The sequence below is a fragment of the Phytophthora cinnamomi genome, assembly GCF_018691715.1.
Source record: "Phytophthora cinnamomi strain GKB4 chromosome Unknown Contig14, whole genome shotgun sequence".
Classification (NCBI taxonomy): Eukaryota; Oomycota; class Peronosporomycetes; order Peronosporales; family Peronosporaceae; genus Phytophthora; species Phytophthora cinnamomi.
Window position 1 is genome coordinate 1465299 of NW_027150947.1, and position 69727 is coordinate 1535025.

General features: G+C 53.4%; 12 protein-coding genes across 13 annotated transcripts; 8 read left to right on the plus strand and 4 right to left on the minus strand.

Annotated features, from left to right (window-relative positions):
• Window positions 1–13546: 13546 nt before the first annotated feature.
• On the plus strand, window positions 13547–15051 carry IUM83_01272 (Cytochrome P450 86A2; the record flags this gene model as incomplete). The annotated part of the gene is made up of 3 exons (XM_067925114.1): window positions 13547–14143; window positions 14215–14553; window positions 14617–15051. 3 exons carry the CDS (start codon window positions 13547–13549, stop codon window positions 15049–15051), a joined length of 1371 nt encoding a protein of 456 aa, XP_067797483.1.
• Window positions 15052–18864: 3813 nt separating this feature from the next.
• On the plus strand, window positions 18865–20763 carry IUM83_01273 (RxLR-like protein; the record flags this gene model as incomplete). The annotated part of the gene is made up of 1 exon (XM_067925115.1): window positions 18865–20763. One exon carries the CDS (start codon window positions 18865–18867, stop codon window positions 20761–20763), a length of 1899 nt encoding a protein of 632 aa, XP_067797484.1.
• Window positions 20764–21291: 528 nt separating this feature from the next.
• Window positions 21292–23376, plus strand: IUM83_01274 (uncharacterized protein; the record flags this gene model as incomplete). The annotated part of the gene is made up of 1 exon (XM_067925116.1): window positions 21292–23376. The coding sequence occupies one exon, from the start codon at window positions 21292–21294 to the stop codon at window positions 23374–23376; it is 2085 nt and encodes a 694-aa protein (XP_067797489.1).
• A 149-nt stretch (window positions 23377–23525) lies between these two features.
• IUM83_01275 (Amino Acid-Polyamine-Organocation (APC) Family) lies at window positions 23526–25164 on the minus strand (the record flags this gene model as incomplete). The annotated part of the gene is made up of 4 exons (XM_067925117.1): window positions 23526–23949; window positions 24028–24261; window positions 24353–24495; window positions 24580–25164. The coding sequence occupies 4 exons, from the start codon at window positions 25162–25164 to the stop codon at window positions 23526–23528; spliced, it is 1386 nt and encodes a 461-aa protein (XP_067797490.1).
• Window positions 25165–26547: 1383 nt separating this feature from the next.
• On the plus strand, window positions 26548–28201 carry IUM83_01276 (Hismacro and SEC14 domain-containing protein; the record flags this gene model as incomplete). Its single annotated transcript, XM_067925118.1, has 3 exons — window positions 26548–27866; window positions 27941–28019; window positions 28142–28201. The coding sequence occupies 3 exons, from the start codon at window positions 26548–26550 to the stop codon at window positions 28199–28201; spliced, it is 1458 nt and encodes a 485-aa protein (XP_067797487.1).
• Window positions 28202–28872: 671 nt separating this feature from the next.
• IUM83_01277 (Bacterial PH-like domain) lies at window positions 28873–29499 on the plus strand (the record flags this gene model as incomplete). Its single annotated transcript, XM_067925119.1, has 1 exon — window positions 28873–29499. One exon carries the CDS (start codon window positions 28873–28875, stop codon window positions 29497–29499), a length of 627 nt encoding a protein of 208 aa, XP_067797488.1.
• A 130-nt stretch (window positions 29500–29629) lies between these two features.
• Window positions 29630–31172, minus strand: IUM83_01278 (M96 mating-specific protein family; the record flags this gene model as incomplete). 2 transcript variants are annotated; one of them, XM_067925120.1, is made up of 4 exons in its annotated part: window positions 29630–30064; window positions 30158–30496; window positions 30564–30731; window positions 30798–31172. In XM_067925120.1, 4 exons carry the CDS (start codon window positions 31170–31172, stop codon window positions 29630–29632), a joined length of 1317 nt encoding a protein of 438 aa, XP_067797492.1. The 2 variants fall into 2 exon arrangements, with proteins under 2 accessions (XP_067797492.1, XP_067797491.1); XM_067925121.1 differs by having other exon boundaries at window positions 30564–31172.
• A 3137-nt stretch (window positions 31173–34309) lies between these two features.
• On the minus strand, window positions 34310–35849 carry IUM83_01279 (Cytochrome P450 86A2; the record flags this gene model as incomplete). The annotated part of the gene is made up of 4 exons (XM_067925122.1): window positions 34310–34771; window positions 34847–34989; window positions 35146–35185; window positions 35262–35849. 4 exons carry the CDS (start codon window positions 35847–35849, stop codon window positions 34310–34312), a joined length of 1233 nt encoding a protein of 410 aa, XP_067797493.1.
• Window positions 35850–53697: 17848 nt separating this feature from the next.
• Window positions 53698–55549, plus strand: IUM83_01280 (M96 mating-specific protein family; the record flags this gene model as incomplete). The annotated part of the gene is made up of 3 exons (XM_067925123.1): window positions 53698–54837; window positions 54915–55327; window positions 55399–55549. 3 exons carry the CDS (start codon window positions 53698–53700, stop codon window positions 55547–55549), a joined length of 1704 nt encoding a protein of 567 aa, XP_067797131.1.
• Window positions 55550–56111: 562 nt separating this feature from the next.
• Window positions 56112–60995, plus strand: IUM83_01281 (5'-3' exoribonuclease 1; the record flags this gene model as incomplete). The annotated part of the gene is made up of 1 exon (XM_067925124.1): window positions 56112–60995. The coding sequence occupies one exon, from the start codon at window positions 56112–56114 to the stop codon at window positions 60993–60995; it is 4884 nt and encodes a 1627-aa protein (XP_067797585.1).
• A 294-nt stretch (window positions 60996–61289) lies between these two features.
• IUM83_01282 (uncharacterized protein) lies at window positions 61290–61997 on the plus strand (the record flags this gene model as incomplete). The annotated part of the gene is made up of 1 exon (XM_067925125.1): window positions 61290–61997. The coding sequence occupies one exon, from the start codon at window positions 61290–61292 to the stop codon at window positions 61995–61997; it is 708 nt and encodes a 235-aa protein (XP_067797283.1).
• A 5461-nt stretch (window positions 61998–67458) lies between these two features.
• Window positions 67459–69434, minus strand: IUM83_01283 (TKL protein kinase; the record flags this gene model as incomplete). The annotated part of the gene is made up of 2 exons (XM_067925126.1): window positions 67459–68744; window positions 68813–69434. The coding sequence occupies 2 exons, from the start codon at window positions 69432–69434 to the stop codon at window positions 67459–67461; spliced, it is 1908 nt and encodes a 635-aa protein (XP_067797583.1).
• Between the last annotated feature and the right edge of the window lie 293 nt (window positions 69435–69727).

Genomic DNA, 69727 nt, shown 5'->3' on the forward strand with positions numbered 1-69727 from the left:
CCGTACAGCTAAGCTAGCTAGACTTACCGTAGACGGACTTGACCCTGATGGCTTGGGGGGATATTCTGCTCTGATTTAATAGTTAGAGGCGGTGAGGCCTCGACTATAACTAATTCCTAATGTCTATACAAATATCTAGTGTTGACCGAGCTTTCGGTCTGATCCTACAACCGGACGAGCATTCGTCTTAAGTCCGGATTCCTAATAAAAGGCAAAAGGGTATCCACTATGACTACCTGGTGGGCTCGGCGGGAATTTATTAGGACCCGCCGTGCCCCACAGTCACTAACTAGTCTCCTGTCACTCTGGCGCGGTAAATGTGAGTAGTCAATAGGAGACCTCGGTCTTCTCCTCTCAAGGCCTCGATGCCGTTAGACCTCGGCGTGGCGCTTCACAATCAAAACCCAACACCACACTCGACCGGGCATACACCGTTTTATGTTAAAACCATGCGGCATCCCCGTCTGCCGAGTTTACTCGGAGTGGTGGCTCCCACTTTAAGTGGTGGGGGATCTACGACTGCAACACAGCAGCCGCAGAAAGCCGCTGATAGCTGCACAGTGTCAGCCGCGACAACAAGGAACAAGATAGCCAGGTCTGCGCCCCGCGCAGGCCTTGGCAGGCAAAACCAAGGGTCGGCGCAGGGCGCCGACACCCAGAACAAGGAGTACAAGGCTGTGCAGGGCACAGACTACACAATGAACAAGGACCACGGTTCTGCGCAGGGCGCAGACACCACGAAGAACCACGCAGAGGCGGAGCCTCTTGCGGAGAGCGTGCTGAACGAGTTCAGCTCGGATGCGATTGACTTCATCAATAAAAGACAAGCCGTAATTCGGTTTGTCCAGGACGCGATTGCAGCTTCTGTGGATGGACAGAAGCTGAACGCCGATAATATTGGCAGGGGCAACACAAATGAATTCAAAGTGGATTCATTGGTTTTGTTATCTACTCAAAACCTGCCTAAACATGCAGTTTCCGATTTCGGAGCAAGTAAGATTGCTCCGCGCTTCATCGGGCCATTCACGGTGATGGCACGCCACGGCAACGCATACACGCTAGCCATACCGTCTAGCATGCGGCTCCACCCGACATTTTATGTCGGGCGGTTAAAGCCATACCTCCAGCACGAGCCAAGTGGCTCGTCTGACCCGAAGAGACAGACTCGGCTGGGGAAACCCTCCTTTCCAGAGCGACTACGCGCTGGAGCAGTTAATACAGTCGGGCCTACAGCCCGACCGGCACGTTCAAGGCGGTCTGGGAGACCGCCACAGCCGGGACACGAAGGTACAGAGCGGCAACCGCCGCGCTTTGAAGGTACTTCACGACCGTCACCTGGTCGTGGAGCAACACGAGATGAAGGTCAACACGGCGTTGACCATCGGGGCGTGTTTCCACATCCTCCACCACCGCTGCGAGACGCACGCGGAGAAATTCGCTGGATCGTCCAGCGAATTGTTAATCATAGGAAAACAATCCGAGGTCTGGATTGTTTTCGCATTCGCTGGAGAGGGTTTCCTCCTCAACATGACACGTGGGAACCACAGAACGTCCTGGTGGAAGACGCTTCGGACAAGGTGAAGGCATACGAAGCCCAACACGCACTACCAGCAAGAAGGTAGTGCGAGCGCTGTAGTAATCTACAACGCCTGACGACTCGCGTGATTGATAATTAGCACGGAGACCATTGAAGCTTTCAGGTATACATATAGTATCCCTGTTGTGGTCGCGGCTACTAATACGCACCGCCACCTGGACGAACAGTGCGCACGGCGCACGAACACCAGCCTCCACCGCAACAGCGTGGAGTTGCTAATACTTGCCTCGCTTCGAGAAGGACTCGAAGTGCTTTGGCGCTTGCTTACCCGATCACGGTAAGCAACATCAATTCGCTTAGCGATGTCGACGCACAGACGCGGTCGACATCGAAGAATCGTACACAGACACTGTGTTATCTGTTCCCGTGGTAGCGGCGCACCTCGCCCTGTCGCACATGGTACTCAGCAACAGAGAGCTTACCCTCTGTTCCAATGGCGGTCTTCAGCTTGGTCGTGCTCACTGCGGATGAGTACGGAAATCCCCACCACAAACAATTGACAAGCAGTCAATATTAATTGACGTGTCGAGACCGACACGTCTAAGCTTAACGGGGGGATGGTGTAACGGGGTTACACGCACAAGTGACAACAGTCACTTGTGCATGACAACGATCACAAGTGACAACAGTCGCTTGTGCGTGACAATTGTTACTTATGGTTTAACAGATAAATATCTGTTAAAGGTTTTAGATACTTCCTCACCTTGGTGTAAGTCACACCAATGGATACATTGAAGTGGGCCACCACAATGAGTGGTCCACACCTACCCAAAGATCCTATTGGTAGAAAGCAGCATCTTTCTACCAATTAGAGACGTGCATATTGGTGGGGCTCTGACAGCCAACCGCTGTCAACCCCTTTCATAGATGATAAACATTTTTAGCAGATTTAGGAGGAAGATCAATTTACAAACAATACAGTTCTGACTTTACCTTAGATTAGCTACTTGGTGTTTCATTTGATTTGTATTATACTTGTGGACTCAAGTATAATTAATTCAAATTATTGATAAACTCCTATGCTTCCTCATACACGTAGCGCGACGAGTAAGCTAAAGTAGTGAGCCAAAGTAGGCCCACTACATGGGAGGCTTCTTTTAGATGTTGGTGGCTGGGCTTCATCTGGTCTTGGTTCGCAGTTAATGTTGGCGGATGCCCCGGTCCCGTCAAGGTGGGTGGCACCTCGGGAAACGTTCACCGAGGGCTCTTGACTCCTTCTTTCAGGATACCCATCGTCAAATAAGGCCGGCGGTCGGACTGGGCACGGCTCGCTCCTCCGAACCTGTGGGGTTATACGTTGCCGGGCATCCGCATCTCCACGACTCCAGAGCAGGACACACTCGGGTGTCCCACTCGTACGCCATCCTGGGCGTACCTTCCATTTTCCACACAATCACGCGTTCTTCTCAGGTCGGCTGGGGGCAGCTGCGCCTGGTCCACCTGGAAATTTCCTGTTGTCTCGTGTCTCTGAGTCGCAACTGGTCGATGCTCCACAGTGCAGGGTAGAACCCTGCGGACATGGGCCCGATCGTTTACAGTCGTCTGCCACTTGTCCTGAGGTGTGCTGTAGCGGGTCTAACTTGACTCACTACTTTAGCTTACACGTTGCGCAACGTGTATGAGGAAGCGTAAGTACTTAGTAATTACTTAGGTTAATTATATTTGAATACACAAATATAAGTTAAGTAAGAAAGGATTCCAAGTGACTTAGATTAGGTAAAATGAGAACTGTATTGTGTGTAAATTGATATTCCTCCTAAATCTGCTAAAAACTGTTTATCATCTATGAAAGGGTTGGCAGCGACTGGCTGTCAGAGCCCCGCTAATATGCATGACTCTGATTGGTAGAAAGATGCTGCTTTCTACCAATAGGATCTTTGGGTATGTGTGGACCACTCATTGTGGTGGTTCACTTCAATGTATCCATTGGTGTGTCTTACACCAAGGTGAGGAAGTATCCAAAACTTTTAACAGATAACCTATCTGTTAAATTCACAAGTGGCTGCAAGCCACTTGTGCGTGTAACCCCGTTACACCATCCCCCCCTTAAGGTTAGACGCGCGGGGTCTCCGCACGTCAATCTTCGGAATTGACCACTCGTCAATTCTCCGCGTTTGGAGAAGAAATCCGCGCTCATTCAACGATGAGCGCGCCTCAGAAGAAGTCCGCAAAGTCGGTGGGGAGTCATCTCTCCATCGACGACTACTTCGAACGCCAGAAGGCGAAGTACGGCGACGTCGTCGACTTCGACGACGACGATGAAGACATGGAGGGCGAGGAGGACTCGCCCTCAAAGCGTAAAGACTCAGTGTCGAGCGAATCGCTCGACCCTCACGCCAAGAACGTTCGCCCGCGTGAAGGGGACTAATCGGACGCTTCGAGTTCGAAGCGATCGCGTACTGAGAGCGATACCCCACTCGCTTCCGCTGGGGCTCTCAGTACTCCGCGCGCTGCAGGTGCAGCGCGCGATCCATGGATGCCGTCCGCGTCCGAGATTGCGGACCGGTTTGGGAACTCGGTACCTCCGAATGAGGTGCCGCTGTACGTATGCAGCGCCATCAAAGATGACGCTGTGGCTGCCGAGCTGCACTTTGATGCGGAAACGCATCAAAGGCGCGATTACTACATCGGACTCTTTCATGAGCTCCGATGGTTTCAAAGCAAGAAGACCTCTTCTCGCAGCAAAGTGCCCGAATGGCAGGCACTTTGTCAAAGCTGGAACGCCTTTGTTGAAAACTTCAACAAGAGGCCGAGTGCTTACCGTGATCGGATTAAGCAAGCGCGTGATCGCTTCGAGACGTACTCGAAGCGTGGAAAGCTGGAGCAACTTCATGTTGCTGCTGAGGAGGCAAATGTGCCGTGCGCTGTGCCCGAGGGCTTTCAGTGCACGAAGTGCTTTCAGGCGCGGTCCGCTTGAGCGACCGCGACCTGAACGGGTACACGTCGTTCCGTGTGCCCGAGAGTCTCAAGAGCTCCGTGCTAAGTTCTTAGCACGTGAGGGTTCGGGCGCTGGCGATGATCGCAGCGCTCGCTCTACTTCCGCTGTGCCAGCGCGTACTGCTCTTCGTACGCCCTCACCATTTCCGGAACGTCCTCCAGCAAGACGTTCCGCGGCTCCCATGTATCTCGATGGGGAGGAAATCCTCTCCAACGAATACGAAAACGAGCCCCTTGAGGGTTCGTTTTCGGGATACTATGGTCAACAATCCGCTCAACAATCCAGCGGGTTGAGCCGCGGGCGTCACGGATCGGCGGTGGCGGGGGTGGGAACACGCCCCGGGTATGATCAGCCCCGGGCTGATCAGTATGCGCCTCTCCACGACCGGGTGACCGTCGTGGAGCGTCTTCAGGGCGCTGAGTTCGCCGCCCTAAAACAGGAGCTGGCGAACCAGAAGGCCCAAGTCGCGGCGGTCTCGCAGACCGCCTCGAACATCCAGGTCGAGCTGGGGACCCAGATGAAGGGGTTGCTCCAGCGCGTCCGCGCGCTGGAGGAGAGGTTGCTCGTCGCCGAGGCCAAGTCCTCCGCTTCTGCTTCGGCTCCTGCCGAGGCTTCGGGTCAGCCGAGCTAGATGGCTCGTGCTGCCGGTATGGCTTCAGCCGTCCGACGTAAAAGGTCGGATGGAGGCGCATGCTAGACGGTATGTCTAGCGTGTAAGCGTTGCCGTGCCGTGCCAACACAGTGAACGGCCCGATGAGCCGCGGAGCAAGCTTGCTTGCTCCGAAATCCGAAACTGCATGTTTAGGCAGGTTTTGAGTAGCTAACAAAACCAATGAACTAACCTTGAATTCATTTGTGTTGCCTCTGCCCACGTTGTCTGCGTTCAGCTTCTGTTGGTTAACAGAAGCTGCTATTGCGTCTTGGACAAACCGAATTACGGCTTGTCTTTTGGTGATGAAATTGATTGCATCCGAGCTGAAGTCATTCAGCTCGCTCTCCGCTAGAGGCCCGGCCTCTGCGTGGTTCTTTGCGGTGTCTGCGCCCTGCGCAGACCCGTGGTCGTTGGCCTTGTTGTTGGAGGAGTCTGCGCCCTGCGCAGACTCATGTGGTTTGTCCATTGTTGCAGCTGACACTATGCAAGTGTCAGCGGTTTTCCGCGGCTGCTGTATTGCAGTCGTAGATCCTCCCCCACTTAAAGTGGGAGCCATCACTCCGAGTAAACTCGGTAGACGTGGATGCCGCATGGCATTCACGTAGAACGGTGTATGCCCGGTCGAGGCATGCACTGAGTTATTGATGGCAAACGCTGCCATCGATAAGCACTCGCTCCAGTATTGGAACGAGTGAGCGTAGCTCTTCAACATATCGACGAGCACGCGATTCACGCGCTCGGTTTGACCGTCCGTCTGCGGATGATCCGCAGTCGACATGGAAAGCTGGCTCCCAAGAAGTGTAAACACTTCTTGCCACAGGTGCGCTGTGAAGCGCGGGTCTCTGTCCGACACGATGTCGGATGGCATGCCATGGTGTTTGAACACCATGTCGACGAATAGACGGGCTGTCTGCTTCGCGGTCACTTCTGCCGGCACCGCAGCAAGATGTACCATCTTGCTGAAGCGGTCGACGAAGACCACAACACCGGTATTCCCTCCGCTGTCCGGGGGAAGATCAAAGATGAAGTCCAAAGACATGGACTTCCAACACTCCGACGGAGTCGGTAGTGATTGTACCGGAGCCTGCGCGAATGGCGCAGGCTTTACGCGTTGGCATACCTCGCAAGCACGGATGTACTTGCGCACCCAGTTATACTGGTGGTGCCAGTAGAAGTCGCGCGTGAGAAGGACGTATGTCTTCTCACGTCCGAGATGTCCCGCAGTCGGGGCATCATGATATTCGTACATGATCCTGAGTCGCAGGTCATGGTCATTCGGCACGACAACGCGATCCGCGTTGTCGTCGACTGCATTGTAAAGCAGTAGGCCTTCGTGCACACGAAAGCGGTGTGCACGCGCTCGAAGGTGTTTGGGCAGCTTCTGACGGGACTTGTCAGAAGGCGCTGTGCCATAGGCCAGCAAGAGCTTCGCGTCCGCGTCGTGCGCGTACGCGGCCTTCACATTGTCCAACAGAGATGATGTGGGTTTGCTCGATCGGATGGCGTCAATGGCATTGACGTCAACAGCTTCTGCATAGTCCGGCCGACGTGATAACGCGTCGGCCACCACATTCAATCTTCCGGGTTTGTATTCGACCCGGAAGTTATACTCCGCAAAGAATGAGAGCCATCTCGCCACTCTTTGTGATGTGTGTGGCGACTTCACTGCGGTGCGCAGTGAAGCATGGTAGGTGTAGACCACAAATGGTCTACTTCCAAGCAAATACACTCGGAACTTTGCGAGTGCATACTTCATGGCAAGGAGTTCCTTGTCATGTACCGGATTGTTGCGCTCAGCTGCCTTCAGCTGACGCGATTGGTAGTAGACGACACGATCACGGCCCTCGTGATCGTGCTGCATCAATGCGCATCCGATCGCGAAGTCGGATGCGTCACATACGACATGAAATGGACGATCTTGGTCAGCCACGGCCAAGATCGGCGCCTCAGTCAAGCCCCGCTTGACTGCATCGAATGCTTTTGGCAATCGGTTGTCCAATTCCACACAGCTTCCTTCTTAAGAAGCTGTGACAGCGGGCGGATCTTGCCCGCGTAATCCTCCACGTACTTGCACAAGTACGTGGCCAAGCCAAGGAACTGCCTCAGTTCCTTGCCACTTGAAGGCGTTGGCCATTCATTGATCACTCTGACCTTTTCCGGGTCAGGGCGAACGCCATTTTTTTCCTACGAGACACCCGAGGACGGGTATCTCGCTCGCCCCGAAGATACACTTCTTCAGGTTCGCGTAGAGCTTATGCTTTCGCATAAGCTCAAGTAGCTTCCGGAGATGCATCCTGTGCATCTCTACGTCGGTCTTCCCGTCCACAGCCCGGCTGTGGATGAACACATCATCGAAGTAGCTCGGTGCGAAGTCGCGCACCGAGCGCAACAAGTGCGTCACGCACCTGTTGAAAGTCGCAGGGGCATTCTTAAGCCCCTGTGGCATTACTAGCCATTCCCAGAGCATGCCGCTTGGCGTGCTCACTGCCGTGAGAGGGATATCGCTCTCACGCATTAGGATTTGATAAAATCCATCTCGCAAGTCGAGAGCAATGTAAACGGTGCTCCCGGCCATCGAATCGATGATAACATCTTTTCGCGGTATCGGCGTCTGCGCCGGTACCGTCGCATCGTTCAGCTTGTTGTAGGCATGAACGATGCGCCATCCGCCCTGTGGCTTCTTGACACAGAACGTCGGAGCACTGTGCGGGGACTTTGATTCCCGCACTTGTCCTGCTTTACGACGACTTTCAAAGAAGTCGTCGATCGCTTTCACTTGCTCTCGCGGCAGTGGCCACTGCCGCGTGACACTGTACTTCGTGCCCGGCACGAGATCAATCTCGTGCTGAATACCCTTACCCTGCGGAAGCTCCGCAGGAATCTCTTCCGGGAGTACGTCTTTGTACTCCCTCAACAGTTCGTAATAGGGACTCGACTTCAGCGAGTCCCAACCTTGTTCCTCGAAGCGCTCTCGCTTCGTCTTCGCACGGAGAGTGTCTTCACTCTCAGTGGTATTTCCCATGAAGAGCTGCTCAGCTCTTCGTTCTCGCTCTCCGTTCTTTCGCTGTCCGAAAGAACGCAGACTTGCTCGATGCGTCCATCGTGCAAGTCGCCCGCGAAGCGTTTCCAGCTCATGGCTGGAAGCGAAGTCAACTCCGACGCCGTCGTCGGAGGACTAGCGAGTTCCATGTCACGATACTGGAATCCAGTATCGGTGCGCGTCAAGACGCTTAGCGTCTTGACATTCGGCGTCACCGCCGCAGTCTGCCCAGCAGACTGTTCTTGTTGCGTCTCGGTCCCGGACCGAGACTTGCGCAGCGTTTTCCGCTTGCGCCGTCTTCTTGTTGTGCGGAGCCCGGCTCCGCACAGTTGTTTTTCTGGTCCAGGCCCGGCCGTGGACAGTTGTTCGCCGGCGGACCCTGTCCGCGGGCGCGCGGTAGCCCGGCTGCACGGTAATGTGTCCCTTCGCCGGCAGACCCTGTCTGCGGGCGCGCGATATCAAGCCCGGCTTGATCGCATGGCGCTTCGTCGTGCAGCCCGGCTGCACGACAGCATGCAATTTGCGTCAGTGCGGTACGTTTGCAACCGTCCGCACTGTTTGCAGCGTCAACTCCCGGAGTTGACACGCCTTCGTCACCTCGACGCCATTCATTGGCGGAGCCCCTCTTGCCCGAGGGTGCGTCGGCTCCCGGAGCCGACGCGTCGTTGTCGATCTGACCACTTCGGGTCAGGGACTGTCCCTTACACGCTTGAACGTGGGTGTTGGTTCCCGGAACCAACACATCTTTTTCTTCCGACGTCGGCAGCATTGCCGACATGGGTTTCACTTGTGCGCGCCCTCGCGCACTTCTTGTGCACTCCGGGACAGCAGCATAAAGCGCTGTCTCGACTGGTGAGCCGCGCGCACCTGCTGGTGCGCGCGCTGCGGTAACAGGGCCATCGCTCTCTGTTCCGCTGTCGCGTCCGAAGCGCACGAGCGTGCGCTTTTTCCAGTCTATCACCGGATCATGCCGTGCAAGCCACGGCATGCCCATTACTACGTCGAACTTATCGTCCAGGTCCAGGACGATAAAGTGTTCGACAAACACTCGTTGTTTGTACGAGAAGCGCACGTTCACGACGCGCTTCTCGGTCTTCACGATGGCACCTGTTGCCAGTCGTACCTCCAGAAGACTTCGAGGTACATTTACCTCCTCGAAGTCAAGTCTCGACAGGCTTCGTAGTCGAACAAAGTTGTTCGACGCGCCTGAATCTACCAAAGCTCGAAGAGAGTCACTCAATCTACCAAAGCTCGAAGAGAGTCACTCGCTCTCTTCGAGTAAACCTTCAAGGTGACTAGGTTCGGCCTGTCATCTTGTTTCTTGCAGTGAGAGCTGGTCTCACTGGGGGCTGCAGTCCTCAGTGTCGCGTGCCCGATGTCGGCACGCGCGACTGCATTACCAGTAGGGCGCCCCGCGCCTACTGTATGTTCACGTTTTTTGTTGGTCCGCGGCGATGCCTAGCATCGCCACGACGGCCATCTCCAGGGGGCATGGGAGCTGTACACTCCCGTGCAAAGTGACCGATCCTTCCGCAACGGAAGCATCGCACGTTACCTCCCTGCTGCTGGTAATCAGCAGTTGTTGCGTTCGAGAGGTCCATTGGTTCCGGACCTCCCGGCCTCGCTACCGGGCGCGGTTGCGGCCTCGGCACGTTCACATGCAGTTTAGCCTGCCGCAAGCTAAACTCTTCTTGCATGGCAAGAGTAATCGCAGCTTCGAGAGTACTCGGGTACTCTCGGAAGAGATAGGTCTTCACAGGCCCATCTCTAAGCCCTTTCATGAACGTGACGACCTTGGTCGCCTCGTCAATCGGGTTAGTCACGATATTTGAGATCAAGTATCGTGCGCGCTGCGCGTAAGCATGGACGTCATGCTTACCCTGCTGAAGGTCGAGGAACTCCGCCCTCGACCGGAACTCGTTTTGCGGGGGCTCAAACGCTTGTTTGAGCTCCTCTTTGAACACTTCGTACGTGCTGAAGCACGTAGGATCGGAGAGTCGGCGTCCATACGCCCAACTCCTTGCGCGTCCGCCAAGGCAGGACATGGCGAACGCGACCTTCGATAGCAGGTCGACGATGCGTCGAGCCGCTATGGCTGTGTCGAGTTCGACAAGCCATCGGAGGAGAGGCTCGCCCTCTCTTCCCACGTAATTGCTTACGCTCAATTTTAATGGTTGGGCACGCGGTGTCGTCCCTGACGACGCCGTCACTGAGGAAGCAGCATCACGCTGCTCCTTCATGATGAATCCTAGAGCAACACCATGTTGCTCCGTCGGCGATAGCGTACGCAGCATCGTAGTTATCGCCGCTTCTCCAATGACTGTTGACAGTCGTTGGAGGGCTTCTCACTCTGACAGGTGGGGGCAGTCGGTGCGTGCAACATGCGTTGCAGGCGTGTTGGAGCTCTCCATGGGCACCTCCGTGCTCATGTGGTTCTCGGCTCCGCGTTCGTACACCGCGTACGAACGTCAAGCAGTCGGTCGTTGGACGGACTACAAAGTGCTACCAGGTGTAGGGGGTCTAACTTGACTCACTACTTTAGCTTACACGTCGCGCTACGTGTATGAGGAAGCGTAGGAGTTTATTAATAATTTGAATTAAGTATACTTGAGTCCACAACTATAATATAAATCAAATAAAACACCAAGTAGCTAATCTAAGGTAAAGTCAGAACTGTATTGTTTGTAAATCGATCTTCCTCCTAAATCTGCTAAAACTGTTTATCATCTATGAAAGGGGTTGACAGCGGCTGGCTGTCAAAGCCCCGCCAATATGCACGTCTCTAATTGGTAGAAAGATGCTGCTTTCTACCAATAGGATCTTTGGGTAGGTGTGGACCACTCATTGTGGTGGCCCACTTCAATGTATCCATTGGTGTGACTTACACCAAGGTGAGGAAGTATCTAAAACTTTAACAGATAACCTATCTGTTAAATTCACAAGTGGCTTGCAGCCACTTGTGCGTGTAACCCCGTTACATGTGCAGTGGTACACCTTCTAGATGACGCCACATTTGCCAAACTCGAGACAAGTGCTACTCAAGCATTGAAGATGTCTCTCTATCATGGTGTGTTGACCAGCACGTGCACGACAACGGTCAAAGTTGACTTTGTGAAAGGTTCCTGTGCAGCACATTGACTCGTCCCGATAGTCGTTGAATTCATCTACGGAAATGTGCACGGCAAGCAGATGTCAAGTAGACATGACCCCACCTGGACAAAAACCTTTGTACGCAGCCGCTCTTTTGGTAACTTGGCCAGCAGAAAATTTGTGCTGGGTCATTTAATGTCCTGGCGTTTAGTTATGCCAGACTACCGTTATATTGGTGCCCCATAAATGTAACCTGTCCTTGATTTGGCTGTGACTTTATGGTACATACAAACCCACCTTTATACACGTATTCACTCCCCGTGTGTGTATGCTTGGTCGATAAATCTGTATTTCTTTACACCATCCCCTTCTTATCGATAGGTGTCGTTAACACTGTAAGATGTTATCTTTGACACATAGGTACAGACGAGGGCGTGAATAAGGAACGGGTGTCATCCTATAACCTCCAAAACCTAATGTTAAGCAATTCTAGAGGGAAGAGCTTGAAGCACTGACATTGGCCATCGCCATTGGCCAGCTGGGCCTCTGGGTTTTGAATCTGGGCGGGAAATTCGAATTTGTCACGAGCAAGATGGAGCGGCAAGCACGGAGAATGCGCTTCACCAAGCAGCCCTCTGTGCAATGCGCACCCGCGAGCCAACGTGGAGCCTCGCGACGCTAGGAGAATGGGCTCGGGAGAAGTTTGCGCTGGACAAGGCGCCGGGCAAATCGTCCGTCAAGAGGATCCTGGACAACGAGAGCTCGCTCAAGCGCATTGCGGTCGACTTTCGCTGCCGCAAGAAGGTGCCGCGGGCGTCTATGGTAGCCCTGGACTCCTGCGATCCAACCCATGGACCAAGGTGTGATCGCGTGGATCAAGCGGCGTGTACTGCAAGACTGCGGCGAAGAGGCAGTCTGGAGACTGTGCTGCGAGCTGGTCCCCTTTGTAATCGAGACATCGGACGCAGTCACGTGGTGCAGCAACGCGTGGAATGCGCTGGACGCCGACACCATCAAATCTTGTTGGCGCCACGCCGGATTATACGTGGACCGGACACAGATTAGTGACATAATTAACTAAATCAAGTATTTTGTCCACATCAATGGCAATTTATGCCCTCTAATTGGCTCATACCACTTGAAAGTTGTTATATATCAGGCGTTCCTTATTCACGCCCTCGTCTGTACAGGATCGGCAACTATGAATATAACAAAAAAAACTCCGAGATACTATACAAGCGATCTGATTTTGTCCTGATCTGTTAAAGTCAACGTGACTGCGGATGTTGAACTGACACCTGTATCCACAACGTGCGATTTGCTGCCACTCTCTTCGCCAGTGTGGATAAAGCCGCACCCTTGCGGCTTTATTTCGTCCAGGGCTCTGTCGCGATTTGCTAGATAAAGCCGCAAGCAAATTCAAAAAGCCGAATAGAGCCGGCCCTATAAAGCCGAAGATAACTCCGCGAGATTGGCTATACAACGGTATACGAGAGGCTATACCTACTTGTATACTCGGCTAATTTGTGTGGGGTTTGTGTTTCGGAAAGTTCCTGCTCAGGTGAGCACCACAACACAACCCCCCCCCCCAAGTTCCCGTCCAAATCAGTATACAGCCAGCCTACTCATACAACAAGCCTACCCTGGCACGATGGGGCGCCTCCAGGGCTACGAGCGGCAGCAGTTCATTGAGACGGGCTTACCGAAGAAGGGCGACAGGCTCCAGCTTTGGTGCAAGCATTGTCATGCAGCTTACGGCGACGAACAAAGATCTGATCCTGCACCCGCGCCCAAGATCGTCATAGGGCGAGATACCAACTATGTGAGCCACCTCAAGCGTTGTGAGTACTACCTTGAGGCAGTCACACTGCGCAAGGTTGCCCCTCCTCCCTTTGAATGTGTTACTCTTCACGAAGCGTTGATGCGCAGCGCCCTGCAGCCTATACCCAGACCCAATGTGGCGAGGACCCGACATCGGGGGGATGACGTCAGTGATAGTGTTTCGACGGCTGGAGTTTCCACGGCCAGCTCCGACAGCCCAATTAGGTACGATTTCTCCGGTAATGTCCGGATATTGGCCGCCACTTGCCCCACAAATAAAGCCGCGGCTTTATCGATAAAGCCGCGGCTAAATTATAAAGCCGATCGGCTAAAAAATCGATAAAGCCGAAAAGCCGAAAATAAAGCCGCGGCTTTATCCAACACTGTCTTCGCAGCCTCGCAGCCCCCATGTCGCTCGAGCTGGTGGACGACTCGGAGGCCTTCGAGGCCGCTCTGAACTACGTCGACGAGTACGTCGAGCCCGCGCAGCAAAAGGTCGAGGAAGCCGCTCTCACGCTCGCTCTGGATGGTCTCCCGACGCGGAACGAGTTGGCGCTCGTGGCCGTGGAATCAACCGTTGCCAAGACTTCCTCGGCGTCTCGAGCACCGCCGAAGAAACAGACAAAAAAGTCTAAATGCACCGCGTCGAAGCCCAAAAGACCGCAGAGTTACAACTCCAACAGAGCTAGAGACCAGCAGCGCAAGGAGCTGCTGTATCTCCGCGAGAAGGTCGTGGAGATGGAGCAGGAGCTCAAGGTCCTGCAGGGCACTCGTCGACCCAAAACGCTCAATGAGCGGGAGGGTGACGATGATGATGAAGTAGGGGAAGTGGCTACATCGTCGGGGGTTCGAGCCCCCGACGTGTGGAAGGAGATGGCTGGCCACCAGCTGGAGCAGAGACTCAAGTCCGAGCGGGAGAACCGCCGACTGAAGGCGGTGCTGGAAGGCCAGATCAAGATCGGCAAGAGTCTGGCCAAGCTGCTCGAGGCCACGTCCACCACGGAGGTTGGTGACGCGGTCGAGTTGATTGGCTTTTGGGTGGTGGTCTAACGGTAGCTGTGTGTTGTTTTTGATAGCCGATGGAGTCGTGTTTGGAAGGGCTGCAACGTACACGACGAATGCACACTTCTGCTCCAGATCGCACGGGGCCGGAGATCTTTGCAGAGCTCATGGCGGGGGTGGACGACTCGTACCGCGAGGTGGACGACGTGTTCCGTGCCAATGGACTCGGAGAGATGGAGTCGTCCTTCAGTGACGCCAAGATGCGTGTCGGGCCTGATGGCGTGTACATGGAGATTTTTGCCAACAAGGTACTGCCGTTCGACGTGGTGTCGACGGGCACTGCCGCCTGGCAGTTCTTTGCCGAGTCCATGGAGCGCATGCCCTTCCGCTTCTTGTACCAGAAAGACCCACAGGTAAGGTTGGCGTTTGAAATATCGGAAATGACAGTGAGGCTAACTCGTCTGCAACGATGGCAGAACCTGGAGACAACGGACGATACGATCGTCGAGAGCTTCAGTATGGAGTTATATGCGAACGGGACGCAAGCCGATTTCCGCGTCAAGCAGATCCTGCGCCGCTATGTGGAAGAAGACCGCGTGGTGATTGTGTGGCGATCACTCATTGACCCCGTCGAGTTCTCGGGTGCTCCTCTGCGCGGAGCAGAATTCCGAGAGAAAGGCTACATTGTAGTTCGCCGACCGCGAGGCATGGCTGAGAACTTTGCATTGCTGCAGACGTGCTATCTCATCCATCCGGAGACGCCCGTGCACTCGCTGTCTGATGACGGTGCCATCACTGGTGCTCTGACCGAATTCGTCCTGAGCGGAACGGCAGCCAACATTGCTGCGGGACACCAAATGATCGAGAACATTTTGTTCAATGAGGCGATGAAGACGCACAGTCGCGTTTGAAAGTTGTGCCCGTGGTCTGCGAAGGCTAGGATTGGCTTTATCGCTCAACATGTAATTGAATACCAATTGTTTGTTTTTCGAGAATATGACCAGATATTTCAAGGAAAGCATCATGATGCGATCGATGCGCAGAGATAAAGAATACTGCCTTATCCCGTTCAGTTGGTCTCTTTCGAGATTGTGTCGGCGGCAGGCAAGTTCGAGGTGTCTTGCGGGGTGTTTTCTATACAGCACAAGTGCTTCGAATTGAAACTGCGCTCGATGCAAAGGTAATCACCGTACAAGATGCGCTTGGTAAAAAACTGACAGTTCCTCCTGACAACTTGAGGATCTACTTGGCGAAAAAAGGTAGCGCATGGTTGAAGAACGGTAAACCGTTGAATTAACGGCTAGTGCGTTGTTCTGTTGAGAACGAGTATGGAGACACAAAGTTTATTGAAATAGAGTCGTCCCAAGAGATATCACGACTCTTTCAGCAGGAATCCGATGCCATTCACGTGCTAGTGACGTTTCCTCAAAACGACAGAGGCGGAACGATGAAGTCTCGCTGACTCTCAAAAGAAGTTGCAGTAGAAGCGGTTGCTTACCACAAGAAGGAGACTTTTTGAAGTGGATTGAGTGGAACGATGACGATTGTGGGGAGGGGGAGATGAAGGATATTCAAGCCATTGGAGGCATCATACGTTTTGTCTCCAAATTTACGTTCGGAAGGAAATCTTGAACGTGTTGGAGATATTCAAGAGCTTTTTACGAGCGAACGAGGCGAGCTCCCAGAATGACAAGCAGTTCGTCCTGATAGGGAGTGCAGGAACAGGCAAGAGCTGCATCTTCGCCTTAATTTGTTTCTACAGGTCAATTGTGAGGAGAATGCCAGTTGTATGCCATTGCCAGGGCGACACTGAGAGCGATGAGCCTCCTGTTACATTGTCTGTCTGTTGCCGTGCTGGAGGCGAGATGCTCTGGAGGATTTGGCTGGAAACTCCTGAATGACGATTTTGTTGAGCGGTGTTGCGTATCGGGTGGTAATCTTCGGGATTTTTTGCTGCCGGTCGCTGATGCCAGCAGACTTGTCGTAGTGTAGTGTCTGCAGGGAAATCGAAGACACGCTGGGGGAGTCGGCGAAGCTCCCGGAAGTTTAGCCGTAGTGTATTGCCAAAGGTAAATAGCAAAGAGAATAGGACACAGGTACTCCTAGTGCTGCGGCTCCTGCTAACCAATGAAGCCGGAGCTACTGTAATTTAGGTTGTCGTTAGCTAGTCATCAAGTTTGTCGTTATGGCGCACTGGATTTCTGGCTGGTCATCAGCTTTACGTTATGCTCCGCTTGCTTTTCGTTATGCACACGATTTGTTGTCGCAGTCATCACGTTTGCCGTTATTGACTGCGCCCAGTAGGTGTTGAAGCTGCTAGCTTGGACAGGCTGGAGATTTCCTCCACTACACGTAGCAGCGATGCGTCGCCTCGTTTCTGAGGACGCGGAAGTGCTGCTCACTACGCATAAATGTAGCTTAAAGGAGCAGTTTGATCGCATTCGCATGATGACTCTGCTGAAGTATCCTATTCGAAGTACGACAACGTAAAATCGAGCGCAGACCACGAAGTATGCGGAGATCATGCAGGAGGATACGGGTACTGTAACAATCGATCCGACGAACAACTAGTTACTCATCAAACGTGAAGGCAAAACGATGGAGGATTTCGTGGCGGTGGTGACGAGGTGGACTGCAACCCCTGCCGAGATGGACTACTGGGTTCCCGCGTCAAGCGTGTGTGAAAAAATTGCTACTGTTGCGAAGTGGAAGCTATTGAGCGATCAAGTGGAGGCGTCCACCGACGGATCTCCCGTGGAGCGATTTTGCTTCCTGCAGATGACCACGGACATAACCCACAAGTGCGACGAAAATGGTCGTGGGAATTAGCGAAACCATTTCTACTGTAGATGCGAAAAAGCAAGTTTGCTACATGGTGCTTGTGTGTGATGGCGACTTTGGGTCGGAACTCGACCGAGCGGAAAATAAGAAAAGGTGGCTCCGACTGGATCCTCAAGAAATACAGGTTGATAAAGGCCATGATCACATCTCACTGTATGTTGCGGCATACAAGCTGCTTAAAGGCCCGCATTCCGAGTGAATTTTGCAACGAGTCACCTAGCTAACAACTCAGCTTGTAGGCCCGATAAGACGTCGAAAAACTTGATTCGTCAACTTTTTGCAAACACGCTGCTCATTTGTCATTAGCTCCTGATGCCTCGCTTCTCTTTTTTCCCTAACCATACCATCTAACGTTGAGCTAAGGTATTCTTCCTAACGTCTCGCTGGAGGTCCGACGATTTTTTTTAATTAATAACTCATCGAGCAAAATCTCGGATTACTGTCGATGGAGCCTCGACATTGCCAAAACCCACGTGTAAGTGACTTGCTAATATTTTGCATGTGCATGTATTCGCGACACATACCGTCATCATATAATTTCAGAAGAGCGGGATATAATTAATTAACAAAAGGTGGACGACAAGTGAAAAATCTGGCAGTTAACCGTGACTCGCGGCCCGCAACAGTCCAGAAGCCTTGGTGATCCGTACCGACGAGAGCGTGCCTTTCGGCACGCGCAAGTTCTGAAGCGTTGTTTACCGCGAGATCAGTTGGGGAGTCTGTCGCCGAGCATTCGTGTGCTCGTAACCGTCTCGATAGCTCAATAATTCGTGTCAAGTTGTCGATCACTGCGTCTGGATATTCCGAGCCTGTCGCCATGGACGGTCATGCGGTTGACCACGACACACCCGTCGTGCGGGGCCCATAGAGCCTATAGAGCGTGAAAGACCTCTGCGTGGTTTGATTCGCAAGGGGACGGTATCCACACGTGGCGTGGAATTGGAAAGAGGAATGCGTTGATCGAAGGCACGGAACAACACTGCCTGCTCCGAAGGCTCCTGGCCCAACAACAATTTATCGCGACCGCGCTGCCGTGCGGATCCGGATGGTGAAATTGCACCGTGAACCGATGGCGGTGGTGAGAAAGGGGTGGTACTCGGTTGACACCCGCTGCCCGATCGTCACCCCTGCCGGAGTCAGCTCACTTTTCACACGACAGCAACCTGCAACCGGCTCGGACCCTCGGTTCGATCCGAACTCCGCAAGTTCCAGCGCTTCGTCTCCAGAGTTCGAGCGATCGCGCGACGGATTTGCTTGATGGCCAGCCCGCGCTCTGCGCCGCCAAACAACGTGTTGGCTCGGAACGGCGCGAAAGGGCCACAAGCAGCGTGCGGCGAAAGGCTAGCCATGAGACGCGAGTCCCAGCTGGCACTCGAGCCAGACTGGGACGGCGCCCAAGTGGCTCGTTCTGGTCGCTGGACCAGAACCAAGGTCTCTATTGCCTATTTGCAGGGCGGCTAAATTAGCCTAGGTGCAAATAGGACGCGGTGACATGTAGGAGGAGGTGGCAACGTGTGACAGGGCTTGATAGGGGTGCCGTGCCATCGTCGCGCCGATGTTAAAGCTGCTCGATTCGAACCAAGCAGCCCCCACATCCAGATCAGCAAACAGCTGGCCTGAAAACTGAAGCTGCGCAGCTCCAATTGGCCGCTGGGTAAACTTTGGCGCGCGTGGATTGGTCCAAAACGCTACCTGCAATGACGCACCTGAAACGGCAGGCCAGAGATAGGCGAGGTGGAATTTCCAGGCTCGCGCAGCCGACAGCTTGATCGCGCTGGCACTCGTCGATTCCTGCCGCAACACCCAAGCGGGTTAGCACCACCTAAGCTCGGTTAGCACCACTTAAACTTGCGTCCTAGAGTGCGTCCGCCCGAGACAAGACGATGCCGCGAGCGGATCCACCCCGAGTCGCGCCCCATCCGCCCGGGACCGCCGTCCACAAGGACGCCAAGGACGCCAAGCCGCAGCACAGCAAGATGTTCGCCTTCTTCTTCCTCATCGTCATGAGCTGCGCGCTGGGGCTCATCTGCGTGGCGTCGCTCATCCAGCAGCGCGACCTGCAGCTGCAGCGGCTGGCCGTGCGCAGCCTCCACAGCGACCACGAGCACGAGCACGACGGCCTGCGCGGGCAGATGACGGAGCTAATGCAACAACCGGCGGACGAGGAGGAAGCAACAAATGCAAATGCAAATGCAAATGCAAATGCAACTGCAACTGCAAATGCAATTGCAACTGTAACAGACTGGAGCAACTTCGAGTGCGTCGGGTGGAAGGCCCAGCGCGACTGCGCCCCGGACGGCGGAGCGGACCCTCACAACGACCGGCCGTGCAACGCCACGGTGCACAACGGGGAGAGCGGTTTCTGCGAGGTTAAACACAAAGTCACGGGAGACGTGCAGCAGGTCATGAAGATGCACTGCGACTCGCTGCGCCCCGATGTTTCGTTCAAGTGCGACGAGTTCGCCACGTTCCTGCAGTTCGGACAGAAGGCGGCGCAGTACGTGCACGACTCCAGCTTCTCAATGGCCAACTGTCGCCAGAAGCTGGTGGACGATCAGGTACGTGCTGCCGCCGCGGCGGAGGGGAAGAATCAGGAGAAACAGAATCAGGTCAAGGACGAGAACTGGGTGGACAAGCTCAAACGGGGAGTGGAGCGCAAGCGGACGGTTAGTCCCCCACCGGAGGACATAAAGAGGCTGAGGAAACAGGTGCAATCCCCGACGTCATTCAAGCGAGGGATCGTGTTCGTGGTGTACGAGAAGATGCTGCAGAGTGTTTACGCGTCGGTCAAGTCCATGCGGCTCATGGGGTGCACGTTACCAGTGGAGTTGTGGTACAAAAGGTCCGAGACGGACCCGACCCACCCGCTGCTTCGGAGGCTGACGGGACAATATGGAGCGTACATGCGCGAGATCAACGACCCGAGAGCCTCCAAGTTCTACACCAAGACGTACGCTGTGTTCTACAGCGCGTTCGACCAGGTGCTGCTGCTGGACGCTGATAACTTCGCGGTGCGAGACCCGACGTATCTCTTTGACACGCCGGAGTTCCAGGACCAGGGTGCCATCTTCTGGCCAGACTTCTGGCGCCCCAAGAAGACCATCTTCAACATCCAGCCCACCAGCTTCGTCTGGGAGGTGTTTGACTTGAAGCCCGTGGACATGTTCGAGCAGGAGTCGGGACAGGTTCTGATCGACAGGAGCAGGCATATGAAGGCGCTCAACGTGCTCATGTACTACGCCTTCAACCCGAGCATCTTCGAGCGCCTGCGGCTCGCCTGGGGAGACAAGGACCTGTTCAGGTTCGCGTGGCTCAAGACGGGCAGCTCCTTCCACATGATCGAGACGCCGCCCGGCTCGGCCGGACTCAAACTGTCCGACCAGAACATTTTCTGCGGCGTGACGATGGTGCAGCACGACCCGCAGCGCGGGATCGTGTTCCTGCACCGCAACCAGGAGAAGCTGTCGAGCGAGAACCGAGCGAAGGTCTGGGCCCACGTCCAGGACTTCCGCATGGACGAGGTGTCGCTCGACGATTATGACGTCCGCGGCGCCAACGGCGGGCGGTACTTCCCGCAGTTCAAGCGCTGCTACGGCAAGGATATTTATTACGAGAACGCGTTCACGGTCAAGCCCATCGAAGAGCTGCCGTTCGCGGGTCTCGAGCAGCGGTTGCTGGACTTGGTGCAGGAGGCGGCGCGCATCGACGGCACGCAGCAAGAGCAGCCAAATGGCGTCGAAGGAGAAGATGTCGTCGACGTAGCTGACCCGGCGAAGATTTAAGAGACTGAGCCTGAGTCCTGAAGAGGCTTTCATACACTACAAGCTTGTATAGTAAGCGAGGAAGCAAATGTGCTCATGGTCGAGAGCACCAGAGCAGTTGCCGGCAGCCCAGAAGAGTGAGAGATGAAAAATTAATCGTATGCGGCGAAATGCCAGGTGAAAACTTTACTATGTATCCAGTGGTGTGTGAAGTGGGTGCAGCCGTGCGCGCAACACGCTCACTGACATCCTGCGAGCGAGTTTTGCTGTTAGCACTTGTCACGTGGTGATACCAAACCCGAGCTCGGCCGTTTTCAAACCACCGACACCAAGCGCGAAACGGACACGCGCTGGCATGGGATACTGCAACTCCGTTGAAATGACTCTCGATGCGAATGGCTCAGCTAGTGCTTTGTCCCAACAGCTTGAAAAAATGCGAATCAATGGATCCTGCTCGTGAAACGACTTCAGAAGCTTCCGTGCGTTCGAGAACGGATTGACAGCTTTTCGCAGTCTAGCAATCTCGGTTTAGCGCACAAGTCTGCTCAAATGCTGGGGCACGTTCGCGGTGAGGGTCGGGGCGGACGACGACCGCAGCCTCGTATTGTCGGGTGGGTGACAGTGCTGCTGCTTCTCGCTCTATCAGCTTCGTGCGGATGGTACAGCCAACAGGTCATCACCGTCTCGTACGAAGGCGAACACGAGATCAGCAGCGTGGCGCACGAGGTCATCGTTCGTCGCCAGCAGCTTCTGGCCAAACTCACAGCTCATGCCGGCGGTTCTGGGTCTTCTGTGCCATCGAAAATGATGCTGGAACCGCTTGAGTTGTCGACCGATGCGTCTCAGGATAAAGCCATCGCCTTCATCATTGACCCCATGAAAGATGCTCCACAAGACAACCCAGAGGATACACCGAAGCCGACTGAGAAGAAAACAGAGCCACCTCCGCAGGAGACTACAAGCCCCCCGACACCTGCGCCAACACCGAAGCCATCGGCTGCACCTGAACCGAGCTCAAAACCACCAACTCCAGCTCCATCTACATCAGCACCAACAAAGACTTCGGCACCGAACGAAACCCCAAAGCCGCAGCCGGACCCCAATATGGAGAAACTGTGGGACCCAGTCAAGACTCTCTCTGAACTCGATGAATATGAATGCGTTGCTTGGCGCCAAACAGCAAATTGCTCTCCTCGTGGAGCATTGAAGCCCAAGAGAGATGCTGGATGCGACCGCGTGATCCTACCATCGGATTCGGGTTTCTGTGAGTACCGTCATCGCAAAACGGGAGAACTACGGAGAATTATCGCCGCGAAGTGCAAGTCTCGCGCAAGCCAAATGGAGTACTCGTGCGCAAATGCAACGATGCTGGTGCGCTATAATTTAATGGCCGATGACTACAAACCAAACTACCCGCTTTCTTTCGACAACAACAAGCGTGATTTCTTACGGCAAAATGGACTCGCCAAGGACAACTCCAGCAAAGCTGTCGTGGTGAATGGGCACAAAATTGAGGCTCCTACGTCATTTACTCAGGGCATCGCCTACGTGGTGTACGAGCAATTATTTCTCAGTGTGTACGCGGCAATTCGTGCTTTGCGTTCAACAGGATGCACGCTTCCTATCGAGCTGTGGTACCGAGAAGAGGAGACAAACACCTCGCACCCGCTCCTGCAGGAGCTCACGACGAAATACGGCGCGTACTTGCGTATCATCAAAGATCCTCGCGCTGTTAAATTCTATACCAAGCTGTACGCAGTGTTCTACAGTGCTTTCGACAACTTGCTGCTGTTGGATGCGGACAATTTCGCTGCTCGCGATCCAACGCATTTGTTCACCACAGAAGTCTACAACGATACTGGTGCAGTCTTCTGGCCGGACTACTGGATGCCCAACCGCACCATTTTCAAGACCAAGAAGAACAGCGATTTGTGGAATCTCATGGGCGTCCCCTTTGTCGACATGTTCGAGCAGGAGAGCGGCCAGGTGCTCGTGAACCGACCAAAGCACACAAAGGCTCTACACACACTACTACACTACGGACTCACAGAGCCTCACTTGCCAGCGGAGTTCGATATGCTTTGGGGTGACAAGGATTTGTTCCGTTTTGCTTGGATGCGGACCAACTCCAGTTTCCACATGATCAAGCGGCCCGCAGGCAGTGCTGGGCTGAAGGCACCACACCTCAATATTTTCTGTGGTAACACCATGGTGCAGCACGATCCTGACGGCGAAATTGCGTTCCTGCACCGAAACATCGTGAAGTTTTTACGTGAAGGGAACAACACACAGAAGCTATGGCAGTACGTGCAGCAGTACAACATGAACCAAGACTTGCGGTACTACGAAGTTCGAGGCGACGTGGATCATCGATGGTTCCCTAGCATTCGGAAGTGCTATGGTAGACGCATCAACTACCTCCGAGCCTACTCACTCAAGCCTATTACCGATTTCCCGTTTGCAGGACTCGAAGATGAAATCATCAGCCACGTTCAAGAAGGTGTGGAGATTATCAAGGTTTCGGGATACAAGAGTACGCCGGAACCCCCAGCTACACTGTCTCCGAATAAGGCCAGGAAACAACGTCAGAGACGCAGGAAGGTCAAGAAGGCTAAGAAGGACAAGAAGAAATAACTCGAATCGAATCCATTTTTTGCTTAGTTGGTTAGTAGGCTTTAATGCAGTCTAGAGGTGTGTGTGACGACAGCCTACCAAGAAGCTGGAGCGGAGCAAATACTGTTATGTTTATTGTCTATGGTGAGGAGGCCAATAGACTGGCCTAGCTAGAGTTCCTCGGAGAGATCGGTCAGCTGCAGTGGCACTCCGATGATCTCTTGGTACTTGTGGTATGGGTAGCGCTCGATGTACTTCTGGACGATGTAGCCGAACGTAAGCGCGATCACGTTGAGCAAGAAGCTGGTCCAGGACTTGGTCAACTCGTTGATCATGATGAACACACCCAGAGTGAATGGCAGCGTCATGGCTACAACCAACGCGCGGTCAGAGAGGTTGACGCGGTATGGTCGCTCAATCTCAGGGTGGGAGAAGCGCATACGCACAGCCGCACTCATCTCCACGAGCGACGACAGAGCCGACAGGAAGTTGTCCACCCCCAAAATCGTGTCGAAGTCGAACATGCCCATGAAGACGATGATGAAAAACGCCAACAGGATCGCTCGCCGCGGGACGCCTGTGTCCGGGTGACGCCTAAGATGCAAAAAAAGAGAAAAAGGATAAGTTACAGAGTTCTGCCTATACATTCCCCACAGCAATTTAGACACGTACTGGGCGAAGTAGGGAGGAGCCAAGCCCGAGTCGGCCATGCCAGCGAGCTGGAAGCCGTCTTTTGCCATCTCCGCAACATAAAGACCCAGGTTGCCAAACACCGACGAAATCAACACCCAGATACAGAGCCACGTGCCACCAATCTTCTGCGCGATCACCGAGTACGATCCGTCTTCCCAAGTCGTGTAGTGCGGCATGTCCGCCCCGGCGATCGCAATGAACGGGATGATGTAACTAGCACCAAGTACAACACCACCACCACCAACACAGTAAGTAGCCTCTCCTCATCAACTCAAACCACACCACCCAAATCAACGCAACGTACGTGAACGCAATCATCACCACCGTGAGCACCATTGCTCTCGGGTACGTCGTCTTGGGCGACTGGATCTCCCCCGCGTACGCCCCCGCCGCATCAAAGCCGCTGTAGTTCCAGTACAACGCACTCATCAACCTCCCCCAATCCCGCTGCAAAAAAAAAAAAAAAAAAAAAAAAAAAAAAAAACTCAGACGACCCCTCCACCCACCTCCATCTACCTGCACTTTACGTACGTCTTTGCGGACGACGAACCAATTAGCCGGTTGGATCAGCGGCGTGGCGTACGTGACGAGCACCGCGAAGGGCAAGAAGATCATGACCCCCATGACCAGCAGCGTGTGCCCCACCACCTTGATGCTGGAGAGCGTGGGCAGCATGAACAGCACCGCGAACGCCGCACGCATGGCGAAGACGCTCCACGCGACGTTGTCACCGTCACCACCGTCCACTCCGTCCTCGTCCCGGCGCAACAGCGCACGCAGCGTGTCCACGATGAGGCAGGGGTAGATGGCGTTGTCAATGACGCCCGACGTCCAGGACCAGAAGCCCACCTGGAAACCCATGGGCCGGCCGAACGCCACGCCCACCCACTTGCAGAAGCTGCCGTCCGTCGGGAACGCCGTGAACAGCTCGGCGAACGTGAGCGCCAGCGGCAGGCACCAGACCCACGGGAAGAGCACGACGGCCAGAATGCCCACGAACGGCCCGCAGGCGGCCAGCACGGGCTCGCTGCCCCACGGGCCGCCGCTGACGTTGAAGTACGTGATGAGCGCCACGGACAGGATGCCCATCTGGCGGTGCGAGTGCGAGCCCGGCATCGAGAGGAGGAGAGCAAGGAGGCAGGACGAGGAGGTGGTGTCAACAGCTCAGCAGCTGCGCATCCTTTGGCGACTGAAAGGTGGCGCGCCGGACTATTTTCTGGGTGTAGCCATGTCCGAAGGGACTTGAGGTGAGTATGGGATCAGGTGGGACTAGTTTTTGGACTTTGGGATGGATGGATGGCGTGGACCACAAGTGGGTTCAGTTCAGTTTGTGTAAAGGTTGTGTGCGGTGTACCTCATCATTAAACTTGTCAGTTCGAACTACCGGTACATCTATACATAGTGAGTACCATGTCTGCATTCTCAACTGTGGGAGCACACAACGCTGAATGTAGAGAATTACTGGCATCATCAATCGAAACATTGAAAGCAAAAACAAACACAGGTTTCCATCCGACATACGATACCGACCGGCAAAATCGCGCTTGTGGACCTCGAATTTCCCGGTCAGAGTCTCCAAGTCATATTGTCTCCAGTACGGCAACACGCAGGTGGATTGGTCTAGTAGTGTAAAATCAATTTTGCCTTTGTGATTTCCTGGTGATTTAAACCGTGCTCATCGAGTGGGATAGGTTTCGCTTGCTCAGTGCTCATCCACCAGCCGCTGTTCTCCGCCACGAAGAATTGTAGATCTGTTTGTATCACCTATCATTATTGCTTTGTTCTCCGCTTTGAACATATTTTTGAACTCCCACACGAACTCGTTCTTGTCGACGTGACAGTGAACGAGGTGATGTCAACTCCAGCAAATGCGCAGCCAAGTGTCATAATTTATCCACGGCCGACTTTATTCATCGTCTCCATTAAATGAAGAAGGAGAATAGACTACGTAAAAAAATAGATGCTTAGGAATCTAAGTAGGAATCGCGATTTAACCGCATGAATCGTATCCTGTGTTTCTTGTAAGCTATTGGTTGTTGGAAAATTTAACGAACTCGTGTGGTTACATCGGTCCAAAAAAACCTATATCATTTCCGGGCCCCAAAATCTCGGATTTAATTTCGGGCGTGTGACCTCAATATTTTTACAATTTTCACATATTGTATATTGTCGTAAATCTCGTGTAAAAAGTAATCGAATTAGAGCTATTTTCGATTTCTACGAGTGTCTTCTATCTTTTAATTTTCTGATGTCTGGTTATGTACGAATTTTGATTGGTCAACTTTAAACATGATTATCTGGAAAACTCCAAATGTGGCTTAGTATATTTTTGTTTGACGCGAATCAATTTTATTCTCTTTATGACCTACATGTAGCCATGTCTTCTGGTAACCAGATCTGATTCGCCAATCACATCCCGCTTCCGCGCCTTTTCGCCGCTTTTTCCGGCCAATGGCGTCGCTTGAAGACTATCCTTCTCCTCATTCCTCACGAGCAGCCATGGCGTCACGCTCCGACGAGAATGTGCAGCTGAACCACGTGGCTCCCGCGGCCCCCGAGGGCGCCTCGACCAAGCGCCAGCGACTGCAGTACGCCGCAGCTGCCCCCAGCGCCATCGGCCGCGTGCTGGACGTGGAGATGCTGCTGGGCGGGCTGCTGAAGTTGCTGGACTTGGCCTCACTCGCCAGTTTCCTGGAGGTTCTGGCGCTCGACGAGTCCTGGCAAGGGATTTTGACCAATGAGGAGCTCTGGGGGAAGATGCTGAGCACGCACTTCGCTGGGAAACTGCCAGCCGCCGAGGAGTTCAACGACGACCAAGTAGATGAAGAGGAGGAAGAAGATGATGATGAAGAAGAGGTAGAAGAAGAAGAAGAAGCATTGTTGCCAGTGGGACGAGAAGAAGACGAAGAAGAACCGGATCTTATTGAGCTGCTGGAGGGGGACATAGACGTGGACGACGGAGATTCCATGGCAGGAGACGACCTGGAGAACGAAGAAGAAGAAGAAGATGATGATGATGCTGACGTCCCTCCGCCTCCTATTATAAGACCCAGAGCTGGCCGCAGTGCTCGGCAAATGGCTGCAGTGGCGGCGGAAGCTGAAGCTGAAGCGGCCCGGGAGGTGAGTCAGGGGCTGAGTACGAGCTGGGTCGAGGGCGTTCCTAGTCAGAAGGTGCTGGCGCTGGCTTGCTCCGAGTTGAAGGAGTTCCTGCGCTCAGCGGAGCAGCTGGTGCTGTTTAACGCCCGCGTGCAGATTATACGAGGAGATATTGGGGAGATTGAGAAGGTCGGGGACCAACGGATTGACGGACTGGCCTTCCCCACGGCGTCGGGACTGAGGAACCCGTACACCGGAGCGGCGGCGGTGATCCACAACCGCGCCGGACGAGGCCTGGCTGCCCACGTGGGAGCGTTGAATGCTCACTTGGGTCTTGGGGATGCCCATGTGACGCCCGGGTTTGATGCAGGAGTGGACAAGCTCATCCACTGCGTCGGACCCGCTGGATACACTCCGGACTGCTTGAAAGAGCTGCAACGCACCTACAGGAGCGTGCTGCGCTGCATCCAACGCGAGAACCTCAGCTGCGTGGCCATGACGTCGATCTCCACAGGAAACAACGGCCTACCTCTGGATTCTGCTTCGTGGTTCGCGCTGTGTGCTATCCAGCGTTTCATGCGTTCCACTGCCAACTGGACGGCGACGATTGGCATCGTTTGCTTCGAGGCGGATGCGTACGCGGCGTTTGCTAAAAGCAAGTCCAAGCTGATGGCCCAGTTCAACTCGGACTGCGTTCGCGCGAATCCTCCGTCTCGGCTGCGGTAAGTCTACGGAATGCGTGGGCGTGAAGCCGTTGGATGTGGCGAGGACTCTGCTCTATTCCTATCTTATTTAGGTCGAACCTCGTGGAAGTCGTGTTGATGAAGTGTTGGAGGAAGAGATGTAAACGACGTAGCAGGATGCGTGTGCGCAAGGTGAGATGTTTCCAATGTTATATGCATTAAATATATGGAGGTCCTACTAGGTGACTACCTGTTCGAGAACCCAGAGTGGTTCCAGGTTTCGGCAGCTCGTGTCAATAAGCTCTCTGTGCAAGTGTGGCAATCACCAGACCGCTTTCTCGGACTTTCACCTCGTCAACGAGTTTGCTCATTAGGCAAGTGGCGTCTAACCGACGTCGCCAGAGGAAATTTGACAGCAGTGAGTGGGCGTACGCCAACGACGCGGGCGTTGAAGATTATATATTGCATGCAGTTGAGTAGGAACGCGGATTGCAAACGTGAAGAGTAGCTCACAATGGACTCAATCGATCAAAAAAAGCTTTACTTGTCATCTTGCGGTCTGTTCATCGATCAAAGGCATGTAATACGTGCACTCAGGATCAGCGTAGTTTCGTATGCAGGCGTCTCGGGGCTTCACAAACACCACCATGTGACCATCTCGCCGAAGATTGGTCGCTGCTTGACCGTTTTGTGAGTTATCTGCATCAACAATGGCTGCTTTGGCTTCCGAAATGACGTTCACCCCTACCCAAGGCTGCATTTGAGATCATACTTTTAAAGATTTAAATCCCAGACATTTTTTTTGTATTGCTGTCTCCGATCGTTTGCAAATGGCTACCATTTTTGCCCGCTTTGAATGGATTTTGTCTTGACCCATGAGTTCAACAGCGCAATAAACCTGGATTTTCCAGTTGACTTCCCGAAGTGTAGCCATGTACGTGTTCAACATGTGCAGCATGGATACCCAACCCGTCCGTTCGCCTTGCAGCGATCCTTCATCCATTCGGACATTCACTTCCTCCACGCCGTGTAACCTTGCTGTGCCATGGCTTCTCTGGTAAAAGGCCTCGCCGGAGACCTCACCGGGTCCGCGGACGTCTGCAAGATTGTCGCGGATTTTTCCAAGTGCCAGGCGTCGGAGTACCTGCTGCCAAGTGAGACCATCGCCTTCTCCATGGTCTCGTGCAAGGAGGAGTTCACGTTCACCAACATGGCTCTCATCACGCTCGAGGGCGAGTCTGCCACCACCACTCGCAAGATGGTGGAGCGCTACGAGTACAAGGACGACAAGATCAGCCAAGTCAAATTCGAGAGCGCGGGCCACGTCGACCGCGACTGCGAGATCAAGTTCCACATCGGGAGCAAAGGCATCTCCATCGACGTCGCCCGGGGTGAACAGACCTCGGCTCAAGGCATCTACAAGGTGCTGGAGCTCATCAGTCGAGCTCAAGTGGAAAACGAACGTCGTTGGGAGATCAGCACCCTGGGCATCAAACATGCAAGTGAAGCTCTTCGCCTCACAGAGAACAGCGGCCAGACACTCACCAAACAGTCGGACGAAGCTACGGCGTGGCTCTACGAAGCCTACAAACGCACCCACCCGCACTGCTACCGCGACGTCATCCAAGCTGCTTTCTCGGACCTCGGACTCGTTGACAAGATGGCGCAGTAGGTATCCAAGCTGCAACACGATACCCTCCGGGCTGGTTTGTTTCTTGATTGCACTCGAGGAGAGTAGCAACCAAGTGATAAAATAATAATGTTACGGACGTTCGCTGATGCACTGCACGACGCGCGTCCTCTTACTTGTTGCTATGAGCCTTCATCGCCTCGTTGAACAAAATGTTCTCGATCATCTGGTGACATGAGGCCACGTTGGCTTCTGTGCCGCTCAGTACAAAGTCCGTGAGCTCACCTGTGACGGCACGTTCATCCGAGAGCGAACGAATGGGTAGTGCGGGTGAAATGAGGTAGCACGTTTGCAGTAGTGCAAACCGCGGAGACATGGCTCGAGGACGACGCACCACGAGGTATCCCTTCTCCTGAAACTCCGCGCCACGCACTGGGTTGCCTGCGAAGCTCACCGGGTCGATGTAGGATCGCCACACGATCACGACACGAGTCTCTTCGATATATCGGCGAACAATCTGCTTCACGCGGTAATCCGCCTGCGTGCCTTTGGCGTGCAGCTCCATGCCGAAGCTCTCGATGATCGTGTCTTCTGTTGTCTCCATATTCTGGATCACAAAACAAACAAAGACACCAAGTCCATGTCAGCCTGCAACAACTGGCATAGTTAACGTCACAATTTTTCCCAAAAGCTCGCTCACCTGAAGATCCTTGTGATACAGAAACCGGAACGGCATGTGCTCCAGTGATCGCTTGAAGTATCGCCACGCCGCTGTGCCGGTCGAGGCCACGTCAAACGGCAGCACCTTGCTCGCGAAGATCTTCATGTACACGCCGTCCGTCCCCTCGTGCATTTCGGCATCACTGAACGACGACTCCTTCGTGTCCAGCCCATTGTCGTGGAAAACCGCGTCCACTTCCTTATACGCCGCATCGATCCCCTCCATCAGCTCTTTGAAAATGCTCGCATCGGAGCGATCCGGCTTGGACACGTGCATCCTCTTCAGCCTCTGGCCGTCGCCCAAGCAGCTCTCAATCGCCTACAAACCACCCAGCACCTCATCAGTACAACACCCTCCCCACTTCATCCCTCACTCTCCCACTTACATTCGTCGTGGCTCGCGCCTGCAGCAGCTTCTCGAGACTCTTGGCGATCTTGATCTGTCCCTCCAGCACGAGCTTGAGCTGCCTGTTCTCCCTCTCACTCTTGAGTCTCTGCTCCAGCTGATGACTGGCCATCTCCTTCCACACGGCGGGGGCCTCCTCGTCCCCCTCCTGCTGCTCTGCCACCTCCTGCTTAGGCTGCTTCACCTCCTGCCTCTCAGCCGTGAGCGCCGGCACGCGCGTCTTCTGCAGCGCCTGCAACTTCTGCTGCATGTCCGCCACCTTCTCCCGCAGGTACAGCAGCTCGCGCCGCTCCTGGTCGCGCACGCGGTTGCGCGTGCTGCTGCGCGACGTCTTGCAGGCCTTGGCGGTGGCTCTCTCCTTGTCGCCGTCCTTGTCCTCGCCCTTGCGCTTCTTCTGGGGCAGCTTGGGGGCTTTCGCGCCGGCAGCCACTCGAGCCAGAGCGGCGCTAGCGTCCGTGGGGGACGAGCCCGGCAAACCCTCGAGCGCCAGGGACAGCGCCACCTCGTCCGTGCCCGCCGTCATGAACTCGTCCACGAAGCACAGCGCGGCCGTGAAGGCGTCGTCCTCGTCCTCGAGGCGCAGGGCCATGCTCGGTCTCAGATATTGCTTGACACTCGACCGTTACGCTTGGAATGACACGCGAGTCGCGAGCCATCCCTCACGTCACTTGGTTTTTGTATGCCGACGGGATTGAGACGTTTCTTTGTTGGGTGGCGTCGCGACGTGACGACCGCGTTTCGCCAGTTGAACCCCCAAGCAGCCAATCCAGACAAGTGTAGCCATGTTGGAGTTCATGTTGTTCCCTTCACTAAAGGCCATCGAGGGGCTATAGATCCAATTGGTGCACTCACGATCAGAGTGACGACTACAACTACCGGTGCAAAGGCTACGGCAGCTGGACGGACTAAGGAGAGGTTGACTAGTACGGATTCAGCCAAGGCGACGGCCGTCGAGAGGATTATGGCTCCGGCCGTCGATGCAGTACCAAAAGCCGGGGAAAACAGTCCTGCCATTCACACGCAGCGCCTTATACACCTCGCAGTCTACGTCGGTCCACTCGTAGAACTTGCCTTCGTCAAACAAACGCGTAACAAACAGGCAGGATGTCGTCCCCGGTATTATCACAGCGGTGCCTCACAACCGACACCTTTTGTACGGTTGCTAAGTAGAAACTGATCAGAGCCAAAATGCAGCTCTTACCTGTTCCTGGGTTCCCCACGGAAATGAACAGCTTCTTCGACTTTACGCTCGGTTCCCTTCTTGAATGCTCCAACACACACAGGATCTCTTTGCGCACGTAAAATCTGGAACCCGCGATATCTTCAAGGGCGCGAATGTCCTTCACTTCTCCGTAATCATCGTCACTCCACTTGAACAAATTCAACAACTCTTCAGGTTGCGGCAAGGCGCCATGCATATCGTTCTTAACAAGTTCTGAACGTAATCCAACTAACTGCCTTGGAGTACCAGCACGTGAACCTGCCTTTCACCGAACATTCAACCCCTCTCAAAATGAATGGCGTTTTTGATCTGTTGCAAGGGATCCATAGTCATCAGACGTAGCGGAAGCCCATAATTACCAAGAGGAACATCTTTTGCTCTCTCACGTTCCATCCGCTGGCCGCTTGATTTCTTCGTCACGAAAAGCTGTAGACTTCTAGCATCGCCCACCAGTCTCTGATTTCTTCGATTCCATCGCGTCTTTCAAGGCTTGTTTTCGTCGAAGATGATACAGAACAGTCGATTTTCCTCTCCGACGAATGCGCAGAAGAGCATCATCTCTCCATAATGATCGCTACGAAAGAAATCGTACCTATTTGACACAGAGACAGCTCAAGAATAGAACTGGATCAACCTGTCTACAGTGCTGGCAGCTCCGGGGGTGATTTCAGATATGGGTCGTGGCGGGTCCAAACAGGTGAACTGCCTGGTGCGGTACAGGAGGCAAGTTGGCCTCGAGGATCTGGCTAAATACTCCGAGCCCCGACGAGAGAGATGTTGCAAGTCGGTATTTTGTCTCAGGCGGAAGCATTCGTGATTTTTTTCTACCAGCTCATTCTGTTCGGGATCACATAGAGGTGGAGTTGCGCGATATTATTTTCACCGTGGAGATTTCACGCTTTTACAAAAAGATAAGCATTTATATTAATGCCTACTTGCAGCCCATGTCCACGGAACAGTACAGAAACAACATCGCATTGAAGACACGGTTGGTGTATTATCTCGGCAGAGTATTGACAGCAACAACGTAGGAGGCAATCCGTTCTTGGGAGATAACCTATTGGCGGCAAGGGCTATTGTACAAGCAGCTTGCCTTACAGCACTCCTCGAAGGTGAGGGCGCGGCCATTCGCGCAGCAGGCAGATAGGTTATTAGTGGCCCCGACATTCTGGCACCAACTGAACTGGGTGCAGGATGGGACGGCGTTGACTGGAACGGCAGGAGCAATCGCTGCAGCGAGGGCAACAACGAAGTAAGACTTGACATTCATGGGGCTTGACTGGTCGGATCGTTTAGTGGGGGTGACTCGAAAAAATGAGAAATGAGCACTGAACTTACCTACCTGTGTCGAGCCGAGAGAGTGGCCGTGTCAACCTCTGCAGCGAAACGGTGTAAGTTTTTTATTCGGCCGGTTGGCAGAGCCAGCGAAGCTGGTCCAGCATTCGAGGCACCTTTACCGAATGCAACGTCAAGACAAGTCCAAAAAGGCATAATAAGTGCATCCTATTCTTTAGATATCCTGTCATATCCGCTCACGTAATATGCGAGTAATAGTATTCTGAACAATCTATCCCTAATTTCCTTTCAATTCGCCTATTTGCAGCCATCGCGTATTTTGACAGGGACATCTGTATTTAGTCAACACAAAATACGTTATCGAATCAACACAAAAGCCGTTATTGAAGCAACGACGAAAATTTTCTCGGACACTGTATAGTTGATCTGATGCTCCATATGGTGAAACCAATTGGCAACCAGTATTATAGATCCTGTATTTATATGATATGGTCCAGGATTCGTCCCAGGATTTTGACATCATCTGGAAGCACATAGGGAAGATACGTCGAGGACGAAAAAAGATTCGTAAGGAACGGATGAGAGACGTATGAAAAGTGTATTGCCATGGCTACTATGCGACACAGAGTGTTCTCGCTTGGCACACGAGAAACCGAATGATCAGACTCCAGTGCTGATCTCAACGTCAGTGTAGTGAGTGATGGAACTTTTACTTGGATAGGAAGCAACATTAGTGCTGGTCCGTCAATCTCGATCGGGGCACTCGTCGGGACCGAATCATCTTCATTTGTTGTTGTGTTCTTAATAATCCTGGCCTCCAACAGATCCAAAACACATTATAATATCCACTTAATCATTGAATAACAGTGCCATGAGCTTTGAAAACGAAATACAAATAATAGCAGCTCCGGAGCTCATTAAATAGCTCAAGGTTTTTTTCCCACGACGGGAGTGATCTACGTTGCAGGTTTGCATACCTATCTGAAGATCGTGTGTTACTAAACTTTCAGTACAAGCATTGACGATCTACCCCTCCTCTTCGAGGTAAAATTCACGATCATGACATGTTTGTCATGACAGACATTGTCTGCGGAGTTAGATACCCCCACAAGAAGAAAAAAGTAGCTGGGTTTGTTTCAACATTCAGCTTTTGTTGCTGTGTAATTATATCACCGCCCTTTGCGAATTGTGCTCATCGTCCTGACCTACTACCAGCCTGATCCCTCTAGCATAAGGCACTCGGCGCCTGGGCGTCTCGTGGTCTCGTCGAACAGGGTGTTCTCGATCATTTGATGTCTCGCAGCAATGTTGGCTGCCGTTCTGCTTAGTTTAAAATCTGTCAGGGCGCTAGTGATGGTACCGACCTCCGACAAAGAGAGCACGGGGGTCTTCGGGTGGACGAGATAGCACGTTTGCAGCAACGCAAAATTCTCGGCCATGCTTCGCGGACGGCGGACTACAATGTAGCCTTTCTCTAGGAATTCTGCTCCGCGCAGTGGAGTGCCCGAGAGCTCGAAGGGATCAATGAATGATCGCCACACAATCACCACGCGGTCTTCTTCCACATAGCGTCGCAAGATCTGCTTGACGCGGAAATTTGCTCTCATCCTTTTCACATGCAACTCCAAACCGAAGCTTTCGACGATCGTGTCGTCCATTGCTTCCGGATTCTATCACAACATCGCAGTAGACGTAACACTTATTAGACACGCTTCCTTTAGTCAATAACCAACGCTTAATCTTACCTGCGGGTCTGTCTGGTAAAAGCAGCGGAAGGGCATGTGCTCCATCGACTTGGCAAAGTATTGCCACGTAGCAGTGCCCGTCGACGCCACGTCGAACGGAAGAACCTTGTTGGCAGACATCTCCATGTACACGCCATCAGATCCTACATGCATTTTGGCATCGTTGCATGACGAATACATTTCTCCAAGTCCATTGGCGCGGAACACGTCGTCCAGCTCTCGGTACGAATCGTCTACCCCAGCCATGAGCTCTGCAAACATTCCTGGACCGGTGCGATCCGGAGCGGAGGCGTATATACGTCTCGTTCGTTGAGGGCCATACAAACACGACTCGATCGGCTGCAAAACACAACATCAACGTTAGCACAAGATTAAAAAAAAAACTTCCAGAATATAGAAATGAATGAGCTCCTACCTGCGTGGTCGACGTGGCCTCGACCAGCTTGGCCAGACTCTTGCCGATCTTGATCTGGCCTTCCAGTACCGCCTTCAGTCGGCGGTTCTCCTGCTCGGACTTGAATCTCTGCTGCAGCTGGTGATTCGCCATCTCCTTCCACACGTCGGGGGCCCGAAATCCCGACGATGCAGACACTTCACCTACTTCACCAGTATCCCCCTCGCCACCATTATCACCCTCCAATTCCCCGAAAGGTTTTGGTCGACGAGTGCTCTGCAGCACCTTGATCTCCTGCTCTAGCTCCATGACCACTTGTCGGAGGTACTGCAGCTCCTTGCGCTGCTGCTCCCGAGCCCGATTCGGGTTGTAAGTTGGTGGTCTTTTAGGCTTCGACACAGTAGATTTGGAGGAGGTCTTTGTGGAGTCTTTCGACTGCTGCTTCGACGTTGTTTGAGGATCGAGAGCGACCTGCAGTTCATCTGACGACGGGAGACCGTCCAGAGCGAGCGTGAAAGCGGCCTCGTCGTCGGTTCCCTCGACGTATTCGTCCACAAAGTGCAAAGCGGCCTCGACGACCGCGGAATCGTCAAACAGCTCGAATGACATGGGAACGCAAGTGGCAAGTCCAAGTGGGCAAATCGCTCTGACAAACCAACCCGCGCGTCGCGTAAACGCGTTTCGAGCGGCTGGTAAACATGGGGCGGCAGCTTCAACGAGAAGCGATACGTTGTCATCAAACCACAAAACCATAAAGTAGATTAGATTGGAAAAATCTCATCCATTAGCGTCGTATTGCTACAACTTCTGCCAATTGTTGTATAGACGCTACATGCTACATGTATCTACGCCACAATGCACTTGCCGCGGACTACCTCACCGCCCATCGACTACTTCCTTCTCACATACATACAAACAGCTTGCACCGCTCTTGGCTGACTCAGTTATTTGCCGTTGACCTTCGACTTGTCCCCGGCGCCGGACTTGGCAGACCCCTTCGACGGTGCCTTGTTCTCAGTATTCTACTTCTCCACCACCGGCTTGGAGGCCACATCGGTGGTGGTAGTCGGCACAGTCGAATCCACAGCAGCCTCCTGCTGGCCAGCGTCACCTGTAGACTCGAAGCCGAAGCCAGGGTAACCATAGCCGTAGCCAGCGTAGCCGAAGTTTCCGGGGTAGCCATAGCCATAGCCATAACCATAGCCATTACCGTAGCCGAAGTCACCGCCATAGGACGAGTAGTAGTTTGGGTAGTAGCCGTAGTTGAAGCCCGACCCGTACGAGTAGTCCGGGTAGTAGCTGTATCCGTATCCGTAGCTGTAGACGTCCTTGTCATAGCCATAGTAGTCGTCACCACGGCCGTAATAGTCCTTGCCGTAGCCGTAGTAGTCCTTGCCGTAGCCGTAGTAGTCCTTGTCGAAGCGATCCTTGCCGTAGTAGACGTCATAGTCGCCACCGTAGCCGTAGTCCTTGTAGTCATCATAGTCATAGTCGCCGTAGCCGCCACGGCGCTTGTGCTCGAAGTCATGCTTGCGGTCCTTGTCGTGGCCATAGTCGTCCTTGCGGTCGTTTTCGTAGTCATCTTTCTTGCCATGGTCGTCTCTCTTGCCATAGTCGTAGTCGGGGTACTCGCTGGCCTTGGCGTCTTCGAGGCGGCGACGGTAGTAGCGCGACCGGTTCTTGTCGTCATGGCGGTGTTTCTCATCATGGCGGTGCTTTTCGTCATGGAGGTGCTCCTTCCGGTCGACGTGGTCAAGGTCGTGGTGATCGTGGTCGTGGTGATCATGGTCGTGGTGGCGCGGGTAATGTCCGTAATCTTCCTTGCCGTCGTTCAAGCCGAGGTGGCGGCGCGGCGAGAGGCCCGCGGGAGCGGCACGAGCATCGGTCGCGTGCAGGATGGACGCCGCGACGCACAGGCCGAGCACGGCGAGAACCTTGGAGTTCATTTTGGAGACGGAGGCCACGTGCACGATCGCTTGGTTTGGGGTTGGGTTGGGTTGGGTTGGTGGTCGAGTGCTGGGCAGAAGACAAAAAGGAAAGTGAGAGAGCGAGGACTTGGTCACTAGATGGGATGGCTAATGGCTAATGGCGGTGCATCGGAAGCCGTCACCACTCAGTCGTCTCTTGCGAGGTTGACGTGTGACAGCATGTGAAAGAACTACCATCAATCCAGCTGAGAAGAGGATATGTGTCACCGGAGTATTCTTCGCAGCAGGCTGCCAGCAGTCGGTAAATCATACGTCTGACACCCTAGCAATAGCAACATGCACAATAGAATGAATACCTTGCTTGCTCTTTTACTTCGAGCATGCGCGTCTTGTGCTGCCTACCGACCAAGGTTCATTTTCTTCTGGAGTTCCAAAATTCGTCGTAGTTTCTAGCTACTTCGAAGTACCTTTTCTTCGACGCCACATTTTCATGATATCGACGAGCTGATCATGACTTTTACTTCTTCTTCCTTTCAGAAGAAAGAGGCGCATCGATAGTTCTAGCGAGACGAAATTGGGGAGTGGGCTTCAGACCATCGCTTCGTCCTGCAGTAGCAACGATTGAACCTACTCACAAATCTTGCGCACGAAAATGATGTAAACAAAATTGAATTTGGCGAAACCGGAGCGGAAGAGAACATTTAGCGCGGCAATTCCCCAACGATACTTGTTCGTGAAAACTCGTTCAGTATAAACCTGATACCCACCAATTCATCAAACTAAAAGCAACACATTTTCACACAAACAGTCACTTGAATTCATCGATTTCGGATTTCCCGATATTAGAGACCCTGCGACCTGAACGCGAACAACCAACCACGGTAGTGCTAACTATTTGAGCGGACGGTTTTGTCCACAAGCTTCCGTGAAGCGCCAACCACATCATTTGTTAGGAGTGAAAAATACTCGAGCACATCGAGCTCCGTTCTATCTACTTCAGTAGATGTAACGAAGTAGTAATTCTGACATCACTGCAAGATCGGAGCTCTTTAAGATTGAGTATGCAAAGAAAAAGAAATTGCATCGGTCGAATTGCTACAACTTCTGCCAATTGTTTTATCGACGCTACATGCACGAATCTTGGTCGGTAGGTAGCACAAGACGCGCATGCTCGAAGTAAAAGAGCAAGCAGGGTATTCATTCTATTGCGCATGTTGCTATTGCTAGGGTGTCAGACGTATGATTTACCGACTGCTGGCAGCCTGCTGCGAAGAATACTCCGGTGACACATATCCTCTTCTCAGCTGGATTGATGGTAGTTCTTTCACATGCTGTCACACGTCAACCTCGCAAGAGACGACTGAGTGGTGACGGCTTCCGATGCACCGCCATTAGCCATTAGCCATCCCATCTAGTGACCAAGTCCTCGCTCTCTCACTTTCCTTTTTGCCTTCTGCCCAGCACTCGACCACCAACCCAGCCCAACCCCAAACCAAGCGATCGTGCACGTGGCCTCCGTCTCCAAAATGAACTCCAAGGTTCTCGCCGTGCTCGGCCTGTGCGTCGCGGCGTCCATCCTGCACGCGACCGATGCTCGTGCCGCTCCCGCGGGCCTCTCGCCGCGCCGCCACCTCGGCTTGAACGACGGCAAGGAAGATTACGGACATTACCCGCGCCACCACGACCATGATCACCACGACCACGATCACCACGACCGTGATCGCCACGACCATGACCACGACGACCGGAAGGAGCACCGCCATGACGAAAGGCACCGCCATGATGAGAAACACCGCCATGACGACAAGAACCGGTCGCGCTACTACCGTCGCCGCCTCGAAGACGCCAAGGCCAGCGAGTCCTCCGACTACGACTATGGCAAGAGAAACGACCATGGCAAGAAAGATGACTACGAAAACGACCGCAAGGACGACTATGGCCACGACAAGGACCGCAAGCATGACTTCGAGCACAAGCGTTGTGGCGGCTACGGCGACTATGACTATGATGACTACAAGGACTACGGCTACGGTGGCGACTATGACGTCTACTACGGCAAGGATCGCTTCGACAAGGACTACTACGGCTACGGTGGTGACTATTACAGCCGTGGTGACGATTACTACGGCTACGGCAAGGACTATTACGGCCGTGGTGACGACTACTATGGCTATGACAAGGACGTCTACAGCTACGGATACGGATACAGCTACTACCCGGACTACTCGTACGGGTCGGGCTTCAACTACGGCTACTACCCAAACTACTACTCGTCCTATGGCGGTGACTTCGGCTACGGTAATGGCTATGGTTATGGCTATGGCTATGGCTACCCCGGAAACTTCGGCTACGCTGGCTACGGCTATGGTTACCCTGGCTTCGGCTTCGAGTCCACAGGTGACGCTGGCCAGCAGGAGGCTGGTGTGGATTCGACTGTGCCGACTACCACCACCGATGTGGCCTCCAAGCCGGTGGTGGAGAAGGAGAATAGTGAGAACAAGGCACCGTCGAAGGGGTCTGCCAAGTCCGGCGCCGGGGACAAGTCGAAGGGCAAAGGCAAATAACTGAGTCAGCCAAGAGCGGTGAAAGCTGTTTGTATGTATGTGAGAAGGAAGTAGTCGTTGGGCGGTGAGGTAGTCCGCGGCAAGTGCATTGTGGCGTAGATCCATGTAGCATGTAGCGTCTATAAAACAATTGGCAGAAGTTGTAGCAATTCGACCGATGCAATTTCTTTTTCTTTGCATACTCAATCTTAAAGAGCTCCGATCTTGCAGTGATGTCAGAATTACTACTTCGTTACGTCTACTGAAGTAGATAGAACGGAGCTCGATGTGCTCGAGTATTTTCACTCCTAACAAATGATGTGGTTGGCGCTTCACGGAAGCTTGTGGACAAAACCGTCCGCTCAAATAGTTAGCACTACCGTGGTTGATTGTTCGCGTTCAGGTCGCAGGGTCTCTAATATCGGGAAATCCGAAATCGATGAATTCAAGTGACTGTTTGTGTGAAAATGTGTTGCTTTTAGTTTGATGAATTGGTGGGTATCAGGTTTCTACTGAACGAGTTTTCACGAACAAGTATCGTTGGGGAATTGCCGCGCTAAATGTTCTCTTCCGCTCCGGTTTCACCAAATTCAATTTTTGTTTACCTCATTTTCGTGCGCAAGATTTGTGAGTAGGTTCAAACGTTGCTACTGCAGGACGAAGCGATGGTCTGAAGCTCACTCCCCAATTTCGTCTCGCTAGAACTATCGATGCGCCCCTTTTCTGAAAGGAAGAAGAAGTAAAAGTCATGATCAGCTCGTCGATATCGTGAAAATGTGGCGTCGAAGAAAAGGTACTTCGAAGTAGCTAGAAACTACGACGAATTTTGGAACTCCAGAAGAAATGAACCTTGGTCGGTAGGTAGCACAAGACGCGCATGCTCGAAGTAAAAGAGCAAGCAGGGTATTCATTCTATTGTGCATGTTGCTATTGCTAGGGTGTCAGACGTATGATTTACCGACTGCTGGCAGCCTGCTGCGAAGAATACTCCGGTGACACATATCCTCTTCTCAGCTGGATTGATGGTAGTTCTTTCACATGCTGTCACACGTCAACCTCGCAAGAGACGACTGAGTGGTGACGGCTTCCGATGCACCGCCATTAGCCATTAGCCATCCCATCTAGTGACCAAGTCCTCGCTCTCTCACTTTCCTTTTTGCCTTCTGCCCAGCACTCGACCACCAACCCAACCCAACCCCAAACCAAGCGATCGTGCACGTGGCCTCCGTCTCCAAAATGAACTCCAAGGTTCTCGCCGTGCTCGGCCTGTGCGTCGCGGCGTCCATCCTGCACGCGACCGATGCTCGTGCCGCTCCCGCGGGCCTCTCGCCGCGCCGCCACCTCGGCTTGAACGACGGCAAGGAAGATTACGGACATTACCCGCGCCACCACGACCATGATCACCACGACCGTGATCGCCACGACCATGACCACGACGACCGGAAGAAGCACCGCCATGACGAAAAGCACCGCCATGATGAGAAACACCGCCATGACGACAAGAACCGGTCGCGCTACTACCGTCGCCGCCTCGAAGACGCCAAGGCCAGCGAGTCCTCCGACTACGACTATGGCAAGAGAGACAACCATGGCAAGAAAGATGACTACGAAAACGACCGCAAGGACGACTATGGTCACGACAAGGACCGCAAGCATGACTTCGAGCACAAGCGCCGTAGCGGCTACGGCGACTATGACTATGATGACTACAAGGACTACGGCTACGGCAAGGACTACTACGGCGGGAAGGACTATTACGGCCGTGGTGACGACTACTATGGCTATGACAAGGACGTCTACAGCTACGGATACGGATACAGCTACTACCCGGACTACTCGTACGGGGCGGGCTTCAACTACGGCTACTACCCAAACTACTACTCGTCCTATGGCGGTGACTTCGGCTACGGTAATGGCTATGGTTATGGCTATGGCTATGGCTACCCCGGAAACTTCGGCTACGCTGGCTACGGCTATGGTTACCCTGGCTTCGGCTTCGAGTCCACAGGTGACGCTGGCCAGCAGGAGACTGCTGTGGATTCGACTGTGCCGACTACCACCACCGATGTGGCCTCCAAGCCGGTGGTGGAGAAGGAGAATAGTGAGAACAAGGCACCGTCGAAGGGGTCTGCCAAGTCCGGCGCCGGGGACAAGTCGAAGGGCAAAGGCAAATAACTGAGTCAGCCAAGAGCGGTGAAAGCTGTTTGTATGTATGTGAGAAGGAAGTAGTTGATGGGCGGTGAGGTAGTCCGCGGCAAGTGCATTGTGGCGTAGATACATGTAGCATGTAGCGTCTATAAAACAATTGGCAGAAGTTGTAGCAATTCGACCGATGCAATTTCTTTTTCTTTGCAAACTCAACCTTAAAGAGCTCCGATCATGCAGTGATGTCAGAATTACTACTTCGTTACATCTACTGAAGTAGATAGAACGGAGCTCGATGTGCTCGAGTATTTTTCACTCCTAACAAATGATGTGGTTGGCGCTTCACGGAAGCTTGTGGACAAAACCGTCCGCTCAAATAGTTAGCACTACCGTGGTTGATTGTTCGCGTTCAGGTCGCAGGGTCTCTACTATCCGGGAATCCGAAATCGATGAATTCAAGTGACTGTTTGTGTGAAAATGTGTTGCTTTTAGTTTGATGAATTGGTGGGTATCAGGTTTCTACTGAACGAGTTTTCACGAACAAGTATCGTTGGGGAATTGCCGCGCTAAATGTTCTCTTCCGCTCCGGTTTCACCAAATTCAATTTTTGTTTACCTCATTTTCGTGCGCAAGATTTGTGAGTAGGTTCAAACGTTGCTACTGCAGGACGAAGCGATGGTCTGAAGCTCACTCCCCAATTTCGTCTCGCTAGAACTATCGATGCGCCCCTTTTCTGAAAGGAAGAAGAAGTAAAAGTCATGATCAGCTCGTCGATATCGTGAAAATGTGGCGTCGAAGAAAAGGTACTTCGAAGTAGCTAGAAACTACGACGAATTTTGGAACTCCAGAAGAAATGAACCTTGGTCGGTAGGTAGCACAAGACGCGCATGCTCGAAGTAAAAGAGCAAGCAGGGTATTCATTCTATTGTGCATGTTGCTATTGCTAGGGTGTCAGACGTATGATTTACCGACTGCTGGCAGCCTGCTGCGAAGAATACTCCGGTGACACATATCCTCTTCTCAGCTGGATTGATGGTAGTTCTTTCACATGCTGTCACACGTCAACCTCGCAAGAGACGACTGAGTGGTGACGGCTTCCGATGCACCGCCATTAGCCATTAGCCATCCCATCTAGTGACCAAGTCCTCGCTCTCTCACTTTCCTTTTTGCCTTCTGCCCAGCACTCGACCACCAACCCAACCCAACCCCAAACCAAGCGATCGTGCACGTGGCCTCCGTCTCCAAAATGAACTCCAAGGTTCTCGCCGTGCTCGGCCTGTGCGTCGCGGCGTCCATCCTGCACGCGACCGATGCTCGTGCCGCTCCCGCGGGCCTCTCGCCGCGCCGCCACCTCGGCTTGAACGACGGCAAGGAAGATTACGGGCATTACCCGCGCCACCACGACCATGATCACCACGACCGTGATCGCCACGACCATGACCACGACGACCGGAAGAAGCACCGCCATGACGAAAAGCACCTCCATGACGAAAAGCACCGCCATGATGAGAAACACCGCCATGACGACAAGAACCGGTCGCGCTACTACCGTCGCCGCCTCGAAGACGCCAAGGCCAGCGAGTCCTCCGACTACGACTATGGCAAGAGAGACAACCATGGCAAGAAAGATGACTACGAAAACGACCGCAAGGACGACTATGGTCACGACAAGGACCGCAAGCATGACTTCGAGCACAAGCGCCGTAGCGGCTACGGCGACTATGACTATGATGACTACAAGGACTACGGCTACGGCAAGGACTACTACGGCGGGAAGGACTATTACGGCCGTGGTGACGACTACTATGGCTATGACAAGGACGTCTATAGCTACGGATACGGATACAGCTACTACCCGGACTACTCGTACGGGGCGGGCTTCAACTACGGCTACTACCCAAACTACTACTCGTCCTATGGCGGTGACTTCGGCTACGGTAATGGCTATGGTTATGGCTATGGCTATGGCTACCCCGGAAACTTCGGCTACGCTGGCTACGGCTATGGTTACCCTGGCTTCGGTTTCGAGTCCACAGGTGACGCTGGCCAGCAGGAGGCTGCTGTGGATTCGACTGTGCCGACTACCACCATCAATGTGGCCTCCAAGCCGGTGGTGGAGAAGGAGAATAGTGAGAACAAGGCACCGTCGAAGGGGTCTGCCAAGTCCGGCGCCGGGGACAAGTCGAAGGGCAAAGGCAAATAACTGAGTCAGCCAAGAGCGGTGAAAGCTGTTTGTATGTATGTGAGAAGGAAGTAGTCGATGGGCGGTGAGGTAGTCCGCGGCAAGTGCATTGTGGCGTAGATCCATGTAGCATGTAGCGTCTATAAAACAATTGGCAGAAGTTGTAGCAATTCGACCGATGCAATTTCTTTTTCTTTGCATACTCAATCTTAAAGAGCTCCGATCTTGCAGTGATGTCAGAATTACTACTTCGTTACATCTACTGAAGTAGATAGAACGGAGCTCGATGTGCTCGAGTATTTTTCACTCCTAACAAATGATGTGGTTGGCGCTTCACGGAAGCTTGTGGACAAAACCGTCCGCTCAAATAGTTAGCACTACCGTGGTTGATTGTTCGCGTTCAGGTCGCAGGGTCTCTAATATCGGGAAATCCGAAATCGATGAATTCAAGTGACTGTTTGTGTGAAAATGTGTTGCTTTTAGTTTGATGAATTGGTGGGTATCAGGTTTATACTGAACGAGTTTTCACGAACAAGTATCGTTGGGGAATTGCCGCGCTAAATGTTCTCTTCCGCTCCGGTTTCACCAAATTCAATTTTTGTTTACCTCATTTTCGTGCGCAAGATTTGTGAGTAGGTTCAAACGTTGCTACTGCAGGACGAAGCGATGGTCTGAAGCTCACTCCCCAATTTCGTCTCGCTAGAACTATCGATGCGCCCCTTTTCTGAAAGGAAGAAGAAGTAAAAGTCATGATCAGCTCGTCGATATCGTGAAAATGTGGCGTCGAAGAAAAGGTACTTCGAAGTAGCTAGAAACTACGACGAATTTTGGAACTCCAGAAGAAATGAACCTTGGTCGGTAGGTAGCACAAGACGCGCATGCTCGAAGTAAAAGAGCAAGCAGGGTATTCATTCTATTGTGCATGTTGCTATTGCTAGGGTGTCAGACGTATGATTTACCGACTGCTGGCAGCCTGCTGCGAAGAATACTCCGGTGACACATATCCTCTTCTCAGCTGGATTGATGGTAGTTCTTTCACATGCTGTCACACGTCAACCTCGCAAGAGACGACTGAGTGGTGACGGCTTCCGATGCACCGCCATTAGCCATTAGCCATCCCATCTAGTGACCAAGTCCTCGCTCTCTCACTTTCCTTTTTGCCTTCTGCCCAGCACTCGACCACCAACCCAACCCAACCCCAAACCAAGCGATCGTGCACGTGGCCTCCGTCTCCAAAATGAACTCCAAGGTTCTCGCCGTGCTCGGCCTGTGCGTCGCGGCGTCCATCCTGCACGCGACCGATGCTCGTGCCGCTCCCGCGGGCCTCTCGCCGCGCCGCCACCTCGGCTTGAACGACGGCAAGGAAGATTACGGACATTACCCGCGCCACCACGACCATGATCACCACGACCGTGATCGCCACGACCATGACCACGACGACCGGAAGAAGCACCGCCATGACGAAAAGCACCTCCATGACGAAAAGCACCGCCATGATGAGAAACACCGCCATGACGACAAGAACCGGTCGCGCTACTACCGTCGCCGCCTCGAAGACGCCAAGGCCAGCGAGTCCTCCGACTACGACTATGGCAAGAGAGACGACCATGGCAAGAAAGATGACTACGAAAACGACCGCAAGGACGACTATGGCCACGACAAGGACCGCAAGCATGACTTCGAGCACAAGCGCCGTGGCGGCTACGGCGACTATGACTATGGTGACTACAAGGACTACGGCTACGGTGGCGACTATGATGTCTACTACGGCAAGGATCGCTTCGACAAGGACTACTACGGCTACGGCAAGGACTACTACGGCTACGGCAAGGACTATTACGGCCGTGGTGACGACTACTATGGCTATGACAAGGACGTCTACAGCTACGGATACGGATACAGCTACTACCCGGACTACTCGTACGGGTCGGGCTTCAACTACGGCTACTACCCAAACTACTACTCGTCCTATGGCGGTGACTTCGGCTACGGTAATGGCTATGGTTATGGCTATGGCTATGGCTACCCCGGAAACTTCGGCTACGCTGGCTACGGCTATGGTTACCCTGGCTTCGGTTTCGAGTCCACAGGTGACGCTGGCCAGCAGGAGGCTGCTGTGGATTCGACTGTGCCGACTACCACCATCAATGTGGCCTCCAAGCCGGTGGTGGAGAAGGAGAATAGTGAGAACAAGGCACCGTCGAAGGGGTCTGCCAAGTCCGGCGCCGGGGACAAGTCGAAGGGCAAAGGCAAATAACTGAGTCAGCCAAGAGCGGTGAAAGCTGTTTGTATGTATGTGAGAAGGAAGTAGTCGATGGGCGGTGAGGTAGTCCGCGGCAAGTGCATTGTGGCGTAGATCCATGTAGCATGTAGCGTCTATAAAACAATTGGCAGAAGTTGTAGCAATTCGACCGATGCAATTTCTTTTTCTTTGCAAACTCAACCTTAAAGAGCTCCGATCTTGCAGTGATGTCAGAATTACTACTTCGTTACATCTGCTGAAGTAGATAGAACGGAGCTCGATGTGCTCGAGTATTTTTCACTCCTAACAAATGATGTGGTTGGCGCTTCACGGAAGCTTGTGGACAAAACCGTCCGCTCAAATAGTTAGCACTACCGTGGTTGGTTGTTCGCGTTCAGGTCGCAGGGTCTCTAATATCGGGAAATCCGAAATCGATGAATCCGAAATCGATGAATTCAAGTGACTGTTTGTGTGAAAATGTGTTGCTTTTAGTTTGATGAATGGTATTGCTTTTAGTTTGATGAATTGGTGGGTATCAGGTTTATACTGAACGAGTTTTCACGAACAAGTATCGTTGGGGAATTGCCGCGCTAAATGTTCTCTTCCGCTCCGGTTTCGCCAAATTCAATTTTTGTTTACCTCATTTTCGTGCGCAAGATTTGTGAGTAGGTTCAATCGTTGCTACTGCAGGACGAAGCAATGGTCTGAAGCCCACTCCCCAATTTCGTCTCGCTAGAACTATCGATGCGCCTCTTTCTTCTGAAAGGAAGAAGAAGTAAAAGTCATGATCAGCTCGTCGATATCATGAAAATGTGGCGTCGAAGAAAAGGTACTTCGAAGTAGCTAGAAACTACGACGAATTTTGGAACTCCAGAAGAAAATGAACCTTGGTCGGTAGGCAGCACAAGACGCGCATGCTCGAAGTAAAAGAGCAAGCAAGGTATTCATTCTATTGTGCATGTTGCTATTGCTAGGGTGTCAGACGTATGATTTACCGACTGCTGGCAGCCTGCTGCGAAGAATACTCCGGTGACACATATCCTCTTCTCAGCTGGATTGATGGTAGTTCTTTCACATGCTGTCACACGTCAACCTCGCAAGAGACGACTGAGTGGTGACGGCTTCCGATGCACCGCCATTAGCCATTAGCCATCCCATCTAGTGACCAAGTCCTCGCTCTCTCACTTTCCTTTTTGCCTTCTGCCCAGCACTCGACCACCAACCCAACCCAACCCCAAACCAAGCGATCGTGCACGTGGCCTCCGTCTCCAAAATGAACTCCAAGGTTCTCGCCGTGCTCGGCCTGTGCGTCGCGGCGTCCATCCTGCACGCGACCGATGCTCGTGCCGCTCCCGCGGGCTCTCTCGCCGCGCCGCCACCTCGGCTTGAACGACGGCAAGGAAGATTACGGACATTACCCGCGCCACCACGACCATGATCACCACGACCGTGATCGCCACGACCATGACCACGACGACCGGAAGAAGCACCGCCATGACGAAAAGCACCTCCATGACGAAAAGCACCGCCATGATGAGAAACACCGCCATGACGACAAGAACCGGTCACGCTACTACCGTCGCCGCCTCGAAGACGCCAAGGCCAGCGAGTCCTCCGACTACGACTATGGCAAGAGAGACGACCATGGCAAGAAAGATGACTACGAAAACGACCGCAAGGACGACTATGGCCACGACAAGGACCGCAAGCATGACTTCGAGCACAAGCGCCGTGGCGGCTACGGCGACTATGACTATGGTGACTACAAGGACTACGGCTACGGTGGCGACTATGACGTCTACTACGGCAAGGATCGCTTCGACAAGGACTACTACGGCTACGGCAAGGACTACTACGGCTACGGCAAGGACTATTACGGCCGTGGTGACGACTACTATGGCTATGACAAGGACGTCTACAGCTACGGATACGGATACAGCTACTACCCGGACTACTCGTACGGGTCGGGCTTCAACTACGGCTACTACCCAAACTACTACTTGTCCTATGGCGGTGACTTCGGCTACGGTAATGGCTATGGTTATGGCTATGGCTATGGCTACCCCGGAAACTTCGGCTACGCTGGCTACGGCTATGGTTACCCTGGCTTCGGTTTCGAGTCCACAGGTGACGCTGGCCAGCAGGAGGCTGCTGTGGATTCGACTGTGCCGACTACCACCATCAATGTGGCCTCCAAGCCGGTGGTGGAGAAGGAGAATAGTGAGAACAAGGCACCGTCGAAGGGGTCTGCCAAGTCCGGCGCCGGGGACAAGTCGAAGGGCAAAGGCAAATAACTGAGTCAGCCAAGAGCGGTGAAAGCTGTTTGTATGTATGTGAGAAGGAAGTAGTCGATGGGCGGTGAGGTAGTCCGCGGCAAGTGCATTGTGGCGTAGATCCATGTAGCATGTAGCGTCTATAAAACAATTGGCAGAAGTTGTAGCAATTCGACCGATGCAATTTCTTTTTCTTTGCAAACTCAACCTTAAAGAGCTCCGATCTTGCAGTGATGTCAGAATTACTACTTCGTTACATCTGCTGAAGTAGATAGAACGGAGCTCGATGTGCTCGAGTATTTTTCACTCCTAACAAATGATGTGGTTGGCGCTTCACGGAAGCTTGTGGACAAAACCGTCCGCTCAAATAGTTAGCACTACCGTGGTTGGTTGTTCGCGTTCAGGTCGCAGGGTCTCTAATATCGGGAAATCCGAAATCGATGAATTCAAGTGACTGTTTGTGTGAAAATGTGTTGCTTTTAGTTTGATGAATTGGTGGGTATCAGGTTTATACTGAACGAGTTTTCACGAACAAGTATCGTTGGGGAATTGCCGCGCTAAATGTTCTCTTCCGCTCCGGTTTCGCCAAATTCAATTTTGTTTACATCATTTTCGTGCGCAAGATTTGTGAGTAGGTTCAATCGTTGCTACTGCAGGACGAAGCGATGGTCTGAAGCTCACTCCCCAATTTCGTCTCGCTAGAACTATCGATGCGCCCCTTTTCTGAAAGGAAGAAGAAGTAAAAGTCATGATCAGCTCGTCGATATCGTGAAAATGTGGCGTCGAAGAAAAGGTACTTCGAAGCAGCTAGAAACTACGACGAATTTTGGAACTCCAGAAGAAATGAACCTTGGTCGGTAGGTAGCACAAGACGCGCATGCTCGAAGTAAAAGAGCAAGCAGGGTATTCATTCTATTGTGCATGTTGCTATTGCTAGGGTGTCAGACGTATGATTTACCGACTGCTGGCAGCCTGCTGCGAAGAATACTCCGGTGACACATATCCTCTTCTCAGCTGGATTGATGGTAGTTCTTTCACATGCTGTCACACGTCAACCTCGCAAGAGACGACTGAGTGGTGACGGCTTCCGATGCACCGCCATTAGCCATTAGCCATCCCATCTAGTGACCAAGTCCTCGCTCTCTCACTTTCCTTTTTGCCTTCTGCCCAGCACTCGACCACCAACCCAACCCAACCCAACCCCAAACCAAGCGATCGTGCACGTGGCCTCCGTCTCCAAAATGAACTCCAAGGTTCTCGCCGTGCTCGGCCTGTGCGTCGCGGCGTCCATCCTGCACGCGACCGATGCTCGTGCCGCTCCCGCGGGCCTCTCGCCGCGCCGCCACCTCGGCTTGAACGACGGCAAGGAAGATTACGGACATTACCCGCGCCACCACGACCATGATCACCACGACCGTGATCGCCACGACCATGACCACGACGACCGGAAGAAGCACCGCCATGACGAAAGGCACCGCCATGATGAGAAACACCGCCATGATGAGAAATACCGCCATGACGACAAGAACCGGTCGCGCTACTACCGTCGCCGCCTCGAAGACGCCAAGGCCAGCGAGTCCTCCGACTACGACTATGGCAAGAGAGACGACCATGGCAAGAAAGATGACTACGAAAACGACCGCAAGGACGACTATGGCCACGACAAGGACCGCAAGCATGACTTCGAGCACAAGCGCCGTGGCGGCTACGGCGACTATGACTATGATGACTACAAGGACTACGGCTACGGTGGCGACTATGACGTCTACTACGGCAAGGATCGCTTCGACAAGGACTACTACGGCTACGGTGGTGACTATTACAGCCGTGGTGACGATTACTACGGCTACGGCAAGGACTATTACGGCCGTGGTGACGACTACTATGGCTATGACAAGGACGTCTACAGCTACGGATACGGATACAGCTACTACCCGGACTACTCGTACGGGTCGGGCTTCAACTACGGCTACTACCCAAACTACTACTCGTCCTATGGCGGTGACTTCGGCTACGGTAATGGCTATGGTTATGGCTATGGCTATGGCTACCCCGGAAACTTCGGCTACGCTGGCTACGGCTATGGTTACCCTGGCTTCGGTTTCGAGTCCACAGGTGACGCTGGCCAGCAGGAGGCTGCTGTGGATTCGACTGTGCCGACTACCACCATCAATGTGGCCTCCAAGCCGGTGGTGGAGAAGGAGAATAGTGAGAACAAGGCACCGTCGAAGGGGTCTGCCAAGTCCGGCGCCGGGGACAAGTCGAAGGTCAACGGCAAATAACTGAGTCAGCCAAGAGCGGTGCAAGCTGTTTGTATGTATGTGAGAAGGAAGTAGTCGATGGGCGGTGAGGTAGTCCGCGGCAAGTGCATTGTGGCGTAGATCCATGTAGCATGTAGCGTCTATAAAACAATTGGCAGAAGTTGTAGCAATTCGACCGATGCAATTTCTTTTTCTTTGCATACTCAATCTTAAAGAGCTCCGATCTTGCAGTGATGTCAGAATTACTACTTCGTTACATCTACTGAAGTAGATAGAACGGAGCTCGATGTGCTCGAGTATTTTTCACTCCTAACAAATGATGTGGTTGGCGCTTCACGGAAGCTTGTGGACAAAACCGTCCGCTCAAATAGTTAGCACTACCGTGGTTGATTGTTCGCGTTCAGGTCGCAGGGTCTCTAATATCGGGAAATCCGAAATCGATGAATTCAAGTGACTGTTTGTGTGAAAATGTGTTGCTTTTAGTTTGATGAATTGGTGGGTATCAGGTTTATACTGAACGAGTTTTCACGAACAAGTATCGTTGGGGAATTGCCGCGCTAAATGTTCTCTTCCGCTCCGGTTTCACCAAATTCAATTTTTGTTTACCTCATTTTCGTGCGCAAGATTTGTGAGTAGGTTCAAACGTTGCTACTGCAGGACGAAGCGATGGTCTGAAGCTCACTCCCCAATTTCGTCTCGCTAGAACTATCGATGCGCCCCTTTCTTCTGAAAGGAAGAAGAAGTAAAAGTCATGATCAGCTCGTCGATATCGTGAAAATGTGGCGTCGAAGAAAAGGTACTTCGAAGTAGCTAGAAACTACGACGAATTTTGGAACTCCAGAAGAAATGAACCTTGGTCGGTAGGTAGCACAAGACGCGCATGCTCGAAGTAAAAGAGCAAGCAGGGTATTCATTCTATTGTGCATGTTGCTATTGCTAGGGTGTCAGACGTATGATTTACCGACTGCTGGCAGCCTGCTGCGAAGAATACTCCGGTGACACATATCCTCTTCTCAGCTGGATTGATGGTAGTTCTTTCACATGCTGTCACACGTCAACCTCGCAAGAGACGACTGAGTGGTGACGGCTTCCGATGCACCGCCATTAGCCATTAGCCATCCCATCTAGTGACCAAGTCCTCGCTCTCTCACTTTCCTTTTTGCCTTCTGCCCAGCACTCGACCACCAACCCAACCCAACCCAACCCCAAACCAAGCGATCGTGCACGTGGCCTCCGTCTCCAAAATGAACTCCAAGGTTCTCGCCGTGCTCGGCCTGTGCGTCGCGGCGTCCATCCTGCACGCGACCGATGCTCGTGCCGCTCCCGCGGGCTCTCTCGCCGCGCCGCCACCTCGGCTTGAACGACGGCAAGGAAGATTACGGACATTACCCGCGCCACCACGACCATGATCACCACGACCGTGATCGCCACGACCATGACCACGACGACCGGAAGAAGCACCGCCATGACGAAAAGCACCTCCATGACGAAAAGCACCGCCATGATGAGAAACACCGCCATGACGACAAGAACCGGTCGCGCTACTACCGTCGCCGCCTCGAAGACGCCAAGGCCAGCGAGTCCTCCGACTACGACTATGGCAAGAGAGACGACCATGGCAAGAAAGATGACTACGAAAACGACCGCAAGGACGACTATGGCCACGACAAGGACCGCAAGCATGACTTCGAGCACAAGCGCCGTGGCGGCTACGGCGACTATGACTATGGTGACTACAAGGACTACGGCTACGGTGGCGACTATGATGTCTACTACGGCAAGGATCGCTTCGACAAGGACTACTACGGCTACGGCAAGGACTACTACGGCTACGGCAAGGACTATTACGGCCGTGGTGACGACTACTATGGCTATGACAAGGACGTCTACAGCTACGGATACGGATACAGCTACTACCCGGACTACTCGTACGGGTCGGGCTTCAACTACGGCTACTACCCAAACTACTACTCGTCCTATGGCGGTGACTTCGGCTACGGTAATGGCTATGGTTATGGCTATGGCTATGGCTACCCCGGAAACTTCGGCTACGCTGGCTACGGCTATGGTTACCCTGGCTTCGGTTTCGAGTCCACAGGTGACGCTGGCCAGCAGGAGGCTGCTGTGGATTCGACTGTGCCGACTACCACCATCAATGTGGCCTCCAAGCCGGTGGTGGAGAAGGAGAATAGTGAGAACAAGGCACCGTCGAAGGGGTCTGCCAAGTCCGGCGCCGGGGACAAGTCGAAGGGCAAAGGCAAATAACTGAGTCAGCCAAGAGCGGTGAAAGCTGTTTGTATGTATGTGAGAAGGAAGTAGTTGATGGGCGGTGAGGTAGTCCGCGGCAAGTGCATTGTGGCGTAGATCCATGTAGCATGTAGCGTCGATAAAAAAAATCGGCAGTCGTAGCAATACGACCCCAATGGACGTTGTTTGAATCGTGAAGCTTATCCACGAGCACTCAACTTGAAGCCAACCATGTTGAAGTGGTACCGACACCATGCGTTTCCGCTCGACCGCTTCAGTACCGCGAGCACGCTCCTCAGCGCCTGCTGAACTGCACGCAGACCTAAGAATTCCCAGACATGCAGCGGTCCGAGGTCCTCTGCTGACCGTCTCGTACTTAAGTGCTTAAGCATGTGCCTAGTCGTACCGTATCCGTAGCAGCGCGTGAAACACAATGTGCTCTGGTTGAAGCTCGCCCCAAAATAAACCTAAAACTAAATCACCTTCTTTTCCGCCAATCAGCGGCGCGCTTCCCGCCCGCCCGCGCTCTTGTCAAACCAGTCAAGAAAACGCCGTGTCGGGCGCAAGTCTCAGCCTCCGCGTCTCCTGCCTCTTCCTCCTCTTCCTCCTCCTCCTCCTCCTCCTTCTCTCTCTCTCATGGCGACACGCGGCGCGCTGTGGCCGGCGCTGAACGACGAGGAGCTAGCGGCTTCCTCCTCCTCTTCTTCCTCTTCCTCTGCCACGCCGCAGCGCGTGCTGCTGCCCAGCACGTCGCACGCGCAACTTAGCGAGCTGTCGGCGTTCCTGGCGGCCTCTGCAGCAACTTCCGCGGCGCCGCAGACGCTGCTGGACGACCTGCTGCGCGACGAGAGCCACGAGGACGTGATGGGCGACGCCGCGTTCTTCTCGCTCCACGACGAGGCGCAGCGAGGCGTTGTGACACATCCAGCGCCCTCCAGCAGCTCCCGGCTGCTGCAGCTCGAGAGCAACTACGAGCGCAAGAAGAAGCGCGCCAAGATCAACCGCAAGGACCTGAACTCGCGCTTCCAGGAGCTCATGGACATCCTGCACCTCAAGGAGGACCGCAAGCTCAACCGCGCCAAGATCCTGGAGAAGACCATCGAGCACATTGAGAAGCTCACGGCAGAGCTCAACGCGCTCAAGGGCGGACACCAGCACACGGCGGGGAAGACGCCGCTGCTCCAGCAGCGGCAGCTCCACACGATGGCCGGACACCACAGCAGGGCAAGCTCAGCTGCTCAGGGCGGTGCGCCGCTTCTGCCGTACACGCCGTCGCAGTGGAGTGCTGCCGGCGTGGGGGCTGGCGGTGTCTCCCTTGCCCCCATGATGTGGGTGCCCTGCCCGGTGGTGACGTCGTCAGGGATGATGCTGAAGCGCGCTGCCCCTGTCCGGCCCGCTGATACGGCAAGCCGCAAGCGTGGACGAGTGGAAAGTATGGAAAGCACGGTTACGACCTCGTCGGAGGCCGAGAGCGGAGCTGAAGGAACGGATCTCGTGGCGGTGGAGACTGCTGTGGCTGCGAAGGAGACGTCGCTTTTCGTGTGGAGTGCACAGGAAATTCCAACTTTCCTGGCGTTCTGCGATGCGTGGACGCTGGTGACGGTGATGCGTACATCTCGGGAGCTGCGGAGTGCAGCTCGCGGCGAGAAGTTGTGGGAAGAACTGTGTCGCGAGCGCTGGCGCATTTCCCCGGAGATCAGCATTGCCCAGCCGCGCCAACAATGGCAGCAGTGGCATCAAGCTAACCTCATTCCGACGGATGTCACAGAGATTACGGTACGGCTAACTGGTTTTAGTTGGTATTGCACAAAGTATCATTTGGCTAACGCTGTTGGTGTATTTTTTGCTGTTAGTCTGGAGGAATTCAATTTGCTTCAGGTCGGGCAAACAACATCAGTGTGTGGGCTTCGCTCTCTCATCGTTCCAACGGACACACGACAAGAACTGTCTTGCTGAACGGCAAGGCCACGGTCATGCAAGTCGTGGAGCTGTTCATCATTGTGCAGAATCTCAGCCGTGCACGCGTCCGCTTGACGGATTGCATCTCCCTAGCTTCAAAATCGTCGACTGGCAAGAACAATGCACCTTTCGAGCCCTTTACCGCGGCGTCCGGTGCGCACTTGACGCCCCAGATTGTGGCGCTCAACGCAGATCATTGCGCGACGAAGGATTTGTCTGCAGTCGCGCTGCACCACGGCGATATCTGCGTGCTGAGCGTGTTTATGGCGTGCCCGGGACTTGACCTGGAAGATCAGTTCCTACAAAGGTACGGAAAACGATGCGTTCCTGCAAGACGATGGTCCTGACTAATGTTTTTTTTTATTTGCGAACGAGCAGGGCGGGCTCACTCAACATCCAGTTCGAGATGGACACACTCGGCAGCGATGTTAAGGAGCTCGTGAACGTCCGCGCTGCTTGCAAGGACCACAATGACTACGACCGAAGCCGAGAAAAGGCCATGGTAGGTCTGCGTCACGACACCAAGTAACACCCAAGGAAAGAAGACCCCAGGACGAATAGACACCAGACGACGAAGCGCTTCTCGTGCGAAGAGGGCCATCGTGGCGCGCAAGGCTCACCTCCCGTACCCCACCTGCCCCCACCCACGGCAGCAGGGCTACCGCACGGCGTGATCGTGGTCCACACACCCCGCCCGTCACCCCGTGCATCACATCCCTCGCCTCTCACCCGCAAATCCGGCAAAAGACGTCGCAGCTTCCTGTACGTTGCAGCCTCTTACCCCTCGCCGGATCAATGCACTTGTGATTCCGAGCGCGATCGGTTCCAGCTGACCCTTAGCCCCCCACCAACCCCACTACACGAAGAGCAACCAATACAGTCCACCACCGTCCACATCAACTTCAACGACCGTTACACTCCATGTACCCATCCCATAGGACCATCACTCACCACGTATCCATCTCATCCACTTAAGTTGCGCTTCAGTTGCGCATAATAACGGTCGGGACTCCCCCCCCCCCTCATTCATATCCGAGATAGCAGAGCGTAGAGCAGCGTAGAACGTCCTCCTCCTCCTCCTCCTGAGCGCCATGGGCATCCCGCGCTTCTACCGGTACATGTCGGAGCGGTACCCGCTGCTGAACCAGCCGATCTCGGACGTGTCGCTGCTGCCGCAGTTCGACGCCTTCTACCTCGACATGAACGGCATTGTGCACAACTGCACGCACGCGGACGCGGCGGACGACGCGCGCAACTCGCTGTCGCTGCAGGGCCAGCTGCACGGCATCTTCACGTACCTGGACCGCCTCATCTCGCACATCGTCAAGCCGCAGCGGCTCGTGTACATCGCCATCGACGGCGTGGCGCCGCGCGCCAAGCTCAACCAGCAGCGCTCGCGCCGCTTCCGCGCCGGGTTGGACCGGCAGCAGGCCGTGGAGAAGGAGCGGTACATGCAGATCAGGCTCGAGGACGAGAAGAACGGCGCGCGCGCGCGAGCATCCACGGCCGCCAGCAAGTTCGACTCGAACTGCATCACGCCCGGCACCGAGTTCCTCAGTACCTTATCGCAACATTTGGTGTACTTCGTGCGCCATAAGATGAAGACCGACCCGCTCTGGGCGCGGCTCGAGGTTTTTTTCAGCGGCAGTGAAGTGCCCGGAGAGGGCGAGCATAAGATTGTGGAGTTTATTCGCCATCGCAAGATGGCCCAAGGCTATGAGCCCAATATGCGCCACTGCATGTACGGCAGTGACGCGGACTTGATGCTGCTGGGCTTGATGACCCATGAGCCGCACTTTACGCTCGTGAGGGAGACGGTGGTCTGGGGCTCGCAACACAGGAAAGTTGCGGCCAAGCAGATCGAGGAGCAGCAGTGGCAGCTGGTGCACCTGAGTTTGTTCAGGGAGTACTTGATGATGGAGATGAAGGTGCAGTCGCCCCTGGATGGCGAACGCATGCTGGACGACTTTATTTTGTTGACGTTCCTGCTGGGAAATGATTTTATCCCGCACAGCCCGACGCTGGAGATCAGTGAAGATGCCATCCCGTTGTTGCTCAAGGTGTACAGGGAGCTGCTGGAGAACCATAAGGGGAGCTATCTCACGCTGAACGGCAAGATCACCAACATCAAGCTGCTGCAGGAGCTGTTCCAGATTATTGGCAACCAAGAGGAGGAGATTTTGATTAACCGTGCTATGGAGGAGAAGCGGCGCTCTGGACGACGAGGCGGACGACAGCAGGCCAAGCAACACGATGTTGATGAAGTGGAGGTGCAGAAGGCCATCATGGCACTGCGTGATGACGATGATGATGACCTCCCGCCGCCTTTAGTCGATGATGAAGATGAAGACGAGGAGGAAGCGGAGCGTGCGCTGCTAGAGGCGCTGGATGGACCGGAGGCGGCGAGATTTTCTCTTGAAAACGAGAAGGAAGACCGCGAAGTGCTGATGCTTGCTGGCAGCGAGAGCTTCCAGGATACAAAGTGGAATTACTACGAGCGCAAGTATGGCATCAAGCGAGGAAATGGCGACGCCGGAAACAAGGAGCTGGAACAAGTGAAAAAGTCGTACATGGAGGCATTGGTGTGGTGTCTTGCCTACTATTTCCAAGGCCCACAGTCGTGGGCGTGGTACTACCCCTATCACTACGCCCCCATGGTGTCGGATCTCACGGACATCGAGGACATGATTACAAATGTGAAGTTTGATGAAGATCCATCGATCGCTGGACCGCTACTGCCTTTTGAGCAACTCATGTCCAACCTGCCCGCCTCAAGCGCCAACCTCGTGCCTGAACCGTATCGGTTCCTCATGATGTCACCACTGTCGCCGATCAAGCACTTTTACCCTGAAACATTTGCAATTGATATGGAAGGTAAACGCAACGCGTGGGAGGGCGTGAATCTGTTGCCTTTCATCGATGTGGCGTTACTCAAGCAAGCCATTGCGCAGTACTGCCCTGACTCGCAGCTCACGGAAGCTGAGAGACGGCGAAATAAGTTGCAACACCTGCCTATTCGCATTGTTCGAGACCTGGATGTGCTGGACACTTTGAAATCCACTCTCCCTGGAGTTGTTGGCTTCCCCGATGTGCTGTACTGTAACACACGCGTGGAAGATTATGATCTTCCGCCGATTCCTGGAGGCGAGTTCAAGAGTAGGCTGATGGACGGTGTTGTTCTCCCTCTAGCTGGCTACCCGTCGCTTTACACAGTGCCTCTTGAGAGCACGCGCATTGCTAGTGTTGGGTTGAATTGCTTCGGTATGAGTTCGCGCAAGTCAAGCCTTATCCTGCAACTGCCACCCCCCGGAAAGTTGAACGACAAGAATGACGCTACCGCAGACGACATCAACCCCAGCGAGCTTCTGGGTACTACTGTTCTGGCGAACTGGCCGAATCTTCACGAGGTGCTTGTTGTGGGCATCAGTACGCTGTCCGGAGAATACCGTTTGAAGCAATCCACTCGCAAGCACAACAACCACGGTCGTAAGAGGAACGATGTTGTTTTTACGCCGTATGGCTCCGATGAGAAGAGTGCGTGGGCATATTATGCACAAACAGAGGTGGTAAAGCTGCTCTCAGGTCGCGGAATTCCTGGTAGTGGTGGTATTGACCTTGGTAAGACTGGAATCACTACGGTATTGCACGTGCTGCCCCTCCAAGGTATGGTGTCAAATCCGCTTACGGGTGCCATTGAGAAGAAATTCGGTGAGACTGAGGCGTTCGTGCCCGCGCAGCTCTCGGTGCGTAACCGGAAGCTGCTTGATGCGCGATTCGAAGAATCTGGCACTCTGCCTCTGAACGAGCGCTTCCCAGTTGATTCGAAGGCACTGATCACGCGCGGCAAGTGGCTAGGCTGCACTGCTATTGTGCGTTCACAAGACGAAGAGCAGCACACTGTGACCGTTCATGTGAACACAATTGACCAGGAGCCGCCGTTTGGCTACGTCATTGCCCAAAAGATCACGGACAAGTTTTTCCCGGGCTATTTGGTTGCCCAGAAGCTAGGGATCTCGGCCTCTACTTTGGGCCTGATAACCGGCAGCGTGATTATCAAGCCTAGCGGAACTGATGTCGGTCTGAACATTCGATACCGAAAAGAATTGCTGCTCCCCGGGTATTGCCGCCTCGTAAGCCGTGACAGCAGCAGCTCTAGTTCCAACGATGATGTCAACGTCTGGAGAAAGGGTGATATTGTAAAGATTGTTGGAAGCAGCGGCAATAACGAAGGCGGTGATTCGAACTCTGGTCCATCTCAAGCACGAAACGGAAGCTCTACAGCTTGGGAGTACACCGAGCGCGCTGTGCAGGTGATTGCAGGTTTTCAGAAGGAATTCCCCGAGGTCGTTCGAAACCTCAGCCGCCTACCGTTTGCAACAACTTACCAGGGCAAGGATGTATTCGGCATTGACGATGCGGAGCGTGTGGAGGTGAAGACTGAAGCAGTTAAACAATGGATTGAGCAGCAGCGCTTGGGAGCGAGCGAGCACTCCAAGCACATTCCTATCACCTCCGAGTATATTGCTGCGAACGCTGTCCGCGCCATGGAAGCTGCCGGAACTTTGCGTGCATCGGAGCGCGCCAAGGCTACTGAAGAGCAGAGACGTGCACCTGTTGTGGCCACGGTTACTGCCGCGGAGCTGTTCCGTCCTAACCCGCTGGTGAACCAGGATCTGACGGGACATGAAGTATCCCAGCGGTCGTCGAAGAACCTAGGAGCGCCTAACCTGGGTGACCGAGTGATCAATATCAGTGCCCGCGGAGTTCCTTTCGGCCACCGTGGCACGGTCGTCGCCACACACGTGAGTAGTCGGTGCGTGGAGGTGCTCTTCGATGAGAGCTTCACTGGTGGTGAGGCACTTTTCGGAACTACAAGCCTTGACCGCGGCAAGATCGTGGCCTGGAACAACTTGCTGTGCGTGTCGGTCCCGCCAGGTAGCAAGAACCATAACCACAATAGCCGCACAAAGCAGACGAAAAATGGAAGTGCGCGCCACAACAATGATGTGCCACAGCAACGGACGTCAGGCGGTGTTCCTATTATCAGTACCAACACCCGCGTGCCTAAGAAAATCCTCAAGGCAAAGGACAAGACTCCTGCGGCACCTCCAGGCCCTTTAGTTCCACCGCCAATTCCCAGTGCTATGCCTGCACCGCCGAACCCGGAGAAGATCCAACAGCTGATTCAAAAGTGGAGTTACGATGGCGAAGTTGCTACTCAAGGCGATGGAAAGGCAACAGCCCCGAAGCCGAAGTCGAAGTCGAAGGCGCCGAAGCCAGCAGCAGCACCGTCTTCACCAACTTCAGTGGCATCAACACCGGTAGCACCCGTGGCACCGACATCGACGTCAGAGCAGAAGTTGGCTCCTTCTGTCGCAGCACTGTTTTCGGCAGCCGAGGCTGCAACCCCGTCGCCCCCGGCACCTGCACCTGTGGATCCGCTGATGGGGCTGTTCCCTCACATGTATGATCAGTCTTCGGGTGCTCCATCGCTGCTGACGCCTCCTTTGCCGACTGGAACTCCGCAGTACGTGCCTCCGCCTCCTCCCGCTTACTATGGAGCGCAGCCGCCGCTGCCTGGTCAGCAGCCGCAGCTTTTCCTCATGCCTGACGGCTCCTATGCGCCGATGTACGCTCCACCGCCGCCTGGAACGTATGCTCCTCAGCAGCCGCAGCCTCCGATGCCGCCCAGTGAAGAAGAGTACCCCCCGCTTGGAGCTGTTGCCCCCACGAAGAGCGAGAAGAAGTCGACCGTCACTACGGAGACTCCGTCCGATGCTACTAAGACCAAGCGACACAGCCGAGGTGGCAAGGGCAAGAAGTCTACCACAACGATGGACGAAGGCAACACGGCATCAAGCACTCACGGAGCTCAAAAGAAGTGGATGCCGAAGCAGAACGGCGACGCCAAATCGAAGGGCCCTCAGCTACTGCTCCCATCGCAGGTCATGCGTCAGCAGAAGCCGCAGCAGTAACGCCACTTCATGAGGACCTGAGTTGCCACGAGACTATGCATCCTACACAAGAGGTTGACTAGACTATATACGTTCAAAAATATACTCAGCTAAGGCCCGCAAGCCCTTCCTCAGAACAGCGAATCCTCCACTATGATATACGAACGACAAGGCTCTCAAGGACGAGGCCCATTCATCCTCGAAGCGAAGAAGATTCTGCAGAGCAACGAAGCAATACCAACCGCTCGTCATGACTCAATCAATGAAGCGAGCTCCACCCTCCCACCATTTCTGCTTTGCATCGCCTAGGCAAACATGTCCGCAGTCAAGACAAGCGTCAACGCTGAGTCCGCTTCAGTTGCTGCAGTCAATGGCAGCAGCCAAAATCATGGAGCTGGTGCTGAATACGGGGAGGTGGCGAGCATAGAGCAATTGCCACGCGGGACGGCACTTCACGCTGCGCGCACTGCACTTATTAAGGAATCGTCTACTCGGGCATCTTCGTTGTCCAAGCAGCCCGCTGGAAATGGGATCGCCACTCCGGAGGTCAAGGTTGCACACAGTGAGTCGACATCAAGCAGTCTCAATAACAGTAGTCCCGAGGACACTTCGTCGGCGGCGGACAGTACGGTCTCGGAAGAAACGCCCAACAACGAGCCACCACGCAAAGCTTCTAATGGTGCTGACCTCGCAAGACGGGCAGCTCGTCGAGTCAATGTTTGGAAAAAGTCGGAACAGGAGCGTCGCGGTGAAGAAGAGCGCGCTCGGCAAGTCAAGCAAGAGCAAGAGAAGAAGCGCCAGAACCACGCAGCCCACGCCAAGCAGCGGCGTCGAGCGGAGATATACGCCCTCAACGCACTGTTAAGACAACTCCAGCAGGAGAAACTCGCAAGATACATCGCTGCACAAAAACAACTCCAGGAATTGCAACAACAGCAGCAGCAACACAAGGATCATTGCAAGGACGGTGGAAACCTCATGGAGACGACAGTGCTGGCTCAGGTCAGAGCTGTCGGCGTTTAACACAATTCAACACACTTTTTATCTACTCGTCGTCTCTTAACGATACTGATCCCTTCAAAATTTCTCTAAGAGAGCTTAATCCTGGTATTAACCTTTGTAGCCCCGATTCTTGTGCTATAATAAATTAGCACATTTTATCAAAAGTATCACTATCGTGTTTTTGAGGATTTTCAGCGACGAGCACAGGGCGAAAGCGCGGCGTCTTGGCTTCCTCTAGAGCTATTCACCAGAGCTCGCAAATGGCGATTTTCGGCTTACCTGCCTCGCCTGATCGCATCTCTTGGTTCACCTCGAGTACCCGCACCCGCCCGACAGGTATCCGGACTTACAGTACCTGGCCCATTATATACTACAATCAGAGCGATTCTATTTTTTTTAGGTACGTTGTTGAAACACAGCCATTCTAAGGAAAGTCTGCAGTACATTGTGAATTCTTCTTCAATGGAGCTACCCTCGGTCGATGAGATCGCTATTACATCTCACTACGAGAATATCATCTACCATCAATGGCTTGAGGAACTCCGCGGCGATAGCATAATAAAAGCGAAGTTTCTATGATCGACTGGGTGTTTGCCTTTATTTCATTTATCAGCGTGATGGCACTCTTCTCACTCGTACGAGGTTCTGTTCATAGTGGCCTGACATAGGCGCCGTGGCCCGGTGCAATGTGCGGCAAACTTACTCTCTTTTACGCTTGCTGAGCAAGGTAGGCGGCTCTTTTGGGGTCAGCGGTGCTGTTCGCGACCACAACCACCAACTTCGGGAAGGCCTCCAAGGTGAACGTCGGGGTCGCCCGTTCACGCCAACACAAGAGGCACTAGCCGAAACAGAGAGGCTGTGCAGCTTAGAAGCAGAACTTACTTCATGATAAAATCAGCTTTCCGTGCTTTAGCACGGCTTAGTTATAATATGTACATAAATTTAAAATACACAGTGTATTAGTCTGCACGCACTACCGTAGGTCAACAATGACGCTCATGAGCGTCAAATCCAAGTTGTCGCCTTCACAACTACGCCCACACCTCAATACGAGAACTCCGACACATTGTAGTGGCCAAAAAAGCTCGTACCAAATTTCGGCCTCATGTTTCTCCTAGAAGATGATGACTTTCCATATACGATATTTAGATATAAGGGGTAAATTTCGCCGTAGATTCCGATTTTGCGGTCAGATTTGGCGAATTCGCACTCCTTATACACGATTTTCTTCCTTGAAAGTACGGTCCTCGAGAGCTCAAAAGTTAGGGGAAAGGGCTCCACCCACCAGTAATCCAAATACCAGGATATCACTGGCTCAATCATCAAAACATCTGGACAACATCTGGTTTTCAGGCCACTTGTCAGGGTAAACACCTGACAGAGCCATCGGATTGCGTTTTGAGGATTGCAACATTAGCAAGCATATCAATATCATATTTTAAGTGTCGTCTTCGCTGTCGCTTCCTTCACTCTCATCTGAGATTTGCATCTGCTGGATCAACATTATCAAGGTAAAGAGTGAACCGATATATACCGTTAATAAAGCTTACGGACGCTTGCCTCGGCAGACTCGGCGCTTTGTGAGCCTGCCGAACGTCCCCAACCGTGCTAGGAGGCGTGCCAAGACAGTTGTGAACCAACTCGTGTGTGCGCCACACCAGCGTTTAGACCTCTTTCCGACCTTTGACGAAGAACTTGTAGGCGTTCACAATCATAGTGCGCTCGCCGACACTTCGTTTCTTGCCCCTCGCCACAGATCGACACCTTTCTGTGGAGAAGGAACTATTGCAACTTATAGATGAGATCTTCAGCATTATTTTGAGGGTCGTTTCACCGTCCTACGTCTAATATTAGAGGGGTTACGATCTAAATTCTGGCCGGGTTACAATTCCTGGTACGAGCTTTTTTGGCCACTACAATAGTCCCAAGACGAACGATATCAGGCGGTGCTTGTCCCTGGGCGAAAATATGTGCGTTACAACAACAGTTTTTAAGCGACAGGCATCGTTAGCGCTCCCCTAGGTAGAATCGATTCACCCCTCTTTTCCTTTCCCTCATACAAAATCCAAGTGATCACTGTTGACGATGGTACTGTTGATCTACATGTAATGAGCTTCCCATCTCCACAGTGCAGCGTACCGCAGTGGATGGTCAGTCCGTACCGGTACGAACAGATTGAGCCAGTTTACACTGCCCTGAGTACTGACAAGTCCAAAGTTTTGGCCTTACCCGTATACATGTAGTTAGTTAGGAGCGGGTCGCACCTCTTCTCTTTTTGGCTCTTTTATTGCTAATAAAGTGGAGGTCGGGTCACAGCACATTTTCGCATTTCCCTTAAGAAATTCACATGCGAGTCAGTGTAACTTTTGCTCACAGTTAAGCATGGCCAGCCGCGCAGAGGAAGCCTACGAGTGCAGCGTATATGCCGTCAGAACCAGCCCACGGAGAAGACTTGTTGGGACCGAATCATATCCCAGTCAGCTCGCGGCACGGTATACTGGTGTTGCGGAGGCTCGGGCCGCGTGCGTTTGTCGGAGACGACAGCGGCAAGCACACATATCGAGACCGCTGCGCATGTCAGAGTCGTGTCGTCTGGATTCATGACGGGAGAGAATGACAAATGTTACGATAGATATGTCAATGCGTGTCTATAACAGAAAAGAGACCAATTACCTCTTGTTGGGAGTGTACATGCAAAAAGAGGTGAGGTTGGCGGATTCTCTTTCTGCGACCTCTTTTTTTTGAGTGCGACCCGCCCCTTACGGGACACCAGACTTACAATGCCGAAGCCGGCAAAGTCGTGCAAAGGACAACAAGGACTCACCAGCCAATCATATCCAATCAGTAGAGTTCATCTTTGTATGCCATTTCCTTTTGAGTACTTTATACGAATTTACGTGTGTTTTTTTAAACCATTGGCGTGTTTTATGTCATTTTATCTGCCGGGTTTTCTTGCTCTTTTATGAGGGGGATTGCATTCATGATGCCGGCTTTGTAAGTTGCTGTCTGTACTGTTCATCCTGGGCTTTGCTGGATCGTCAGATTGTTACCCGGCCCGGCCACCGCTTCAGCCAGACTTCTTACCCTCTCGCTCACTCCTCCATCACCAATCAAGAGCCGACATGCGTCTCCAGCGCGGAGTACTGGTGGCTTTCGCATCACTACTAGCTTGCATTGGCGGTGCGTTTACAACTCCAGTGTCGCAGGTGAAAGCTGTAGCTTCACTAAGCTTGCCGATTGAGCCCAACCGACTCGTATATAAAGTCCCTGCCGGGAGATTTTTGAGAGTCGCTAACAACGACGAGGGTGAAAGCGACGAAGAGAGGGCGGTCTCCCCGACTATCGAGAAACTATCAGGTTTAGTGAAGAAAGGCGTGTCCAAGTCTACAGACCAAGTTCGGCTCCAGGTGTGGCGAGCCAAGAAGAAATCAGGAGAGGAGGCCTTCGCTCTTCTAAAGCTCAACGAGATGGGCTTCAACATTTTTGACAGCCCGAAGTTAAAAACATGGATGAAATACATGACCCTGATCAACAAAGAGGACCCAGGACAGGCTATGATCGCGTCGTTGACGGCTCGCTATGGTGACGACGTTGTGGCAAAAATGCTTGTTGAGGCGAAAACTATGCCTAAAACCGCTCAAATCGCCGAAAAACTGGAATCTGCACAGATTCAAGCCTGGACGAAGAAGCATGAGACCGTGGACGACGTCTTCACGCTGCTGAAACTCGATGAAACGGGGAAGAACTTGTTCCGAAGTCCGCAGTTTAGCAGCTGGGTCGCGTTTGCAACCAATAGCGCTCCAAAAAACCCGGAGGTACCGATAATGATGTCGCTATCACCTCGATACAGCGACAAATATCTGGCAAGCATGATCGAACCGGCAACGAAGGTCCCACGCACCGAGAATATCGCTAACAAACTTCAGGCGGATCTGTTGACTCGCTGGCATCTCAACCGGAAATCGTCGGATGATATCTTACTGTTGCTAAACCTCAACAAAGGAGGAGAAGGTCTCATTGCCAGCCCCGAGTTCAACACGTGGGCTATCTACACGGCCATGATCAGCAAGAAGGACCCAGAGGTATCTATGATCTCGACCTTGACGACCCACTACGGCGACGAAGCTCTGTCAGCGATACTGGAAACGTCGAAGAAAGTCCGGGAGACGAAGGCCATGGCCACCGATTTACAGAATGCTCAGTTCAAGAATTGGCTGGCCCAAGAATTCACCCCCACGCAAGTTCTTCATCTATTGGGCATGCAAAATGGATTGCGTGAGCCTAATGCAATTGTCTGGTACGTATACAACGCATTCTACGAGTCGGCCAAGGCGGCCAAGCATAAACGACACTAAGTAGGAGCTACGCGTGGTGCTGTAATATACGCTTCGGTAAGGATATCAAGTGTAGCAAGACAGTGTTCAAACTGTCGAAGCGCCAATGAGCCTGCAGAGCTCACACCATCTTCAGATAAAAAGCCACCCAGAGTAATATAGGAAAGTGCCACGGAAAACTACAAGCTAATGTATCCCTGTAGGTTGTACCTTTAGGTGAGGAAGAAGCACTTCCCAGTTACCTTGGTGTGAGGGGTAAAACCCAAATTGTCAATGGATCGTACTGAGAGTGAAAGTCCATCCAGTTTGATACAGTAGCCGATGCTGTGGCTAGGAAGTCGGATGAAACTTCCTCATATCTATGTTTCCTACGAGTTACACCATTGCAGCTATATTTTTTGTCAGTTTTGCAAGATAACCATCATTTAGATAATTTCCCCGCTTTTTTGGTACAGTAGCAAAAACATTCCGGGCGCGAGCAAAGAGTCTCGTGAGCTAATCGAAGATGCATTCTCACGCCACCTAGAGCAATTATTCATGCCATCAATAAAATAGGCATACAGTGGGTGCCTACCAGAAATACATTACACCCTAAAACTAGATCAGAACTTGCAAAAAATAGCGATGGAGCCTCGTACGCAGTTACGAGACGAAAGACCGTGCCCTTATTGTTTCACCACTGCATAGTCAATACTATTGACTCAATAGACACACTTTCAAACTTGCTTTGAGCCCATAACTTGCACCAAGCTGATGTGATCACGATGGTGTTGAGGAAAAGAGAAAGATGAAATGTACAAGAGCAAAATCTTCGCGAAGCGGCCCGAGGTTATCAAGAACCAGGACAGTCGTCTTGACATGGATACGATTAATAAGCTTGTCAGCGATGAGCACGGGTTCAAGGCGTAAGCCACTACCATTGTGTCATGTAAAGTCTCTTTGGGATAACCCAGCACTGTAGACTTCAAAAATTAGGGGCATTTGGGCAAAAGTCGAAGTACTTCGTAAGAATGGGAAATCAAAGAGAGTTTTGCTTCTAATGTACTGCATGCTGACTGATTTTGTTTTCAAGACCTGCACCTACAAGATGTGCAATTTTTTTTGTGTGCGCTATGTTGTACTACTACAGTAGTAGGCCCGCATACTCGTTATCTCTTCCGGCTACCTTTCTTTCGACTCCGCGACGTTTTCGGGGCTGCTCTCTTCTTCTTGGGGGTCTGCTGCTCCTCTTCCTGCTCGTCTTCTCCGGTTTCTTCCTCGTCGTCGTTACCTTCCTTTTCCGTAGCGGAGTGGTGGAGGGCCTCGCCACCACTGTGATCATCTTCGTCGCCACTACCAGCGCTGTCTGCAGCCACAGCAGCTGCCGCAGCCGCTGCTCGACGTTTTTGCTGACGTGAGCTAGTGCGTGTCGCTGGCATCGAGGGACGGCGTCGACGTGCTGCCGCTGCCCGCTTTGATGAAGCCTTTGACGCTACAGATTTGCTTGCACGAGACTTCGTGTCTGCCTCAGAAGCAGAGGCCTCATGACTCTCTGATCCGCTGACTTCTTCGCTCGCGGAGGCAGCAGAAGCCGACGCTCCGCGTGACCGTTTTCGTGGGTTCTTTGCAGACGGTGACGGAGATGGAGCTGCTGAACCTGTCCCATCACTTGCCAGACTGGTACGCTTCCGGATACGCGTGGATGCACGAGTAGGAGTCAGCGGTGGGAAACCAAAAGAGTCGCTCGCAGCGGTCTTGCTACTTGAATCGTGGCTGTCCGATGCAGTGGCCTCCGCCGACTGGTTCTCCGTTTCATCAGCAGTGGACTCCGCCATCTCCTTGTCCTCGTCTGGTTTCTCTTCTGCCTTTTCCCGAGCAGCAGCTTCCTCTTCCTCTCTTTTACGGGCCGCCACTTCTTCTTCCTTACGAGCGGCAGCTTCTTCCTCAGCTTCTCGGATTTTCTGCAGCAGCGTAGCCTCCTTCTTCACGCTAGCCTTACGCAGCGTCTCAGTGAGCGTCCGCGCAAAGTGCAGCAGCTCCACGCCCTTGCGCCGCGCCTCGGGCTGTTCACGCTGCTCCGCGTCCGTCACCACGTGCTGGCAGAATACATACACCTGCTCTGCGAACTGCGCCCACTCGCAGATCGCACCTCCCGTAACCCGCTCGTGTATCTTCTCCAAGTCCACGTGCTGCTCGGCGTCCTCCTTCGTCTCCTCCCCGCCCGTCGTCGAGAACATCGCCGGGTTCACACTCTTACTCTTCGCCACCGACACGATCTTCGACAAGACATCCAGCAACATGCTCTTGCGCAGCGCCTTCAGGCTCGCCAACGCCGCCTCCGCCTCCTCCTTCTCCGGGTTCTTCTCCTCCTCCTCTCTCTCCCCCTCTTTATTACCCTCCAACTTCTCCTCAACCACCGCCTTCTCCTTCCCACCCACCTCCACCTCCTTCTTCTCTTCCTCATCATTCTTCTCCTTCTTCTCTCCTTCTCCTCCTCCTCCTTCTCATCCTTCTTCTCCTCACTCTTCTCTTCCATCACAACATCCTCCTCTTCTTCCTCCTTCTTCTTCTCCTCCTCCTCCTCCTCCTCCTCATTTAGTTCTGCCTTCTTCACCTCCATCTTCTCGTCAACCTTCTCCTCCTTCTCTTCAACCTTCTCCTCCTCCTTCTTCTCCTCCTCTTTCTCCTCCTTCTTCTCCTCCACGTCCGCCCTGGGCGAGGGCGTGGGCGTCGCGTCGCTGGCGGACTGCGAGGCGTCTCCCTCGCCCTCGTGCGGGTCCTCGAACCTTCGCCTGGGCCTCGTCCTGGGGCGCCGCCTCACCCTGGCCAGGGCCGAGTGCACGGGCGCCGGCGCCGCGCGCACGTCTCTGTCCTCCTGGGCGTGGGCCGCCGCCTCCTCGCGGCGCCGCGCGGCCTCCAGCCGATCCACGAGCGCCGCCAGCTGCGCCGCCTCCGCGCAGGCCGCGGGCGTCCAGAGCGCCAGCAGAGGCGCGAACTGCGGCTCCGGCAGCGGCGCCTCGCCCGCCGCCACGGCCACCGCCAGCGCCGGCAGCGCCGCGTCCTTCTCGCCGGCGCGCAGGGCCGCCACCTCCGCCCGCAGGAACGCGATGGCCTCGTCCAGCTGCGGCAGCGCCTCGGTCCTCATAATTGGAGATCGCGCTGGTAATTGAGGGAATGGGGATTGTTATTTGAGGGAGGGGAATCGTTTTTTTTTTTTTCTTTCTTCTTCTACAGGGGAGAGATATAATTTCATACAGGTCGGGTGGCTGCCAGGGAAGTAATAAAAAAAGTGGTAAGGAAAAAAAAGGAAGAACTGGAACGGCTCCAAATTGCATCGTGAACGACGGAACTGGATGCAACGCCGTTGACGACTCTCATGGGTAGTTATGACAGAAGCGGTTGCCTACCCGACAGTGGGGACTTTTTGGGTTGTTCGAG